At 40.7% G+C, this 63,798-nt stretch overlaps 1 long non-coding RNA gene across 1 annotated transcript; it reads left to right on the top strand.

Moving 5' to 3' along the window:
• Positions 1 to 10,426: 10,426 nt before the first annotated feature.
• Positions 10,427 to 16,640, top strand: LOC131218278 (uncharacterized). The gene is made up of 3 exons (XR_009157602.1): positions 10,427 to 10,608; positions 11,008 to 11,206; positions 16,552 to 16,640. It is a non-coding gene; the product is annotated as an uncharacterized LOC131218278 (long non-coding RNA).
• Positions 16,641 to 63,798: the final 47,158 nt, after the last annotated feature.

Raw genomic sequence — 63,798 nt, 5'->3', positions numbered from 1 at the left:
TAGTGGTAAGAGTTTTACCGACGAATTCGTTCATAGGTAAAAATGTTTCATAATACTTTTACCTACGAAAATATTCGTAGGTAAAAAACGTGGATGAGACTTTTACCTACGAAAATTTTTGTAGGTAAAAAACGTGAATGAGAGTTTTACCTACAAAATATTTCATAGGTAAAAGTCTTTTTTGTTTTTTTTTCAATATTCCTGCACAAAATTCCTGATATACATCTGTTACAATATATGTCATCATGATATATACCTGTTATATAATATATTTCATCATATTCATATTCACACTCACATCCATCTAAACCCAAACTAATGAAAAGAAAGAGAACATATGAGAGGTGATCTTTATCTCCTTTGATGGATTCAAGTTGCATGTGCCCTACCCAACTTCTTATAAGGAGAAATTATATGGGTCTTGGAATAATGTTGGTGACAAATCCACCTTGACTATTAATATTATCATATTGTGTAAGAACATGACTCTAAAAATGAGATAAATGCAATTCTCAAATAATCTATGCTATAAGAGATAGTGGAGATGGAAATAGATGTATTGTGATGCTTGAGTTCGAGTATGCTTCCCAACAAAGCAAGATTTTCTTGTTTGTTACCATGTGATTGGGCTACATTATTACATCAATCGGGTTCGGGTTTGGGATCGGGTTTAGGTTTGGGTTTTCAAGCTTAGGTTTAGGTTTAGGTTAGGGAGTTGAGATTAGGATTAGGTATAGGTTTAAGTTTAGGGATTTGAGAATACATTTAGGTTTTAGATTTAGGTTTAGGTTTTAGGTTATAGCTTTAGGTTTAGGTCTTAGGTTAAGGTTAAGGTTAGGTTATAGGTTATAGGTTAATGTTTAAGTTATAGGCTTTGGTTTATGTTAAGGTTATAGGTTTAGGTCTAGGTTATAGGTTTATGTTAAGGTTTAGGTTTAGGTTATAGGTTATAGCTTTAGGGAATTGAGAATATGTTAAGGTTTCGGTTTAGGAATTCGGGTTCGGGTTTGGGATTGGGTTTAGGTTTAGGCTTTCAAGTTTAGGTTTATGTTTAGGTTAGGGAGTTGAGATTAAGATTAGGTGTAGGTTTAGGTTTAGGTTTAGGTTTTAGGTTAAGGTTTAGGTTTTAGGTTTAGGTTAAGGTTAAGGTTAGGTTATAGGTTATAAGTTTAGGTTATAGGTTATAGGTTATAGGTTAAGGTTTAGGTCATAGGTTTTGGTTTAGGTTAAGGTTATAGGTTTAGGTTTTGGTTAAGGTTTAGGTTTAGGTTATAGGTTTAGGTTAAGCTTTAGGTTAAGGTTTATGTTTAGGTTATAAGTTATAGCTTTAGGGAATTGAGAATAAGTTAAGGTTTAGGTTTAGGTAATCGGGTTCGGGTTCAGAATCAGGTTTAGGTTTCAGTTTTCAAGTTTAGGTTTAGGTTTAGGTTAGGGAGTTGAGATTAAGATTAGGTGTAGGTTTAGGTTTAGGGATTTAATAATACATTTAGGTTATAGGTTTAGGTTTAGGTTTTAGGTTTTAGGTTTAGGTTTAGGTTATAGGTTTAGGTTATAGGTTTAGGTTTAGGTTTTAGGTTTAAGGTTTAGGTTTAGGTTATAGGTTTAGGTTATAGGTTTAGGTTTAGGTTATAAGTGTAGGTTATAGGTTTAGGTTTAGATTAGGTTATAGGTTAAGGTTTAAGGAATTGAGTTTAGGTTATAAGTTATAGGTTTAGGTTATAGGTTAAGGTTTAAGTTATAGGTTAAGGTTTACGTTTAGGTTATAGGTTTAGGTTTAGGCTAAGGTTTAGGTTAATGTTGTAAGTTATAGGTTTATGTTATAAGTTTACGTTAATGTTGTAGGTTTATAGGTTTAGGTTTAGGTTTAGGAATTTGAGAATACATTTAAGTTTTAGGTTTTAGTTTAGGTTTTACATTTAGGTTAAGGTTACAGGTTTAGATTTAGGTTTAAGTTTAGGTTATAAGTGTAGGTTATAGGTTTTGGTTTAGGTTAGGTTATAGGTTAAGGTTTAGGGAATTGAGTTTAGGTTCTAGGTTATAGGTTAAGGTTTAGGTTATAGGTTATAGGTTTAGGTTTAAGGTATAGGTTTAGGTTTAGGTTATAGGTTTTGGGATTTGAGAATAGGTTTAGGTTATAAGTATAGGTTTATGTTAATGTTGTAAGTTATAGGTTTAGGTTATAAGTTTATGTTAATGTTGTAGGTTATAGGTTTAGGTTATAGATTTATGTTTATGTTTAGGTTTAGGTTTAGGGATTTGAGAATACATTTAGGTTTTAGGGTTGGGTTTAGGTTTTACGTTTAGGTTAAGGTTACAGGTAAAGTTTATAGGTTTAGGTTTAGGTTATAAGTGTAGGTTATAGGTTTAGGAAATCGAGTTCGGGTTTGGGTTTAGGTTTGGGTTTTCAAGTTTAGGTTAAGGTTTTAGGTTATATGTTAGGTTATAGGTTATAGCTTTATGGAATTGAGAATATGTTAAGGTTTAGGTTTAGGAAATAGGTTATAGGTCAAGCTGCATGTGCCCTACCCAACTTCCTCTAAAGAGACGTTATATAGGTCTTGGAATAATGTTGTTGACAAATCCACCTTGTCTATTAATATTATCATATTGTCTTAGGACATGACTCTAAAAATGAGATAAATCTAACTCTCAAATAATCTATGCTATAAGAGATAGATAGTGGAGATGGAAATAGATGCATTTTGATGCTTGAGTTCGAGTATGCTTGCCAACAAAGCAAGATTTTCTTGTTTGTTGCCATGTGATTGGGTTACATTATTACATCAATCAGGTTCGGGATCGGGTTTAGGTTTGGGTTTTCAAGTTTATGTTTAGGTTTAGGTTAGGGAGTTGAGATTAGGATTAGGTGTAGGTTTAGGTTTAGGGATTTGAGAATACATTTAGGCTTTACGTTTAGGTTTAGGTTTTAGATTATAGCTTTAGGGAATTGAGAATAGGTTAAGGTTTAGGTTTAGGAAATCGAGTTCGGCTTCGGGATCAGGTTTAGGTTTGGGTTTTCAAGTTTAGGTTTAGGTTTAGGCTACGGAGTTGAGATTAGGATAAGGTGTAGGTTTAGGTTTAGGGATTTGAGAATACATTTAGGTTTTAGGTTTAGGTTTAGGTTTTAGGTTTTAGGTTAATGTTTAGGTTTTAGGTTTAGGTTAAGGTTAAGGTTAGGTTATAGGTTACAGGTTTAGGTTATAGGTTATAGGTTAAGGTTTAGGTCATAGGTTTTGGTTTAGGTTAAGATTATAGGTTTAGGTTATAGGTTTAGGTTAAGGTTAAGGTTTAGGTTTAGGTTATAAGTTATAGCTTTAGAGATTTGAGAATAGGTTAACGTTTAGGTTTAGGAAATCGGGTTCGGATTCGGGATCGGGTTTAGGTTTGGGTTTTCAAGTTTAAGTTTGGGTTTTCAAGTTAGGTTAAGGTTTAAGTTAAGGTGTTATGATTAGAATTAGGTTTAGGTTTAGGTTTAGGGATCTGAGAATACATTTAGGTTTTAGGTTTAGGTTTAGGTTTTAGGTTTAGGTTTAGGGATTTAAGAATACGTTCAGGTTTTAGGTTTAGGTTTAGGTTATAGGTTTAGGTTTAGGTTAGGTTATAGGTTAAGGTTTAGGAAATTGAGTTTAGGTTTTAGTTTATAGGTTTAGGTTATGGGTTATACGTTATAGGTTAAGGTTTAGGTTTAGGTTTAGGTTAAGGTTGAGGTTATAGGTTAAGGTTTAGGTGTAGGTTTAGGTTATAAGTTATAGCTTTAGGGAATTGAGAATAGGTTAAGGTTTAGGTTTAGGAAATCGGGTTCGGGTTTGGGATCGTGTTTAGGTTTGGGTTTTAAAGTTTAGGTTTGGGTTTTCTAGTTTAGGTTTAGGTTTAGGTTTAGGTTAGGGAATTGAGATTAGGATTAGGTGTAGGTTTAGGTTTAAGGATTTGAGAATACATTTATGTTTTAGGTTATAGGTTTATGTTTAGCTTTTGGGATTTGAGAATAGGTTTAGGTTTAGGTTATAGGTTTAGGTTTAGGTTTTGGGATTTGAGAATAGGTTTAGGTTTAAGTTTAGGTTTTGGGGTAGATCCATAGCTCAAGTGGACCTCGAAATGAATTGGGGCCACAAAAGTTTTCGATCAAGATGATATTTGTGTTACTGCTTCTTCAGGTCTAGGTTTGTGTGAACTTACCAACAGGTTGGATCTTAAATAACCACCATGGTGGGTCCCAGGAAGGAATCAACGGTCGGGGGCACTATCGCCACCATGATGTTTAGTTTTAGGTGTAGGTTTAGGTTTAGGGTTATACTAGGGTCTGCTCCAACACTTTCGAGCTAATACATAAACACGACATGTCCAAATGGCCAAGTCACTCCAATGTTGTCCATAGAAAATGGACAGCTTCATCATGGTCATAATAGCGGTTCCCACCTTCCAGTGACCCCCACTCAACATCTAAATAGCTTCGACACACATCCGGGTCAGCACCATCAATTTCAAGCTAATACATAAACACGGCCTGTCCAAATGGCCAAGCCACTCCAATGTTGTCCATAGGAAATGGACAACTCCATCATGGTCATAACAGCGGTCCCACCTTCTAGGGACCCTCGCTCAACATCCGGATAACTTCAACGCACATCCGGGTCTGCTCCATCAATTTTGAGCAAATACATAAACACAGCCTATCCAAATGGTCAGGCCACTCTCATGCTATTCATAGGAAATGGACAGTTTCATCATGGTCATAACAATGGTTCCTAAAGACCCTCGCTCAACATCTGGATAGCTCCGACGCCCATTTGGGTCTGCTCTATCAATTTCGAGCAAATACATTTAAAAACAAGCTAGGCATCTATTTTTTTATGGATGAGAACCAATCTTGCAGACTATTCATCAGGCAGTCCCTACAATGGAATATTCCATTTATACAGCTATTGACCAACAAATGAGATCCAATCTTCCAGACTATTCATCAGGCTATCCACACAAGAAACAATCCCCATTCTACAGGAATTCAACATCTATAAAATAAAAAAATTACAACTTAGAATACAAAATTTAAAGAAGAATAAGAAATCACTTGAAATGTATCATAATGCATGATTAATGGTTCCATATGGTTGGAACTTGTTTTAATATTTCTGTGTGCTAATGTCATCTCTTATCTAACCTATTCATAAGCTCACACAGACATGAATGAAGGGAAAACACAACTATCAACTTAGATCTATTCATAAGCTCACACAGACATGAATGAAGGGAAAACACAACTAATTATGATACTGTTTGCGTAATTAATGGTTCCAAATGGCAGGGCAACACATGTACCAAATGACAGGCCAACACATGTGCATATTCAATTAAATAGTCCAAATTAGATGCTAGAACATGTTATAATTAAAAATTCATTATGAAAGAAATTCAAATATCCATAGGTAAGTTGATAAGAGTCACAAGACAGACCAAAAACAATAATAAAGGATCCAACCAAAACGCTGGGAATGAATTCGCGAAACTTCACCTACATAGGAATGACAATATGAGTGCTAGAATAGTCAAAACCAACAGCACCATTCATGCTCAAGATATAACTCATTAGAAAGTACCATTGATGCTAAAAATAACTTTAGAAAGCATAAGGCACTATTCAGATAAATGGTCATAAAGGCGAATATCTCAGCAACATATTATTCAAAATTCATATGTATAATTCTACAAGTAAAAAAAAAAAAAAAAAAAACAACTAACACTAAGAGAGTAGACTGCTTCTGTGAATATCGGTCAATGCCTAAAAATGTAAAAGACTGGCTAGGGGTGTTAATGGGCTAAGCTTGGTCCTGAAATCAGAATTTTGAATAGGGCAAGCACGACAGCCCGACCAAAAACAGTTCAAAATCCAGGCTAAGGCCTACCTAGCCTAGCCTGTTAACAACCCTAATTTTATCAGCTGATATTTTATTTTTTTTCACATTCATCCAAGTATATTTCACCTTCTGGCAAATAAACATTGCAGAATGGCCCTAGGAAGATTTTAACAATGGGACTTTTTATCACTAATGTTTCTTATAGTATGGTCCACCTGAGATTTGCAAAACCTTAATTAGGGATTGAACTTGAATACCCCTAATTAGGGATTTCAATATTTAAATATGCAAAACCTTAATTAGGGATTAAAAAATGGAAATCTCCAAAAACATGCAACATTGGAAAACCCTAATTAGGGTTTGGATATTCGACGTTGAAGAGAGAGGAGAGGAGAGGAGAGGAGAGAAATACCTGTTGCAATGGCCCCTTGCTGCTGAAATGGCCATTGATGTGTAGATCAGTTCGGTTGGAGCAAAGATAGATAGATAGTATGTGTGTGCTGTTTGGTGGAGAGAGATGATGAGAGCAGAGAAAGAGAGATGTAGGGAGGGAGAACGAGAAAGAGGGATGGAGAGAGACAAAGTTAAGGAAGAGGCAGAGAATGGGAGGAAGAGGGACAGAGAAGTTGCAAAGGGAGAGGGTGCGAGAGAGACAGAGAGAGAGGAGGGATTTCTGGTGGTTCGGCGTCGGGCGGGCGTGCGGCGGGTAGAGAAAGAAAAGAAAGGGAAAGGGGGCTAGGGTTGGGTGGGGTCGGGTAGATAGGGAAAAGGTTCCGTACGGTAGAGCTCATGGGAACTTCCCACGAGGTTGAGCTGTGTGGGCCCTACTGTGATGCGTGTCAACCATCAATACCGTGCATTTGATGGGCACCCTTTAAATTATGGGATATCCCAAAAATCAGCCGTATACGGAACTTAGGTGGGCCATACCATCTAAAATCATGTGAAGAAATGCCTAAAACATATTAAATCACTTGGTGGGGCCCACCTGAAATTTTGTTGCATATGAAACATGGTCTGATTCCTCATCCAAGTGGGACACACATAATGGATGGGCTAGATTTATGAACCACATCTCGGTGGTCCCAACAAATGATTATGAATATTTTAATGGAGGGTAGCCCCTCTCAACTTTTGTATGTGGTGTGGCCCAAAAAAGTCACGGATTGACTTGATTTTTAAGCCCCAGGCCCACCATGGAATGGTGCATCCGACTGATTGGGTAGATGTTCGACACCCATCATGGTGGGGCCCACACAGCTCGACTGTATGGAACCTTTTCCCATACATATATATATATATAATAAATTATAAAATTATTTTGTATCCATCATTAAAATCCTCGTAAGGCCCACTGTACTGTTTATTTGACATCCAATATGTTGATTAGGTCATACAGGGCCAGATGAAGGGGAAAAACAAAAATCAGTTTGATCTAAAACTTTTATAGCCCCAGAATGTTTTGTAATGGTTGATGCTCATTCAACACTATTTCCTGGAATGTGATCCACTTAAGATTTGGATATATCTCATTTTTGGTCTCATACTGTAAGATGATCTTTAAAAATATATAGACGACATGGATTAAATAAGATTAAACAGCTTATTTGTGGTGTGGTCCATTTAATCTTTGGATATGATTCATTTTTTGGATAATTCTCTAGAATTATCTTGAAATATGGATGAACGGTGTGGGTTGATCCCAAATTTTCGGTAAATCCATAACTTAAGTGTACCATGCCACGCGAAACAGCATGGAATAATGATTTCCGTCGTTGATACCTTCCTTGGGCCCACAATAATGTTTATTTGACATCCAACATGTTCATAATATTAAAAAGATATAAATGAAGAGAAAACACAAACATCAACTTGATCCAAAACTTCTATGAATGTTATTGTTAATGGTGGACGTTTAGTTCCTACTTTGTAGTCCACTTAAGCTTTGAACCCGCCCCATTCTTTGGTTAATATCTTAATCATATATTGGGTCTGCCTAAATGTTATTCACATATCCAACCCACTCATTATGTGTGTCTCACTTGGATGAGGGGTTAGACTAATTTTCAGCCGCCCAAAATCTGTCACCTCTCAGCCATCCCAATGTCTCACAAATCAGGCCTATAATAGCTCCATACCAACCCTTATTTTAACTTAATCTCTGTGCACAAAATTTTCCCTAAATTGTCAACCAACACTTTGCCCCAAGCATCCAATATGGCCATCAAGTGAAGCTAAAATCATCCTCCATCTATCCTAACTTCAGTCTCAAAAAAAAAAAATCTAGAATTTGTCTATCCCAAGGACCATATACTGGTACATATCAGTCCATGGTACTAACCAAATTCCAACAGCCAGTACCATACCCCAATCATGGGGTTCTTCTCAGTGTCATGAAGGTTGCACTAATTAGTTTGTGGTGTTCACAGGACCAATTGGAGATCCAAAACAATCAACCAATTATTTTCTTGGTTCCATAGGACCCATCGAGTGTGGCCTATACAGTGGATCAAGTGGTCCATGGGACCAATGGAACTATTGTCCAAGTTTTTGTTATAGCCATGGGCTTATAATTGTTTAGAGGGATTTCATTTGTTGCTAAAAGTTTAAAATTGTAGCCGCTAGGCTGTAAATGATTTGTAGGTAAATGAAATCACAGCTTTACAGAGAGATCCCATATGCAGCTAAAAGCTGTAAATGATTTACAGTCTGAAAATTATTTATAGGCATTTTGCAGCATCCAAACATTGCTTGTAAATCATTTACCTATATTTCATTTACAGCATCCAAACATTGCGTGTAAATCATTTACCTATATTTCATTTATAGCATCCAAAGTTATGCTTCTGTGGATAACTCATGCCAGTTTTATCAGCCAAAGGTGGAACAGAACCAGCAGACTGCATTTCTCCTCACCTGATTATTAGACTTAATTTTTTGGGCTCACATGATCATCATGGTGGAATGAACCTGTTGTATGGACTTTATTTTTTGTATGTGCAAGGCAAGCAAAAAAGGAATTGTGTGTTCTTTCATACCATATATTCCTCTTACTATGAATTTAGTTGTTTTGGGTCCAAGGCTTAAGTGGACGACAAAGTGGGGATTGAACATCCCCCATTAAAATAACATTCATAGAAGTTTTAGATCGAGCCGATGTTTGTGTTTTTTCCCTTCATTCATATCTGTTTAACATTATGAACATGTTCGATGACAAATAAACATAACCGTGGGCCCAAGGAAGGTATCAACAGTGGAAATCATTATTCCACACTGTTTTGTGTGGCATGGTCCACTTGAGTTTTGTATTTACCAAAAATTTGGGATCAACCCACACCATTCATCCATTTTTCGAGATCATTTTATAGAATTATCTAAAAAATGAATCATATCCAAAGATTAAATGGACCACACCACAAATAAGGGGAATGGATTGGCTACTCCCCCTATACCGTCCAATGGCTGGTGGTTGGTGCTGTGTGGGCCCCACATGATGTATGTGTTTAATCCATATCGTCCCCATGAGGTCAAGCTGTGTGGGCCCCACCATGAGATGTGTCAAACATCAACACCATGCATTTGATGGGTCCTCTTTAAATTATGGGATATCCTAAAAATCATTCGTATACGGAACTCTGGTGGGCCATACCATCTAAAATCATGTGAAGACATGCCTAAAACATATAAAGGAACCTGGTGGGCCCCACTTGAAATTTGGATGCATATGAAACTTGGTATGACCCCTCATCTAAGCGGCACACACATAATGGATGGGTTGGATTTGTGAACCACATCTCGGTGGGCCCAAAAAATAATTATGAATGTTTTAATGGAGGGTAACCCCTCTCAACTTTTATATGTGGTGTGGCCCACACATGTCACAGATTGACTTGATTTTTAATCCCTGGGCCCACCATGGAATGGTGCATCTGACTAATGGGGTAAATGTTTGACACGCATCCTGGTGGGGCTCACAAACTCTCCTCGTTGTGGAGATTTCAAATAAACATTACGATGGGCATTAGGATAGTTTCGACAGTGGGAATCACTCTCCCCGCTGTTTTCTATGGTGGTCTCGACTACAGATTTTTATCTCCCTCATTCTTTGGCTCATGACTTAAAATGATATCTCAAAATGGATGGACGGCTCATGACTTAAAATGATATCTCAAAATGGATGGACGGCTCATGACTTAAAATGATATCTTAAAATGGATGAACGGTGGTCTCCACTTTGCTTATGGCTTCGATATGACTCCTTTTTTGGATCAACCCTTAAAATGATCCATTAAAATGAATGGACAAAGTGGATCAGTAACATACATCACGGTGGGCCTCACAAATCTAAGCACTTTCTGTCCGTCACCGGTCCCCAAAACCAAATCCCTTATAATCCTCCCACGCGTGCACCTCCAAATGAAAATCCCCATTTCTCTCTCATGCCTGCGCCTATCTTCCCAAAACCCAAACCCTCTCTCTCTCTCTCTCTCACACACACACACACACACTCAGCCTCTCCCTTTCCCTCGCCCTCTCTCGTTCTCCTGCACTCCCTCACCCTCTCTCTGTCTCTTGGCCCCCATTCCCCTCTCTTTGTTTCCCAATCTCTCTCTCTCTCTCTCGCTAGGGTTTTGAAAACCCCCTTTCGCCCAAACCCACCATTGATCTGTGAGAGAGACTTGGAGAGCACTCGAAAGAAGGAGAAGAAGAAGAAGAAGAAGAAGAAAAAGGAGAAGGAGAGGAAATCCAGACATCGGTTAGTCTCTCTCTCTCTCCGTTTCTAAAATCTGTGGAGTGGGTTTTGATTATTGAAAGGAGTACCAACCGTGTTGTGTGAGGGTCATCCAAGTTGTCCATTAGATCTACACCCCATGTTAGGCATACATCTTAAAATCTAGGCTAATGCATGGCTCAAAATCTAGGCTAATGCACCCCAGTTACCTGTTTGAGAAACAGGTAACTACCGGACCCATAAAGGCTAGCTAACGGTCTCTAAATGCGGTGGGGTGGAAGTCTAATGGTTACTTGATCGACTTACAAGCCTCATGTTCTCTTTAACGTTCTTAAGAAAGTCGAAAGCTGTTGTCAGTGTAGATGTCTCTATTTTGATTTTTCCCCCCCAAAATCTAGCTGTTATATTGGAAGTTGTGTTCAGGTGCATGCTAGAGTGGAAGCTCTTATAGTGGGGAAGCTATCACTAAACTTGATGGATTTTAATAGCAAGGCCATTTCTATTTTTGGAAATCAGATCAGCCTTGCAATCCAGAGCATTCTGCCATTCACACAATCTATACTTCTCACGGTGGAATATCTTAACACTGCAACACTTGGGCCTAAAAAAGATTACAAATCAAGTAGGTAAATAGAATTCATCCTAGTGACTTTAGAAGTAATAACTCTTTCCCATGTTTGAGATTTATTTTAAAATGATGATTGTGTTGTTAAGTATGTATGGCTGATTTCTATGATTTGTCCACATAAAATTTTCATTTAATTTTTAAGGAGAGGCGAATTGTCATGCCCCGAACTCGGAAACCGGGCTCACAAAATTCCCAATCGCCGAATCCGGCGCCGACAACCTTCGTAATACCCCATTCTCGGCTCCCGGCATCTATATACCAGGTTCCGATCCTGGGATCTTACAAGGAGGATTTCAAGCATGATTTTGATTCAGTATAAGCATAACTACAAGCATAATCCAAGAACAATAACCATAAGAACACCATCACAAAATCCACTATGATAAAAAACTTTTGAGTACAATGCGTCTGAAGGGAAATACAAGATAATGCAAATAACGAAAACTCCAAAAGATCGACTGCACGCTCCTGCTGCTCCTATGCTACGGCTGTGTCCTGGTGTCACTTACACGCATCAATTGTGGATAAGCTTATAGAAAGCTTAGAGGGTGGTGTAAGTGTGTGCGCAATATAAGCGTGCTCAAAATGTAAGGTCAGAGTAATATGGAATCATGCTGATGAGTACATGAATGCAATCAGTCGTACCAAGGCTATGCGGTGCAAGATATGAATGCTATCGGCCATATCAAGACCATGTAATGTGAGATGCAGCTCAAGCATGCCAATCCTCATCCACAATATCAAATATCAGTACAGTTCTCATTCTGGATGATCACCGGGGTCTAGTACACTCTACGCCAGCTTACCGTCCCTATCTGAACGCCCAACTGGGAGAGTGGAAGAGACCTCACTATTCACCTACCAATATCTGGCCCGGCTCGTCGATAGCGGACTGATTTCTCAAGTTGGTCAAACTCAACCTAAAAATAGCCCTCTCACTCAGGCGGGTAAGGTCACACCCCTTTCTAATCGACCACAACACAGTGGGAGACGCGGCCTACTGGTATACGGCCCTCGCGTGCTCGTGTATCCACTTGGTCTCAACATTGGATTCATCCTCTGGTACAATCGGGTTTAAGGATTTTCACCCAGGGACATCTATGACGCCTGCATACTATAACCAAACATTTTCAGTATCCAATCCAGCCACCCACGATGTGTCTGTGGAGGCTTTGGCCCTGATGTCGCTAGGGCATACAATAATCATGATCATACAAATGCAAGTGCATGAGTCACCCTACCAAACATACAACAATCCTGCGCGCGCCGTGCGCTCATGTAGGGCAACTTCGCCTATCAGGGAGCCTATAAACAATTCGCCCGAAGGCATATGTTATGATCAGTCACTCGTCATATCAGACATACATATGATGCGTATGATCATGAATCATGGATCTATACTAAACATGTCAAAGGGTGATGGGCTTGTGCATAACGGATATGGGCCTAGACGGTCTACTCACTATAATTATGGGCCTATCAGTGGGCCTTAGTGAGAGTGACAATGCGAACATTTAACCAATATTATCCTTACAATGTGGACGTCAAACCATCATTACTCCCAAGGTATAGCTTGCCATAAAGGTTAACCTATAAACCATGGGGAATCACACTACAATGGGCCTTACATACATCATAATGGGCGTCATACAAGTCAAGGTAGGCCTCAAAAATGGGCCTTAAATAAATCAAGGTAGGCCTCATATAAGATGGACAACGTGAATATAAAACATATGGACGGCATTGATGAAATACACGTATCATGGTGGAGTTACTCACATATCATGATGAGCCACTATTCCATCTGGATGGTGGAACAGGAACCCATAAATCAGCGGTGGGTCCCATACACGTGGCCCACCCTCCATATATATATTGTACTATAATATAATATATCATAATATACCATATTATAATGTAATATAATATAAATCGGCAAGGGCCACCATAATATTTATTTGCCATCTAACTGTTGATAAGGTCACTAGGAACTGGGGGCCCACCGTGTTATTTATTTTCCATCCAACCCGTCGACAACTCTTGGGGCCCACCATAATATTTATTTTCCAACCAAACGGTTCATAAGGTTGCGTGGACTAGGGGAGAAACTGGGGCCCACTGTAATGTTTATTTACCATACAACCTGTTGATAGGGTCACGTGGCCATGGGGCCCACTGGAATGTTCATTTGCCATCCATCTAATTCATAGGGTCACACGGTCAGGTAGCCCATCGTGATATTTATTGTTCACCCAATCCGTTGATTGGGTCACGTGGACAGGGAGCCCACCGTGATGTGGTTCACAAATCCAGCCCACCCATTATGTGCGTCCCACTTGACTAAGGGTTCAGACCAGGTTTCAACTGCATTCAAATTTTAGGTAGGCCCCACCAAGTGATTTTATATGTTTTAGGCATGTCTTCACATGATTTTAGATGGTATGGCCCACCTGAGTTCCGTATACGACTGATTTTTAGGATATCTCATAATTTAAAGGGGACGCAGCAAATGCACGGAGTTGATGTTCGAAACGCATCACGGTGGGGCCCACAGCTAGGGTCGTGAGGCCCAGTTCGTCCGCCCACCTCTGACAGCGGCAGCAGCAGGTGTTGTTGCCTTCTTTTCTTTTCTTTTTTATTTGAAAACCAATAATCTGGTGGTTTTTGATAGGTGGGGCCCACCTTAGATGAATCCATCCCAGCCATTAGTCCCTGTGGCTGATACAATCCCATCGAGTCCAATATTAGATAGGTTTTGATGTACAGAAACGTTGGGGTGGATTTTAACGGTAAGGCCACTTTTTTCAACGCTATGGCTCACCCGATGATTAGATCGGCCTCATTTTTCAGCTCAACGCCTAAAATGATCTAAAAAATAGAATGGACGGTGTGGATTTTATACATACATCAAGATGGGGCCCACATGAGCGGCCCACCCCAAACTTTAAAATATTCCTTTTTTTTATTTGTTAGTTATTAGTACACACCCATGTCAGTACACGCACTCCATGTCAACCACCAACACATCCAGCGTCTAGGGACACTGGATGGCATATATAAACACATCATTGTGGTTGGTCCCACCTGTACATGGCCAACACATCAAGTTGGGTCCCACATGAACGTGGCCCATTTGATTAATCCGATGTTTGTGTTTTCCTTTGATCAGGCATGTCCAAATGAACGACCATGTGGACCACTCAGTGGATGGCCTAGATAGAATGCATGCTTCATGGTGGGCCACACACACACATATTAGGTGGGCCATCAACAAGGAAAAGGTAAGAGAGATAGATAGAGAGAAGGAGAGAGAGATCGGCATAGTGGAGGGGCCCCGCCACTATGGGCCCCTCATATGATTACAACACATACATTAGATTGGGTCCCATCACAAGTGGGCCATCAAATTGAAAATCAACAGTAAATCACCCATCTCTAGGCCTCCTTCTTACTCCCTTAATCTCCTCAGCTCCTTGCCTTCTCTTTTGATGGTGGTAGATGATGGATCAACGGTTGAGATGGGAGATGAGAGAGTAGAGAAAGTGGGCCACACTTGGCATTTAGGAGGGAGAAGCTTGGACGTGTGAGAGTTTGTTGCTTGGAGAGATTTTTTAAGAAATGAGGAAGAGAGAGATGTGATGGTAAAAAGGGATGGGGTGAGGTGTGATGGGTGATGGATGGAGTGATGTGTTGTAAGAAAGGGATGGGTGGAGAGAGAGAGAGTTGACTTTGGGTAGCTTGTGTAAGAGAGAAGTAAGGGTAGGGTATGCTTTGTTGTACTTGGGGTATGGAGTGACTTAACTTGTACTTGACATGAGTGATTGATTGGTTGATTGGACGTTTTGTAGAGATTCCCTTAAAATTCATAACGCGCGGTGTTTTCTTCAAATTGAATGCAAGCCCACATCTTCTGACCTGGGTATCGGTTCGGTCCGCAAGTCACGGTGTTAGAACCGCGGCAACGGTGCAGTCGCTATGATACAAGTTTTGGTTCGAGCCGACTTCTGTATGCGGGACCCAGTTTAGGATCGCGCGCAAATGTCGAATATAGGTCGAAGATTGCCGAAATTCGACCGGAAGGACCGCAGAAGGCTAAGGAATGGTACGGATTGTGATACGGGTCTTACATGAAGGTCTCTTGAGAGAGTCAAAATTTGAGTCCTACTCATCAATGCAATTTGTGTGTATATTACTGGATTTGTTAATCTGAACCATTGTGCACCTGAAAACCTGTGCACTTGAAGCAGTTGTCAACTACTATTTACCAACCTATTTTAGCAATACCTGCCTTTGTCGAATGAATTCTCAGTTCCCAGTATCTGCACTTGTAAAGTGTTGGTGTTCATCGTAGTATTTCACCACTGTCATTTGTGGATTGGGGTGACTCTACAAATATCACAAAGGCTTGATAGCTGTTCGGTTTTCCTTCTCCGTTTTTACATTGATTGTGTGATATCATTCATATTCCCTTATTTTTAAACTTGCATTGAGATGCTCTTGAACTCTGTTCCGGTTTCTCAGTCTTTGTTTTGAAAATCATGAAATTACAATGTTGATTGAGAACATGCATTGAGAAATTGTGGATTGCTTTGGGTAAGTGCTCATTTTGTCATATTTATCCCCTTTGATATCTGTCCTAGTACTGGGGATATGATTTGATTCAATCATGTACAACTGACATGGCTCACCAGCAAACCACGTGCACTGTGTAAAATATGATTAACACCCTTTTCATGCATGAGGAATAATAAGATCCTTGACCCAAGGAATATGCAAACATACTAAGGTTTTCAATTTGTACTAGTGGGACTCATGGTTCAATTATTTAGACAATTACTTTGCTCAGCCCCACCATGAAGGCCGGAATTGTAAGATCTTAGCCACCAGTTTTTGCATTTTCTGAGCCGAATGTGGATCGTTGCTGTATTTCTCTTCTTGGCCGTCCATTTTTAGGCTAGAAATTGAAAGTTTAGGATTGTCTCGTAGAGGAATTTTGGGACATTTTCTTTCCAGTGGGGCCCAACACAAATGGTTTGGATTAATAATCCATGTGACCCACTTGTACATGCTGAAAACATGAGTTTATTGTAAATTCTGTAATTTCAGACTGAGAACTCAAGGTAATGTGCATTTCCTCAAAACCATAAGGTCTTTTAAGTAGAGTGCTCAGAAAGAATATAATGTGATCTGATGAATTCCTTTTTCTCAAAGTGTTAATAAGGTTTTAAATATTGTTATTGCACATAGATGAATTCCTTTTTGTTTCTTTGAATTTGGCTCTCCAATGAATTCCTTTTTCTAAAAGTGTTTACATAGATACCTAACCTTTTGTTGTGCAGATGTATAAAAAGAAATGAAAGAGCTAAATCGATAGTGAGATCGTGCTCAATCTCATCTCAAGGGCTTATCTCTTTTCTCAACATTTTTCAGGTAATTTAGTGACTTTTTCTCAAACTATATCATTCATTTTTTAGTTTTTGTTAGTTCTATTACATCCTTTGCCCAACCTGATTTTGGTTACAGGTTGTGAATGTGATGTTAAAAATTCTGCCATACACAAAGACATCTTTCTTTGTATCTTTTCCTAAAAAGTTAACAAACTAGGTCTTGAAAAAAAGAAAAGGAAAATATCATGATATCTCTAGCAGGTAATTTTAATTATATTAAAAAAGATATCTCTAGCAGGTGTTTGGCTGCACCAAATATCATGATATTTTGCACCAAATTAGATTGTTTGATAATGAAATTTCATGATATTTGGTGCTACCAATGCACCATAAAGTATTTGCAGTATGGGAATTTTCCTTTTCTTTCTTGAAAAGAAAAAGTTTTTTTTTTGCGATAATTATGCAGAATCACTGTTAAGGCTTCTATAGTTTAACTTATACATGTCTCATTGCTGGTGTAGTTGGCATTCTTCTTATAGGAACTTATCTGTTGGTCAAAAATACACAAGTGGACCCCAAATTTGATATGTGATCAAGATCATTGTTTAGTGGGCCACCACATTCTGAGTAGTTTCTCACAAATCAAGTAAGTATGAGAACTTTCCTTAAATTTATCAATAGTATGTCAACCTTCACCCAAAATTCAATCATGTGCAATTTTTTTATGTGATTCTTTTGCAGGTTCTTCTACTTCAACATCTGTAGTTGTCTCCATTGAAGGTGCAACAAAAATCAGTTTTTCTGGTTCTGTTGCCACTACGGGTGAAGTTCTTATTTTTATTTCTTTTTAAAGGCATTCTTGGATGTCTACTGACGTTGCTTACTCTTGTAAGCAAGCTTCCAACCATCACAAGAAATTAGAGGTATCTTTATTTCATGCCTTTGGGCACATGATTGAGCGGGGGCCCCTGGAAGCTAGGAACCGCTATTATGACCATGATGAAGCTGTCAATTTTCTATGAATAGCATTGGAGTGGCCTGACCATTAGGACAGGTCGTGTTCATGTATTAGCTTGAATTTATTGGAGTAGACCCGGATGTGTGTCGGATCTATCCGGATGTTGAGCAGGGGTCTCTGGAAGGTGGGAACCACTGTTATGACCATGATGAAGCTGTCCATTTCCTATGGATAGCATTGGAGTGGCCTGGCCATTTGGACAGGCCGTGTTTATATATTAGATCGAATTTGTAGGAGCAGGCCCGTGTAAATGTATTCTCAAATCCCTAAACCTAAACCTAAAACTAAACCTATAACCTAAACTTATAACCTACAACATTAACATAAACTTATAACCTACAACATTAACCTAAACATATACTTATAACCTAAACCTATTCTCAAATCCCGAAACCTATAACCTAAACCTAAACCCTAACTTATAACCTAAACCTATAACCTAAACCTAAACCTTAACCTATAATGTATAACCTATAACCTAAACTCAATTCCCTAAACCTTAACCTATAACTAACCTAAACCTAAACCTATAACCTACACATATAACCTAAACCTAAAACCTAAATCTAAAACCTAAATGTATTCTGAAATCCCTAAACCTAAACCTACACCTAATCTTAATCTCAACTCCCTAACCTAAACCTAAACCTAAACTTGAAAACCCAAACCTAAACCCGATCCTAAACCCGAATCTGAATCCCTAAACCCTTAACCTAAACTTAAACCTATAACATAAACCAAAACCTAAACCTATAACCTAAACTTAATTCACTTAACTTAAACCTACACCTTTACCCAAACATATAACCCGAACCCGAACCCGAACCTGAACCTGAATTCCTAAACCTAAACCTATAACCTAAACCTATAACCTATAACTTAAACCCAAACCTAAACATATAACCTTAACCTCAACCTAAACCTAAACCTAAACCTTAGCCTATAACCTCAACCTATAACCTAAAACCTAAACCCAAACCTAAACCCGATCCCGAACCCGAACCCAATTTCCTAAACCTAAACCTTAACCTATTCTTAGTTCCTTAAAGTTATAACTTATACCCTAAACCTAAACCTACAACCTAAACCTAAAATCTAAACCTAAACCTAAAACCTAAAACCTAAATGTATTCTCAAATCCCTAAACCTAAACCTACACCTAATCCTAATCTCAACTACTTAACTTAAACCTAAACTTAAAAACCCAAACTTAAACCCGAACCCGAACCTGAACCCGATTTCCTAAACCTAAACCTTAACTTTAACATACTCTCAATTCCCTAAACCTTAACCTATAACCTAACCTAAACCTAAACCTATAACCTACACTTATAACCTAAACCTAAACCTATAACCTAAACTTGTAACCTTAACCTAAACGTAAAACCTAAACTTAAACCTATAACCTAAAAGTATTCTCAAATCCCTAAATATAAACCTAAACCTAAACCTATAACCTATAATATTAACATAAACTTATAACCTAAACTTATAACCTACAACATTAACCTAAACCTATACTTATAACCAAAACCTATTCTCAAATCCCAAAACCTATAACCTAAACCTAAACCGAAACCTTAACTTATAACCTATAATCTATAACCTAAACCTATAATCTATAACCTAAACTCAATTCCCTAAACCCTAACTTATAACCTAACCAAAACCTAAACCTATAACCTACACTTATAACCTAAACCTAAACATAAACCTAAACAAATAACCTTAACCTAAATGTAAAACCTAAACCTAAACCTAAAATATAAATGTATTCTCAAATCCCTAAACCTAAACCTAAACCCAAACCTACAACATTAACATAAACTTATAAGCTACAACATTAACCTAAACCTATACTTATAACCTAAACCTTTTCCCAAATCCCAAAACCTATAACCTAAACCTAAACCATAACCTATAACGTATAACCTATAACCTAGACTCAATTCCCAAAGCCTAAACCTATAACCTAACATAAACCTAAACCTATAACCTACACTTATAACCTAAACCTAAACTGGTAATCTTAACCTGAACGTAAAACCTAAACTTAAACCTAAAACGTAAATGTATTCTCAAATCCCTAAACCTAAACCTAAACCTAAACCTATAACCTACAACATTAACAAAAACTCATAACCTACAACATTAACCTAAACCTATACTTATAACCTAAACCTATTCTCAAATCCCAAAACCTATAACCTAAACCTAAACTTATAACCTAAACCTAAACCTTACCCTACAACCTAAACCTTAACCAATAACGTATAACCTATAACCTATAACCTAAACTCAATTCCCTAAACCTTAACCTATAACCTAACGTAAACCTAAACCTATAACCTACACTTATAACCTAAACCTAAAATTATAACCTAAACCTATAACCTATAACCTATAACCTAAACCTAAAACCTAAATGTATTCTTAAATCCTTAAACCTAAACCTACACCTTATCCTAATCTCAATTCCTTACCCTACACCTAGATTTGAAAACCCAAACCTAAACCTGATCCCGAACCTAAACCCGATTTCTTAAACCTAAACCTTAACCTATTCTCAATTCCCTAAAGCTATAAGCTATAACCTAAAACTAAACTTAAACCTATAACTTTAACCTAAACCTAAAACCTAAATGTATTCTCAAATTCTTAAACCTAAACCTACACATAATCCTAATCTCAACTCCTTAACCTAAACCTAAACTTGAAAACCCAAACCTAAACCCGATCCCGAACCTGAACCCAATTTCCTAAACCTAAACCTTAACCTATTCTCAATTCCTTAAAGCTATAACCTATAACCTATAACTTAAACCAATAACCTTAACCTAAACCTAAAACCTAAACCTAAACCTAAAACCTAAATGTATTCTCAAATCCCTAAACCTAAACCTACACCTAATCCGAATCTCAACTCCTTAACCTAAACCTAAACTTGAAAACCCAAACCTAAACCCGAACCTGAACCTGATTTCCTAAACCTAAACCTTAACCTATTCTCAATTCCCCAAACCTTAACCTATAACCTAACCTAAACCTAAACCTATAACCTACAATTATAACCTAAACCTAAACCTATAACCTAAACCTGTAACCTTAACCTAAATGTAAAACCTAAACCTAAACCTAAAACCTAAATGTATTCTCAAATCCCTAAACCTAAACCTAAACCTAAACCTATAACTTAAACCTATAACCTACAACATTAACATAAACTTATAACTTAAACCTATAACCTACAATATTAACCTAAATCTATACTTATAACCTAAACCTATTCCCAAATCCCAAAACCTATAACCTAAACCTAAACCTAAACCTTAACCTATAACCTAAACCTTAACCTATAACCTATAACCTATAACCTAAACCTATAACCTATAACCTAAACTCAATTCCCTAAACCTTAACCTATAACCTAACCTAAACCTAAACATATAACCTACACTTATAACCTAAACCTAAACCTAAACCTATAACCTTAACCTAAACGTAAAACCTAATCCTAAACCTAAACCTATAACCTAAACCTAAACCTATAACCTAAACCTAAACCTAAACCTATAACCTAAACCTATAACCTACAACATTAACATAAACTTATAACCTACAACATTAACCTAAACCTATACTTATAACCTAAACCTATTCTCAAATCCCAAAACCTATAACCTAAACCTTAACCTTAACCTATAACCTAAACTCAATTCGCTAAACCTTAACCTATAACCTAACCTAAACCTAAACCTATAACCTATACTTATAACCTAAACCTAAACCTATAACCTAAACTTAAACCGAAAACCTAAATGTATTCTCAAATCCCTAAACCTAAACCTATACCTAATCCTAATCTCAACTCCCTAACCTAAACTTAAACCTAAACTTGAAAACCCAAACTTAAACCTGATCCCGAACCCGAACCCGATTTCCTAAACTTAAACCTTAACCTATTCTCAATTCCCTAAAGCTATAACCTATAACCTATAACCTATAACCTAAACCTAAACCTTAACCTAAACCTAAACCTATAACCTTAACCTAATCCACAACCTATAACCTAAACCTTAACCTATAACCTATAACCTAAACTTATAACCTATAACCTAACCTTAACCTAAACCTAAAACCTAAACCTAAACCTATAACCTATAACCTAAAACCTAAATGTATTCTCAAATCCCTAAACCTAAACCTACACCTAATCCTAATCTCAACTCCCTAACCTAAACCTAAACCTAAATTTGAAGACCCAAACCTAAACCCGATCCCGAACCCGCGCCTGATTAATGTAATAATATAGCCCAACACATGGCAACAAACAAGAAAATCTTGCTTTGTTGCCAAGCATACTCAAACTCAAGCATCACAATGCATCTATTTCCATCTCCACTATCTCTTATAACATACATTATTTGAGATTTGGATTTATCTCATTTTTAGAGTCATGTCCTAACAAAATATGATAATATTAATAGAAAAGGTGGATTTGTCACCAACATTATTCCAAGACCCATATAACTTCTCCTTATAGGAAGTTGGGTAGGGCATATGCAGCTTGAATCCATCAAAGGAGATAAGCATTACCTCTCATATGTTCTCTCTTTTTCATTTGTTTTTTTTTTCCATAGGATTGTTTATTTTGTGGTGTCTGCTCACGTACAACATTTTATCATGTTAATATACTTATAAGTGGCCTAATCTCACCTTTCTAAAAACAACTAATAATAATTTTTACCTGATGAGAAATCACCAAGTACCATTAGGCTCAACCCAAAAAGATAAATCAACATTTTCTTTCCTTCTTTTTCTTTTAACACACACTCACACACCAGAGTCGCTTACGGCCACAATGGGTACTTGAACTTGTGACCTTGTATTGAAACTATTTTGAATCTACCATGAAGGCATGAGTAAGGACTTAGGTGTGTGTGCATAGTTGGCGATGTGTTTACCACATTGAATTTTGTGAGCCCCACATGGAAATAGGCCATGAATAATTTTTTGTATTTTATTTATGATGTTAAACTTATATGTATTTATGCGTGGATGAATGTGATGTGGATAAGATTGTTTGTGTTTGGATGGATGAACTTTATGTTTGGATGGATGTAGTTTATGTTTGGATGGATTTACGTAGTTTAGGTTTAGATGGATGTGAATGTGAATATGATGAAATATATTATATACAGGTGTATATCAGGAAGAATATGATGAAATATATTGTAACAGGTGTATATTAGGAATTTTGTGCTAGAAAATTGAAAAATAAAAGAGAGACTTTTACCTACGAAATATTTCGTAGGTAAACGTCTCATCCATGTTTTTTACCTACATAAATTTTCGGTAAAAGTTTTGTAAATATTTTTAGTTACGAAAATATTTGTAGGTAAAAGTTTTGTAAATATTTTTAGCTACGAAAATATTCATAGGTATAAGTTTTGTAAATATTTTTAGCTACGAAAATATTCGTAGGTAAAAGTTTTGAAAATATTTTTAGTTACGAAAATATTCGTAGGTAAAAGTTTTGTAATAATGTTTACCTACGAAAATATTCGTAGGTATAAGTTTTGTAAGTATTTTTAGCTAAAATATGCGTAGGTAAAAATTTTGTAAATATTTTTACCTACGAAAATATTCGTAGGTAAAAGTTTTGTAAATATTTTTATCTAAGAAAAAAAGCGTTGTAATAGTTTTTTACCGACGAAAAAATTCGTCGGTAAAAGTCTTACCTTTGCCGACGAAAATTTTTTCGTCGGTAAAAAACTTTAACGACGGTCTTTTACCAATAAATTTACCGATGAAAATTTTCGTCAGTAAAACTGTGTTTTCTTGTAGTGGCCTTGTGTTTGAAATCAATGGAAGACCTATGATCTATATCATTATACTAGATTGGCCCACCTAATGAATCAGTCAGCCTGAGTTTTACCTCAGTTGATCTTTCGTGATGGTCCCCACCTTTTGATCAACTGATCAGATGTCCTGCACATCTATCATTTTGAATAGAACTCAGCAACAAAGAATTTCGGAAGTAAACCATCAAATCCAATGAAATCAACATCAAATCGAATTAAAAAAAGAAAAAAAATTCCTCAACCATAAAAATGCTATAAAAAAAAATCATAAAATCAACAGATTTCCAGTAGAAATGGGGGGGAAAGTGAAGATCGAAGGGATCTGACTGTCTCTGTCCTTCTAAAGCATGCCAAATGCCTCCTTGAACTTAGAAATCTGATCATCCCCAAACTCACCTCTATCAGTGTCGATGTCAGCGTGGATGGCAAACTGACCATCTTCATTGAAAGAGATAGAGAGAGAGAGAGAGAGAGAGGAAAATCGAGACCGAGAGAAAGAGAGGGACAATCGATTAAGGAGAAGAAGATGGAGAGATAAGGGTATTTTGTGGAGAAGACGCGAGATTGTTTTTTTTTTTTAAGGGAGAAAGGGTTAGTCGGTGGATTTTTTTAGGGAGGAGATGAGAGAGAGAGAGAGAGAGAGAGAGAGAGAGGTGAGATGATTTAGGGTTCTAGAACTTTTACAACATATTTATGACCACATGTCATTTATGGGTGTTAGCCACTAGTAAAAAAGCGCCGGTAATTCTAGGATTTCTTGTAGTGGGGACTCACAGCCTTGCTGACGTCATTACAACAGCTGTGCTGCTTGTGGGGCCATAGATGGACAGCTCATATAGCACATACCTGATGATCAGGCCCACCTCCTGCTGATGTCATATATCAGCAATGTAGTTGGTGTGAGATACACCATCCAATTAGCTCCTACGATGGGCGATTGAGATCCTCATGGTGGAATCCACCGTCAGCACACTAGATGGTGTGGATTTCCACATACATCAGGTGGGTCCCATGTGGGGCCCACCATAAGTACATATATATAATATTATATATTATAATATATATATTACTATTTATTTCAAACTAGTCTAGGCCCTCTGGACGTTATGTTATTATATTATTATTATATTGATTTTATCAAGTCCGGGCCCTCTGGACGTTACGTTATTATATTATTATTATATTGATTTTATCAAGTCCAGCCTCTAGACGTTATGTTGACGGACGGTTGGATATGAATCCAGGTGGGACCCATCATCCTTGCTGCTGGACGGTGTGGTGTGTGACATGTGCAGATCAAGGTGGGTCCACACCATCTGAACGGTCCATATATCACACATACAATCATGTGGACCCCACGTATGAGCGTTTTGGATAGAACATGTACATCATAGGTGGGGTCCATGAAATGTGGGAGAGAGAGAGAGAGAGAGAGAGAGAGACGGTGTGTGATGGAGGGACCCAAACACTATGGGGTCTCCCTTCCATGCATTACAACATACATCAAGTGGGTCCCATTACATGTGGGCCTAATAATCAAAATCAATGGTGGAGATCCTTTCTCCACCAAAATGCAAGGTTTAGATGACCCTTTTCATACAAGGAAATTAAACATCATCATGGGGTCCATGGAGATGGCCCCATTATGGGATGGATATATGAATCATGGTGGGCCATCAGCCACACCTAGAGTCCAAAGTGAGATCCATACCATCGATCGGTAGGCCCCACTTGGCCCATTATTAAAAATAACATCTAAGCCTACAAGAATACCCACCGTTAGATCTTCTTGGTCCGATGGAATGCCAAAATCCTTGGCTCTTTCTTTAGTGGGAGTTGATGAAGGTTGGAGGGTTGAGATGGGAGATGAGAAGGGTAGGAAGTGGGGCTACACACAAAGCTTATTTTCTCTCCTTAGTTGCTTGGAAAAATGATGGAGAATGAGTGAAAGATGGGAGATGTAAGGAGATAGGGATGGGTGTGTAAGAGGGATAGGATGAGAGGTATGGTGGTGTAAGGAGAGATGACATGAGGGTTGACTTATGGGGGAGGGGGGGGGGGGGGTGAGGTGGCATGGGGTATGGGTTGCTTGTCTTTGTTGGTAAGAAATAGATGGGAGTGGCATGGGGTTGTGTACTTGACTTGTGATTGATTGATTGATGTGATGGGTTGTTGAGATTCTCTCAGAATTTGCAACGCGCGACATTTCTTCAAAATATTTACGAGCCCACAACTCCTGGTCTAGGTATTGCATCGATGTACAAGACGCGGCGTTGAAACTGCAGCGACAGTGTGGTAGTTATGGTACAAGTTTTGAGTCGAGCTGACTCAAATTCATAGGATGCGACTTAGGGTCACGCGTAAATGCTGATTACAAGTTATGGGTTGCCAGAATTCGACGAGGATCGCGGGAGTTTATAAAATGGTACGGACTAGGATATGGGCCTTACAGCTCTCCCCTCCTAATAGAAATTCATCCTCAAAATTTACACTATCACACAACTAATTGGAGCTCACAAAAGAGGGAAATCATTTCACTATCAAAAGCGCAACACACACATAAAATCACGCATCGATAAGGGGACGGGGATAATGTTCACGATTCTCAGCTTCTCGATCCCAAGATGCCTCATCCATAAGTAATCTGTCAGGACGTTGCAGGGGCCAAGTCGCATGAATTGTCGACGACTCCTGATGCCTGAGGATCCTACTGCTGTTGCTTCCGCTATGGCGTCCTATACTGTTGTGGTGCCTCGGTGGCTGATGTGGCTATTACTGCCGTTGTTAGGGTCTCGGCAGCAGATACTGCCTTCACTGCCACTGCTGTGGAGGCTTCTGCTAAGGACGAGGACACTTGCTCATACGATGCCCTATCCCACTACATCCAAAGCAAACACCTGTGAACTGACGCAGAGGAGGTGCTGGAGGTACTGCTAGTGCTCTCGGCTGCTCCTGCTACTGAGTGCGGGGACACTCCTACCTACGGTGTCCTACCCCACCACATCTATAACAAGTGCCTGTAAACGGCCTCTGAGGTGGTGCTGAAGGTGTTGTTGGTTCTTTGGCAGCTTGGTAGGCTACGCGCCTCTGCCATTATCGACACTGTTGGGAGTTACCAGAGGGGACCCAACTCTTTCGGCCTCCTCTTTGAAGAATGGCGGTTATCATTTGCAACATCTGCTGCAACTGGTTTGCACTCACGGACACGGTCGGTGCTACACTAGACTCAGACGGGGGTGCAGAAGTCTCAGGTGGGGGAACAAGAATCTCAGGCGGGGAAGTAGAAATCACTCGGGTCACTCGCTTGGGTACCATGTCCTACGGGAAGAAACAAGGGCTTATTATCCTTAAGCACTCTTGAATGCACACACGATATGGAGTTATATCAGGAAATTTCTATGTTATTCAAACTCGAGAATTTAATCATTCTAAGTTTGGAACAATCGCTCAGTGTAGGGTAGCTATCAGCAAATATGTGATGGTATCCTCAGGTATTCCCAAGTTATACTCTGATACTAATTTCTGTCAAGCCCCAAACTCAAAAGCTGGGCACACAAAATTCCTGATCGCCGTATCCGGTGCCGACAGCCTCCATAGTACCCCATTCTCGGCTTCTAGCGCCCATATGCTAGATTCTAATCCTGGGATCCTACAAGGAGGATTTTTCGACATATATTTATCTCGTAAGAAGCATAACCACAAGTTTACCCAAATCATAAAGGCAACAACATCATCATCACATATCCACTAATATAAATCATTTGAGTATATGCTGAAAGGAAAATACATATATAAAAAATCAAAGCTCCAAAAGATAGTTGTACACTCCAAGCTTAACGCTACTGTGACCTAACACCACTTACATGCATCTATCGTGCATAAGCTTATAGAAAGCTTAGAGGGTGGTGTAAGTGTGTGCGCAAGGTAAGTGCTAAGTATACAATATAAATTCATAAATCATATAACATCAAAAATACTAGCAAGTCAAGAGTCATACAATATCAGAGTATGCAATATTAAAGTAATGCGAAAATAAGCTTGCAGGTCCATAAATACCATCAACCTTATCCAGGCTTTGTGATGCAAAAACATAATAAGTCAAATATCATATACTGAGGGTACAATGCAATATGTAAATCCTGACGAGTCCACAAATATCGTTAACCTCATTTTGGCCATATAAATGCAGAAACATAGTAATCCAAAATGCCATATGTCGCGGATGTAATGCAATATGCGGTGCGAATGAAATGACCAATCTAGAGTGTGAAGTTGGGATTATCGTACATAGTATCACAAGCTATGGGGTCCATCACAAGGGACTTCTATCCAAACTAGTCCCATACCTAAATTTCGATAAATATACTCAATGTGGTAAACTCCTGATCTTAGGTTGGTGCGTGCCCAACTGAAACCATGGCCATTGTGAAGGTGCACGTAATGATCTAGTTACGCACCATCTGTCCAAGTGGATAGTGAATGAATGAATGAGTCAAATGGTGGGTACGTAACCCCATACTCAATACGTTCACATGTCAATATGGCTCATCTCTGGATATCACTAGGGTTTACTATACTTCACAATGGCTGTCGGCTCCATAGCCGTACAACCAGTGAGTGGAAAAGACCTCATTATCTGCCTAGCTAGTAGTCTACCAATACCTACCTGGCTCATCGATAGCAGACTCATTTGGGAGTTGGTCAAACTCAGCCTAACTTACAGCCCCCTCACTTAGGCGGATAAGGCCACACCCCCTTCCAACCGACCATGACACAGTGGGAGACTTCGCCTACTAGTATTCGGCACCCAGACGCTCATGTATCTACTCGGTCTATACGTTGGAGTTTCCTCCGGTACCAGAGGATTCTGGGACTCTCAACTAAGAACATCTTATGTGCCCATAGTGCTAGAACTAAATATTTATGGTATCCTATTTGGCCATCCATGATAAACATGTGAAGGCCACAACCCTGATATCGATAGGGCGCCAAGTGATCATGTCACACAAATGTGAGATGCATGAGTCACACCATCTAGTCATGCATCAAACTTACGCATACTGCACGATCATGTGGGGTAACTCCATATCTTCAGGAGTCCCCTAAATAACTCATCCCAATGGCAATGTTATGATTAACCATTTCTCATAACAGGCATACAAATGATGCGTATGACACGTATCATGATGTAATACTAAACGTCATCTCAGTGTGTCCTACTAGACTAAGTATACAAGCATGATTATCAGATATAATAGATGATGACCGGTCTTAGCTGGTATGCCTCTTACGAGAGTAGGGGCTGAATGATACGCCCTATTAAACATATAGAAGTTTATATGGAATGGTTCACGATAAACTATCATAACCTATTCAAGGTACTAACATATCATATATCTTAAGGCGGGGTCCATAGAGGGAAGGTGGATTTAACACATACATCGAGATAGGCTCTACACAGTGGATATGTTAAATCTGGTCCCGCATATTCTTCCATCTACGACAAGAGGTGGTGATGTACTAAGTAACAGATGGCCTAGATGATACACTAATGTCCAAGATGGACCTCGCACTTATCTCAACAAAGAAACGGATGGTGTGGATGATATGTACATGTCATGAGGTCCTAGCAAATGGGGTACAAGGGTAGGATACATCTCTCGTGGTGGTTGAAATTGGTATACAACAAGACAAGTTCACAAGGTGAGTTAATAGGGTGAACCATTGGGCTTTCTAATCATGAACAAACTGGGCTTCCTTATGGGGCTCGGTACATACACAAGATGGGCTTGGTGGAATTTCTAAATCTAGGACTACGTGTCCTTCCAAGCAGATTGGGTAGCCCGCTTAACACCTAAATGGGCCTTGGGTATTGTCACTATGCGTAGGCAAAACATGAATCTAAGTGGCCCACATTTCCTATGGAAGGCCTGGTGTGAATACAAGGTGGGCTTCAAGGTTTGGACAATCCTACAGGGCATGGTGGGAAGGTACTAGCATTAATGGGGCCTAACGGTTTGGGTTAGCCTAATAAGAGAGATGGGTAGTACTAACATCGTTGGGGGCCCAATGGGTTGGGATAGCTCAAAAAGGTAAGATCTGCTTACCACACGTGTGGGACCCTATACATGGCTAGGTGAGGGAAGATGGGAAGAGCCTTAACAATAGGCCCTAAGAAGATTTACAACAGTGAGCCTTTAACCACCATTGTTCCTATAATGGGGCCCATTAGGGGATGAGGATCTAACTCATGATGGGGCCCACAAGCCTTATACAAATTTGGAAAAAGGGATAGAGAGAGTGTGTATACAATGCATATAGCTAGGTGGGTCTCACAAAGCATCCCCACGGGGAAACGGGTATTATTATCATTGGTGGGGGCTTAAAAGTTTAGGTTAGTCCACTAGGGTATTGGTGGAAATGGGCTTAACAATAGGCCCTATGAAAGTTTACAATGGTTGATATTTAACCACCATTGTCCTATGGTGCGGTATATTTAGGATTGGGAAACGGAATCACTACGGGGCCCTCGGCCTTTAAAATCTCTAGAAGGACTGATGGGTAATGTGCATTCAATACACACATCAAGGTGGGCCTCACACATCACCACTTGGCCTCCCAGATACAATAGGCCTCGCGTACATCTCATTGGGCCTCACTCCTAGGCCTCATATACATCACATTAGGCCACATTCCATGGCCCTTGAATTCATCCCAATGGGCCTCATACGCGTGCTGCAAATACATCACAATGGGCCCCAACACATAAGCCAGGTATACATCACATTGGCCACAAACATGGGCCTCATGTACATCACACTATGCCTCATAAGATGGACAGTTTAGATATAATACACACATTGCGTGGGCCAGCCGGGTATCCAACTAATGGATGGTCTGGATATAATAAATATCACGGTGGGTCCCACCATTCAACAAGTGAGCCCTACACATACAGCAGGTGGGCCTCACATGCAATGGACAATGTGGATATAGAATACATACATCAGATGGGTCATATGTCTCACAGACGGTGTGAATAAAACATACATTCTGTGGGCCCCACAGCTGCTGGATGACGTGGGTAGAAATGTACATCCAAGTAGGGTCCTCGAAACTTGCTGATGTCACCAGCGAGCTATATAGCTGGTGTGGCCTACTGGCCCACCATCCAGATGGATGGTTTGGATTACCAAAATATGGACGGCGTTGATGAAACACATGCAACACAGTGGATCTCCACCGTCCAGACCTCTGAACGGTGTGGATGAAGAAAATACAATGCATAGTGGGTCCACGTGGTGGCCCACCCAAGTTCTGAATCAGCAAATATTTGTGTCTTCCTTCCATCCAACGCCCAGGGTCTGAAAAGCATGGATGGAACACGTACCTCATGTGTGGATCTCACCGTCCTAGCCAGACGGTGAGGATACAACATATACATCATGTGTGGGCCCCACGGATGGGCGATAGAGATAAACACTTACATTATGGTGGGGCCCACGTTAGAGGTGGACGGGTTGGTTATAACCCATACATCGTACGTGACTCACAGCCTTTCTAACATCATTATAGCAGCTGTGCTACTTGTGGGGCCACAGATGGATGGCTGATATAACACATACTTGATGATTAGGCCCACCTCTTACTGACATCATACATCAGCTATGTAGCTGGTGTGAGATACACCGTCCAATTAGCTCCCACGATGGGCGGTTGAGATCCTCATAGTGGAATCCACCGTCCAGCATATTGGACGGTGTGGATTTCGACATTCATCAGGTGGGTCCCACGTGGGGCCCACCATACATACATATATATAATATTATATATTATAATATATATATTACTATTTATTTCAAACCCGTCCAGGCCCTCTGGACATTATGTTATTATATTATTATTATATTGATTATATCAAGTCCAGCCTCTAGACGTTATGTTGACGGACGGTTGGATATGACTCCAGGTGGGACCCACCATCCTTGCTGCTGGACGGTGTGGTGTGCCACACGTGCAGATCAAGGTGGGTCCACACCATCTAAACAGTTTAGATATCACACATACAATCATGTGGACCCCACGTACGAGCGTTTTGGATAGAACATGTACATCATAGGTGGGGTCCATGAAATGTGGGAAAGAATGGTGTGTGATGGAGGGACCCCGACACTATGGGCCCTCCCTCCCATGTATTACAACATACATCAAGTGGGTCTTATTACATGTGGCCCAACAATTAAAATCAACGGTGGAGATTCTTTCTTCACCAATGACCATTTTCATACAAGGAAATTAAACATCATGATGGGCTCCATGGAGAATGGCCCCATCATGGGATGGATTTTCTCTCCTTAGTTGCTTGGAAAAATAGTGGAGAATGAGTGAAAGATGGGAGATGTAAGGAGAGAGGGATGGGATGAGAGGTATGGTGGTGTAAGGAGAGATGACATGAGGGTTGACTTATGGGGGGGGAGGGGGGGGGAGGGGGGTTAGGTGGGGTAAGGGTTGCTTGTCTTTGTTAATAAGAAAGGGATGGAAGAGGCATGGGTTATGCACTTGACTTGTGCTTGATTAATTGATGTGATGAGTTGTAGAGATTTTTTCAGAATTCGTAATGCGCAACGTTTCTTTGAAATATTCATGGGCCCACAACTCTTTGCCTGGATATCGCATCGGTGCGCAAGATACGGCATTGGAACCGCGGCGACGGTGCGGTCACAATGGTACAAGTTTTGAGTTGAGCCGACTTAGATTCATAAGATACAACTTAGGGTCGAACGCCAATTACAGGTCATGAGTTACCGAAATTTGACACGGAGGATCACAAGAGTATATGGAATGGTACAGACTAGGATATGGGCCTTACAACAGACCAGCATTTATTACTATCGTAGATGATGTACGTATTTATCCAACTGGATGCTTTTTCTCAGGTCGATAATTGCATAGGTGACGAGTCCAATATCCTCATGGATGAGCATCCTCGGGGCGATGATTGCATTCATGCATCCATGCACACAATAAGACTGTATTTGCTATGTTTTGGATTGCCTATATATTTTGTGTTATTTCTTGTCTAGGGTGGTAGTGTGTAATCTTGAGGGGAGATCACACTAAGCTGGCAACTCATTCATCAATGTTCAACCATACAGAGGACACATGTGTAGAGACAGGAGACTACGCAGCAGACTTCGGGGCTGAAGAAGTTGGAACAGATGAGGAACCTTACGAGGAAGAGCCACACCAGGAGGTGGCAACATATTATGGCCTCAACTAGTAGATTTCTTTTATGATAGTTTTTTGAAAATTATTACATTTGAGGATTTTGTATATGGCCCCCAGTTGAGTAGGCCAGGATATTGTTTCCCCTTTGATCATATCTATGCTATGGTTGTTTTCCACTACTTGCACTTTGATTTCTATTGATTACCATTATTATTTAGTTAACTCCTGGATTTTTGGGATACGAGTCGTGTACTCGGGTTTTGAAAACCGGGGCATTACAAGGTGGTATCAAATCGAAGTATGAGATAGCCTGGCTGTGGGATCAACATACAAAACCTTAAGGGATTAACTTAGGTTAAACTTAGAAATTTTCCCTTAACAAATAGCTAGAATGAGTAAACATAGAAATAGAATATGTAGTTTTTCCCTTAGATATTAGTAGGATGAACAATTGAACCTATAAAGAAATTCTCAATAGCTAGGAAGAACTTAGAGTATGAATCAAAGTCTTAGGTCCCCTAGAAAAGAACTTTGAAATGAATTTAGGCCCCTTTGAACATTTAGTCATTTGAACTTAGAAAAAAAATAAATTTGGTTCTCCTATAAATCACCAGGATGATTTCCTAGTCTTAATTAATACCTAAATGATTTATAACCTATAGAGGAGCCTAAACCCATTAGTTGATTTGATAGACTGAGTGCTTAAGAGTTGTGATAAGTCTGTATATATCTTGTTGGGATTTCACACCTAGACTTATCAAGGAAACAACATTCCACTAGTATAATCATGATATATTAATAACCAGGATGAGCATTATCAAATCCCGATGGTAAAACCTTCTTTAAGGGGTGTAGAGGGTAATGAACCTTGCCCTAGTAGTGAGTCATGAGCGCTTGCTTATACAAATAAAATTATTATAGAGAACTAGCGGATGCATACAGACACCATAAGGTAGATTGCTGTCCACAGTAATAGTCGAAGTGATAAATTTCAGGGGCAAAATTCTCTTTAAGGGGGGTAGCTTGTAACACCCCGTACTTTCTAGTACATGGGTGTTACCTCTTAAACCTGCATCAGTGAAAATCAGGAATTGATTAACCAGATAACTTGAACCTAACGTATACAGGATAGGGCTCCTAGTCAATGTTGAAGCTATCCATTAAAGGCCCTAGGAGCTGAGACGAACTCCATGTTTGTCAGGAAGGTAAGATCAACTAAAAACCCCAACTTATAGAAGCTTCTATGTCATTTAATCAAATCATATTGGGGACAACACTCTTACAACCAGCTCTTGAAAGTCAGTTAGTGGCCAATCAAACCCTCATCATGACCTATACCCCAAAATGACCATTGAAACCCGATTTCAAACTGATCCAGCCCTTGGATCAAGGTATATTGACCAACAAAGGATGGGGATGTGTGATATGGCCCACCTTGGCCTTGGCCCGGCCCCAAACTGGGTCGGGACCCCTACAGGGGATCCTAAGATGAATGGATGAACTAGATTTGTCACAACCATCATGATGGACCCCACACGGGGTGCATGTACACACCATGCATTCATGCACGATGTGCACTAGAACAGCGGGCTTGGTCAAAAAGTCTTTAACCGAGCCAAATCGAAAGAGAGAAACGGATTCTCCTGCCCATTTGGAAATTTGAACTGCCAATCTTTAAACCCCAAAGTGGACCACCCTGGCTACTTTCTGAGTGATCCGAACCATCAAATTGTCTTGTGGGACTCGACTTAACAAAACGGTATAGGCTTTTAAGCCCATGCAAAGGAACGTGGAAGATAGGTTGCAACCATCCAAAGTTTTGCACATGGCGGATGTCTGCACTGTGGGATCCACCTGGGACTGCATGGGTGGCCCATGATCGTCCTGATTAGGCCATCCCAGCCGTCCATCGCCAGGGAGAACCATGCTCTCTCTTTTCCAGAAATAGCCGAGCAAGTCCTGCCCATGGAAAAGCAAAAAGCAGGTTTCCTCTTTAGGAGGGAAGTACTGGCTCATTTCTAGCCATTCCTGAGGCCACATGGTGCCATCCTAGCCGTTTCTTCTGGATGAGATGAGAAGGAGATGGGAAATGTATCATCTCATGAGAAAATGGTGAGAAACGGAGATTCTCTTGAGATGATTCGAAACTGACATTTCGGGCCCAAAAAGTGGACCCCACGTTGATCAGAGGTTCGATCTGGTCCGCGCAAACCGACCAAATCATGTTAGAATATGTGGTAATGTGATCTTCCATTAAAGAGCGGGTTATCTTCCACTATGACCCACCAAAATTTGATCACGAGATGGACCCCAGAAGGCTTAAAAAGATACTTTTCTGAGAGATCAGAATGCCAGTAACACGTTACTAGGACTGGATTGTTTCTAAGAATGGCCACCTTTCGATCATTGTCATTGCAAGGGTGACCGTTTTTCTAATCGTTGAAGCCTTCTCTCCCACTCTTATAAAAAAGGGAGTCCTATAGCCCTTGGGATTCGTGCTAAGGAGAGAGAGGAAAAGAGAGAGAGAGAGAGAGCGAGCGAGAGAGAGAGAGAGCTATGTTGAATCGGCCTGTTCAACATCGCAGCTAACTAGGTAGCAACTTACCTCACTCCATTCTTCCATGCAACGACACCTAGCTGTTGGTGTTGCAGTCAGCACAAATAAAGCTGAAACCAACCTTCTTCATGGCTGTGTCTTGGGCCAAAGCTAGCCTCCTCCTTATCTGAGTTATGGACCAGAGCCAGCTTACACCATAGCTATGTTTTGGGTCAAACATCTGGCCAAAGTCCATGGGAAGAACAGCCTCTAATCAGGCCATGTTAGGAGCTAAAAATATCTCTCAAACAAGGCTTAGATATGGACTGAATCTAGGCCAACAATGAGTGCATGTTAGGCCGAAACCATGCCAAATGATGGCTAGATTTCAGGCTAGAAACAGGCCAAACAGCGGTAGTATTTTGAGATGAAACAAGGCCAATCAATGGCTGCGTTTTGAACCCAAGTCCAGGGCCTTAAAACCAAGCCAAGACGAGCTCTCAGCTGGACTAAAACTGAGCTGAAATCAGCCTTCCAACGAGTTGTGATTGGATTGGAAATAAACCTTAGGTGGGCTTGATTTAGACTCTCAGTCGAGCCTTGAAGCAAGCTTGAACCTGACCTCAGTTAGGCTTTCATCCGGGTCGTGCTATGCGTAGGAAGCAAGCCTTAGCTAGGCCATGGTTTTTCTAACCTTTAGCCCGACTGAACACGGCTTCTAGGCTGACCGTGAGAATCAGACTGAGAATAGCCTCATTTGGGCCATGCAATCTAAGCGGAAAACCACCATTTTGATGGTGCTTGCTGAGCCGAAAATATGGGAGAACATGGGCCATGTATAGAGGTGAAATCAAGCCCCCAACTGGGCCTTGATTTGAACCAAAATCAGCCCTCAAGTAGGCCCTGATTGAAGTTCAAATGCAAGCCTTGGTTGGGCCGATAGCAGCAGGAAACCAGGTGGGCCTCACGATAGTTCATAGTGGGCCACACCACTTTCACCAGGTGGGCCGCACCTGAGTTTCAAATCTTAGTGGGCCCTGCTAGAAACCGCACCCTACAGAGTTGGTGGGTCGCACCCTACAGAGCAGGTGGGCTGCACCCCATCTAGATTTTAGTGGGCCTCACCATAAAGGGTTGTGGACCTCGTTGAGTGCATCCTTGCCATATGCTGGCAGGCTAGGCAACCTGCCCAACCACACTAAGTGGGCCTCAACTTGAAATGCAATGAGCTGCACTAAGCGGACCTCGCTATGATTATTAGGGTACCACACCACATCCACTATTAGGCTAGAAAGAAATCTAGCCTAAATTCTGGGCCCTTAGGTAGTGTATCAGGCCCAAGCTCCTTAGATTACCAAGCCCTTACAAACCCCATTTATTTCAAGGGTTTGGACATCTTCTAATGAAAATTATATGATTGGGAATAATTTTAGGAAAATTGCTTGCGTGACTTTGGGTCACGAGATTTACTTGGGAATTCGAATCCAGGCCGGGACTACAATTATCCAAGTGATGATTTTCTTCCCCTTGAGCTTTTCATCTCAAAACTAGATTAGGAGTAGTCTTTTAGAATAGTTATAAATGATCTCATAGGAGTGGATGATCATGCAACTGGTTCAAATGAATACATAACTCATAGTTTTATTTAACCATTGATTAGCTATTGAACGTACATTTTAAAAATGATCAAGTCCTTATTCTATTTCATCATATGTTATAGGACCATCATTGAATTGTTTGCTCTACCATATATTCTTGGAATTCATTAAACTGCTGATTAGTTATGACTTGGATTTACTAAAACACTTATGCTTTAGAAATTGATAAGTTAGGATTATATGATTCTTGAACTGTTTGCATACATGAGTTTTATTTCACATATTAAGGCATGCGTGAATCCTTAAAGATTGTATTGATTACAAGTCATACGTTATCTAAAACCTCTCTATGGAACTCCTATTTTAGAGAGTTCAAGCTTAGGGTGTAACAGAATGGATTGTGATGAAAATAAACCCTCAATACGGAGGTTATGATTAGTAGCAACTGAGTTATGAGGTCTACCATCTATGGAGTGATTCCAGTTACTTGATTATAGAATGAACCGCAAAACATTCATTCTCTTTGCTGTTTACTCGTATTGATCCATACATACCATCTCATTTTAGTCGCTACATTTAATGATTTTAATACTTCATTCCTAGTCAACATATGGTGGTAGGTCTCTTGTATTGAGAATTGATTGGCCACGTATTGATTAGCTCTATACACACCCTAAGGCGGTAGCCTAATGAGCCGGGGATGGTGGTATGGGACCTATGCTTGAGCTGTCGACCTACGCTAGCAACTAACACCCCTAGTGACCATTGAGCTTATTTAAATTGGCTGATTATAACTGGACTAATAATGGTTTGGCTAATCATTCATACATGGCATAGACCAACATCTATTGCTATCGTACTTGATGTATTTATTTGTCCGATTGGATGTTTTTCCCAGGGGCACAGACCAACATCTATTGTTATCATACGTGATGTACATATTTGTCCGACTGGATGCTTTTCCCAGGTCGATGATTACATGGGTGATGAGCTCAATGTCCGTATGGATGAGCATCCTGGGGCGATGATTGCATTCATGCATCCATGCATATAATAAGACCACATTTTCTATGTTTTGGATTGCCTGTATGTTTTGTGTTATTTCTTATCTAGGGCGGCGGTGTGTAATCTTGAGGGGAGATCACACTGAGCTGGTTACTCATTCATCAATGTTCAACCATACAGAGGATACAAGTGCAGAGACAGGAGACTACGCAACAGACTTCGAGGCTACGGAAGTTAGAGCAGATGAGGAGCCTTACGAGGAAGAGCTACACCAGGAGGCGGCTGCATATTATGGTCTCAACCAGTAGATTTATTTTATGATAGTTTGTTTGGAATGATTTTGTTTGAGGATTTTGTATGTGGCCCCTAGCTGAGTTGGCCAGGATATTGTTTCTCGTTTAATCTTATCTATGCTATGGTTGTTTTTCGCTTCTTGCACTTTGATTTCTATTGATTACCACTATTATTCAGTTAACTCTTGGTTTTTTGGGATACGAGTCGTGTACTCGGGTTCTGAAAACTGGGGCGTTACAAAGAGGAAGTGGCTACTGACAAAGAGGGAGCCATGGAAGACATAAGCTGCTATTGACTGAAATCTGGCTGATACTTCGCTTTTAGGAATTTGCTCCAACAGCTATTCTCACCTCTAAAGAGGACCGTCCAGGCTTGCTTCATCTAGAAGGCCTTCATGACTGATCTTAAACTTCTAACATCCAGCCCTCCTTCCAGTATGGGAAGGGATAATGAAGCCCAGCTACGCCAGTGACAATGTTTCTTAGGGCCATCCCACCCCCAAAAAAAATCTACAAATGATTTCTCACATGCCTCTAATATGCAGGATAGAATGTCGAGCGCCGCCTGGGTGTGGACAGGTATGCTGCCCAGGACATGATTGTTGAGAGTGAGGCGACCGGCTTGGGAGAGAATGCGATTATTCCAATTGAGAATTCTGTTATGAATTTTTTCCAACAAGGGCTTAAATATAACTCATTTGGGTCTGTCGAGGAATATTGGGATGCCAAGGTATTGGAATGGAGCTGCCTTCTTAGAGAAGCCGAGAATAGAAGCCGCAGATCTAATTCTTGACTCAGACATGATTGAAGAAGGAATGAAGAAGCTTTTGGACTTATTGATTCTTTGGCCTAAGATAGCTTCATAGTCAGAGAGGAATTGCTTGATCTTTCTTAAGGAGTCTTTAGATCAATTGGCAAACAGAATGGTGTCATCGGCGAAGAGAAGGTGGGAGACCGTTGGACAATTTGCTCGCATCTTTAAAGGCTGGTAGAAGCCTCTTGCCACTAGTTGATGGAACCTGCGGCTAAGTGAAAAGGCCAAGCTATATGTCCTAGAGGGGGGGTGAATAGGACAATGCCAAATAAAAACTTATAACAGCGGAATTAAAAAGAATATGATAGCCAAAATAAATCACAATGCAGGAAAGTAAAATAACCTCAAAATTCAAATCTTGAGAGGTTGATACAAATGTTATTCTAAGGACAACCTTACACCAAAAACCAGAGTTTATGGTAGGACAACCTTATTTCTAGAAAGATCTTTGTATCAAATCTCAAATCGAAGAGGAATACGAAAATAAATACAAACTGAATTGAAATAAATTGCAATCACAAATGTATTGTTCTAGGGACAGCCATACACCATAAAAATGGCAGGGCAACCTTGTTGGAACAACTTTCAAAAGAAATTAAATATTAAGCTGATAGAGGAATAGCAGAAAATAAATTCTAAACTATTACAACATTCTCACAATGCTTGAATTAAATGATTACAACATTCACCACCATACATACATCCCACAAAAGAATAATTAAAGATTAGAAGTATAAATCATTCAACCACAACACAAGGGATTATAGTGGTTCGCCTGTGTGTTCACCAACTGTTAAACAACAGCCACACAAAATGCTACTCCACTCCTAATATCCTCACACAGGGGATATTAGCGTTCACTAAAAATAGGTTTTCCCAGTCACCCAAAACCTTTACAATTGTGTCTTTGTATGTGGGCTTATACAATTAAAAAAACCCCACTTCTGAGTTTTCCTGGCTCTCCTCAGATAATCAATACAATAAGATTTTTTTGGCAAATCTTGAAAGAAACCAAAACAGAAAGGAATTTACAATTAAGTGTAAAATACCTGATTATCTCCTTCGTTGTAGCATCCTGGTAGAACCAAATCAGAGTAGATGATTGAATGTCCAAGTTCAATGTCCAGTACTCAATTACAATGGTTCTAATTCTAATAGATTTTAAATTAAACCAAATAGGGCTTGCCTTAATTGATTTTGATTCCAAAGAAAGGGAATAATAATTCCTCTTATCAAATCAGATTGGAATAGCAGAAATAAAATCAATTAAAATAAAGCTAAGGAAAGAGAATATTAAATAAGCACACTTAGCTTAGATGGAGCACAGAATTATCTCTCAGAAGTTCGACGAAGATTGGCTTGAATAGATTAATTAATTCGATGATTTCTTCTGAGATTCGTGCACTATTTATAGGTGAGCAAATCGTGTCTTCGACTGGTCTAGGGAGCTCTTCGACTAGTCGAAGCAATAACAGATATTTGAAAGATCCGGTGGGATAAGCTCTGACCGTTCTACGACTGGTCAAAGGTCTCCTTCGACTGGTCGTAGGTCACCTACGACTGGTCGTAGGTTTCCTTCGACTGGTCGAAGAACTTATAACACATCGCTGGATTTCGAGTAGAAGATTTTCGACAGGTCGAAGATGCAGTCGACACTGTTCCTACGACTGGTCGAACAGATTCCTGGACTAGTTGAAGCCTAACAGATTTCATCTGAAATTTGTAACAAACTCACGACTGATCGAGGAATTTCTTAGACTAGTCGAAGCAACTCTAGGACTAGTCGAAGAAGGCCTAGGACTAGTCGAAGAACAGACCAAACTAATGTATAATAAACATTCGACTTATGTATCCAAAATGACCTACTTCTAAGGTCAACCTATGGTCAGTCAAACCTCAATCATGAAGTATGGACATTGAAACATTAGGAACAAGTGACCTTAAAGTATGAGCCTTTAAGTTTTAATGCAGTTGAAATCTTGATGTAGCTCAATCTTGAAAGAGTCTTGAGTTCTTTACAAACTGCCTTTTACTCTTCTTGAAGTCTTGCAGCTTGAGTCTTGTCTTGTGAGCAGTTCTTGCATTCAAGATTGATCCTTGTACTTGTGAGCTTTGCTTGTTGTGAGCTTTAGCTTGTTCATGAATGTCGATCCTTGAGAGAGCTTCACTTATGCAAGGTATATATAACAGAGTATAATAGTGATTTTGGCACCACAAATTTGACAACAAACAGGGATATAAACTATAGCACTTACAATCTCCCCCTTTGTCAAATTAGTGACAAAACACATAACTAAGATAAACATAAAGTAAAACAACTGGTTTTATGAACCAGGTCATATCAATTGGCTTACCTGCAAATCAATATTCAATAATATTCAACATTCAACATTCAACATTCAACATTCAACATTCAATATATACCAGATTCATTCAACTGCAACCAGTTTCATTCAACTGGTGCAAACATACTCCCCCACTCCCCCTGAGTAACATAATCAATGCTACTCCTCTCACAATCACATCGTTAAGAACAAACCATTCTTCCCCTTTTTGTCACAATATGACAAAGGAGAACTAAATAAAGGAATATATGAGAGTAAACATGAGGAGTTATGAGAGTATAACAAAATAGTGATAGAGGTACTCAGCATTGCTTTACATAGAATAAAATCCAGCATAAAACATAGATAGTATCAAAACTCAAAGTCAATCAAGTGCTAAGTTATAAAGTTATTATAGACCAGAAGTCTCATATAAACTACTCAGAACCAGAACCAGATGATGGAGCAGGAATAGAGGGATCAAGTTGGTGCATGCCTTTGTTCAAGCACCTAAGATATTTGCGCATGTACTTGAATTGTAAATCATGAGCAACAGACATGTTTTCCAACTTTACATTTATATTCTCAACTTTACCCTCTAATGCACTCAGACGTACATCAACATCAGATGGTACAAAATCTGGATCATTTGCTGAGTCAGAATCCAATTCCTCAAAAATGTCATCCATATTAATGTCAACACCAGTTTCTTCATGACCACCACCACCACCACCACCTTGTTCAGGAAGAAGATCCATCTTCATCTTATTGATATTAGTATTGTTGAAAATCAGATGATGGATTGATGCCTCATCAACCGGCATATCGACTAACATATGAGTAGCCAATACAGTCATTAAATAGGCAAAAGGAATGTCACTATGACCAGGATGGAGTCTAACCATTGGAAATAGCATGGATAACACGAACCATAAACGAAGTCAAGTCAGATTTATTACCCAAACGAGGATACAGATTAGACACAAAGATTCTGTGGAGAATTCTGTACTTGGGTAACAAATACCTTGTGGGAAGCGCATTCCTTTTTTGAGTCCATTGAACATCCATGTTGCACAAGTCTCTAGTGAGCATGCGTTTTTCAGCCATTGAGGGTTTATCAGTTAAGTTATGAATAGGAATACCCTCATCATTCATAGGAATGTCCATAAGGGCTGAAATTAAATGACGATCAACGTCAAAAGGCCCTTCTCTAGTAGATATTTTAAAAGTTAAATTATCCTGTGAGAAAGCACTAATACATGTAAACATGGACTGGGCAATGGACCGGTATGCAGGCCCACCCCAATGTAATAAGTTAACCCAACCTACAGCTTCAAGCATAGGAAAGATGTCAAAAGTTGCAATATGATTAACATCAACAGGATGTTCAACAATAACATTATGTGATCTAATGTCCTTAACATATGATGGATCATCATTGGGAATAAGAAGACGTTCAGAGATAGCGGTCAATCTGGAGGAAGAAGAAGGACCATGTGAAGTAGTTTTTCTACCTCTAGAAGCCATTTGCAATAAGGATTTCAAGGAATTAAGAAGTTGCAAAGGATTGAGAAGTGGGTTTACTCAAAACAGATTTTTCAAAATCCAAACCCCAAATCTCAATGAAATTCAAAATAGAAAACTTCAAGCTAGAAAAGGAAACAATCTAGACACAAATCTGCAAGAAAAACGGGATTTGGAACACTAACCTTGAAGAACTTGAAGGATGGGTTCGACAAGTCGAAGCTCGGCTCCAAGGAGAAGAAAAATGAAATGAGGAAGGAGGCAAAAATCCTCAATTTTAAGTGAAACCCAAGTTCTACGACTGGTCGTGGGTATCTACGACCGGTCGTAGGATGACTGGTCGTGTATACTCACGATTGGTCGAAGAAACCTCAAAAATTCAAATTTCTTATAAATTTTACAAAAATTGGAATTCAATCTAGCAAATATATACACTATAATACAAGTAGGCATAAATAATCAATTTAAAATGCACATGCCAAGATCAAATTTCATCTTTTTGAACCTGCTTTTATCGAGAGGTTTTGTGAAAATGTCAGCTCGTTGATCTTCTGTAGGAATATATTCTATGGATATAACTTTTTCTTCTACTAATTCCCTTATATAATGAAATCTAATGTCAATGTGCTTAGTACGAGAATGCTGAATAGGATTTTTTTTAAATATTTATCGCACTGGAATTATCACAATGTAATAACATAGAATCCTGTTTAATTCCATAATCACTTAGCATTCGTTGCATCCAAACAAGCTGTGTACATGCATTACCAGCTGCGATATATTCAGCTTCAGCTGTTGAAAGTGATATAGAATTTTGTTTCTTACTAAACCAGGAAACTAGACAATTTCCAATGTAAAAACAACCACCACTGGTTGATTTTCTATCATCTAGATTACCAGCCCAGTCAGCATCCGAGTACCCAACTAATTGGACACTAGTCTCATGAGGATACCAGAGGCCGAGATTTACAGTACTTGCTACATATCTAATAATTCGCTTGACAGCAATCAAGTGAGATTCTTTTGGATTAGATTGATATCTTGCGCAAATACCAACACTTAGAGAAATATCAGGTCTACTAGCAGTTAAATATAACAAACTACCAATCATACTCCGATAAAGTTTTGAGTCAACATTTTTACCATTAGAGTCTTTTGAGAGTTTCAGGGTAGTACTCATAGGAGTATCAAAATTCTTGCCATTCTCAAATCCAAATCTCTTGATTAGATTCAAAGCATACTTAGATTAAGAAATGAATATTCCTTCAGGTTGTTGCTTTACTTGCAATCCAAAGAAATAAGTCAATTCCCCAACCATGCTCATTTCGAACTGTGATTTCATCAAATCTGCAAACTCAGTAGTCAAGTCAGTATAAGTTGATCCATAAATGATATCATCAACATAAATCTGCACCATTAAGATATGATCATTATGTTTTTTAACAAACAGAGTTTTATCGACAGATCCCATTTAAAAATTATGACTTAAAAGAAATTTTGTTAGTTTCTCATACCATGCCCTAGGTGCTTGTTTTAATCCATAAAGTGCCTTTTTAAGCCGATATACATGATCAGTATTTTTGGAATCTTCAAAACCCATTGGCTGTTCAACATAGACTTCTTCATGTAAATCGCCATTGAGAAAAGCACTTTTCACATCCATCTGATAGATCTTTATCTTTTTAAAACATGCAATGGATATAAATAGTCTGATAGATTCAAGACGTGCTACTGGTGCAAAGGTTTCATCAAAATTAATCCCTTCATTTTGAGTATAACCTTGTACCACTAGTCTAGCCTTGTTTCTAATTATATTTCCACACTCGTTAGACTTATTTTTGAAAATCCATTTTGTTCCAATGATGTGTTTATCTTTAGGTCTTGGTACGAGATACCAAACATCATTTCTTACGAATTGGTTGAGTTCATCTTGCATCGCAACAATCCAGTTCTCATCAGCAAGAGCTTCTTTTACGTTAGATGGTTCAATTTGGGATGTAAAACATACATAATTACATATACCCTCAAGTTGTCTATGGGTACGAACACCTGTGAGACCCGACCCGAGTTCACATGTGTGCATGTGTGTGTGTGAGTATGCATTCCGTCCATCTTGATCCCGCGGTCCTACCGGTCGAATCCCGGCGACCCGTGACCCTTGGATAGTGTTTGCGGTCATCCGTGAGCCCAGTCATGAAGACCCGACTCGGATCGAGTTGAGACCTATACCATTGTGACCGCATCGTCGTTGCGATTCCAACGACGCGTCTTGTGCATTTATCCGACTTATAGATCAAAAGTTGTGAGCATTTCATCATGTGGCCCACTTTTTGTAAAAAAGCATATGGACCACTCTCAGGCACAAGTTCCCATGCACACCACCCACACACACTACAATTTTCATGGAATAAACACTACCCATCCTAAACACTACCCACACCTAACCTACCCTAGCAAGCATTGTTTGTATCACCATAGGTCATGATTTCTTTCTCTAACCAAGGAGGGAGAGTAATGATGACTCCCCTACAACCTTCCCTTCCTCTCTCTCCTCCTTCATTCTCTCATTTTCCTCTTTCATGGAAGAATTTCCAGCCCTCCCTCTCCCAATTTCCAGCAACTTCCCCTTCCTTTCTTCCTCCATCTAGCCACCACAAATTCATCTTGACCATTGAACCTTTAAGCTTGGAGCTTGGAGTACCTAGTGTTGGTGGTAGCTTGAAGATTCAAGGTGGGTGATTAAAATTGTTGATCTTATTTTCTACCCTTTGATCTTTTTTTTCTTTCTAGATGGATCATATGGGACCCACCAATCCATGGTGGGGATCCCATTTGATCCCATGGATGTGGCCCTTTGGCCCATCCTACATGCATGTCATGATCCATGATGAGGCCATTCTCCATGAACCCCATCATGATGTATTTAGTAATCCACTCCATCTTAAGGTCATCTAGACCCTAAGGATCATGTTGGGATGGCATCCCAACCATCCATAGCAATTATATATCATGCATGTAGTGATTTTATGTTGCATGTAAAATCAATGTAGTAGTATGGGTATGATTCACTCTTGGGAGGGCCCACTAGTGGCGGGGCCCTACCCCCATGGCCGGATTACTCTCTTTCCTTCTTCTCTTTCTCTGATGTATGGATGATAGTGTGTGTGTGGCCCATTTATAGTGGGCCTTGGATGTCCCAAAATAAATAAAAATAAAAATCCAGCAAGGTGGGATGCTCTTATCACCTAACTCCATGATCATCGGACACCTTAATCAATGCATGCAAGTGTCCTAGTCCTAATATGTGATCTGGACTTATGTGGGGCCCACTGAGGAAGGCCACACACCCTTTTTATGGCTGGGATTATTGAGATATAGGCTGATGTGTCCAGCCATGTATTGCTGTCCAAAAACTTGGACTGTTGCATGGATTGTCATGTTCAATCTTTGGCATGGATTTTTGGATCATGAGTGTCATTATTTTCTTTATAAGTATGGGGTGTAATGAGAAGATGTGGACCCCACCATGAGGTGTGATGGGTCATACCTCAGATGGTCCATGACATGGTACCCAAAAAGGAGGCCCATAGGGGTGGGCGGTCCACCTTGTTGGGCTGTCCAACCCACATGTATGGAGGGAAAACATACACTTCAACTTGATTTCTCTGAAGGATGGGCCACTTTTATGGACCCCACCTTAATTTATTTTATGAAGAAAATACTAAACCACCATTTTCCCCCTCTTGGATGAAGGTTGGGCCCACCTTATTGGGTAAACAATACATGGACAGCAACATCTCTTCCTGGACAGATTGAAATTCCTAATTTAATTAAAATATTTATGAGTGTCCAAAAATCATAAAATTTTGCAAAGAGGTATTTCACTTATGGTAGGACCCACCTACAAAATTTTGGGGCCAATGAACACCTGTACACACCATGGTGGTGGCTGGACTGGCCCATTACAATACAGTGTCCAGATCAGTCCGATTTTTAGGACAGATTGATTTCTTTAAATAAATTAAAATATTTATATATGTCTAAAAATTCTGAAATTTTATGGAGATATGTTCCACCCATTCTAGGACCCACTTACCAAATTTTAAGGCCAATGGACCTCTGTGTACATCGTGGCAAGGGCCGGACTGGCCCACCACGTTGGGACGTCCAGGTCAGTCCGATTTTCTAGACAGTCTATTTTATTTAAATAAATTAAAATATTTCTAAGTGTCCAAAAATCTTGAAATTTTGTAGGGGTGTAGGTCACCTATGGAAGTATCACTCTGTAAAATTTCAGATCCAAAATACATTTGATTTGCCCGTGGTATGGCTGGAAGTGGTCTGCTAGGCAGGGACGCCCAGGCTGGGGCATCTAGCCTGCTTCGTGGGCCCACCTCGATGTGTTGAATGTCCCACCACCCATCCATGTAGGGTCCTTAGGGGATCGATCATACTTGCTCCATTTTTATTCAATTAGAACACATTAGGTGGATTTTTGGGCCAGATACCCCAGGCCCATAGGGCTGCCTACACATGGGACATCCCTGCCTTAGGCTACTGCTGGGCTTGCATTCTAATGGTCTGGCCCATTTCATATATGTATTGTATATCCTCTCTCATCTGGTGGGGCCCACAGTGATGTATGAGCCATCCAGAATTAATTATACTAAGAAATACTTCTAGTGTTGAACTCCAACCAACCCAGAAATTTGGGTGGGCTGGAATTTGGCATTAAGCCCAATAACTGTTGCCTATAGATGTTCTTTGGGGCAATATGGCCCACTAGATTTGAGGAGGATTTATGTCAGTATCTTATCGTCTTAATTTTTATTTTTTTTAGGCTTAATTAGTGTATGATTAAAGGCCCATCCCAAATAGGATTCTTCTTGGGCTAGTCTCTTAGTTAAGTATGGGCCTTATAGCCTTGGTTGGGCTGGAACTTTTGATAGGCCAATTGAACCCTTGGGTCCTATATTTACCATGTCATTGTAATGGGCCTTATGGGCCAAATACTCAAGTAGTTGGGCCCTTATTTGCCCACTATAATAAATCCATACTTAGGCCGAGATGTGAGGCCCAACTTACATGTGTTAAAAATTTAAGAATTTTCCATATGTTGGGATAATGGGCTGCCCATTAGGCCCACCACAATGAATGAACCTATGACCTTATGGTTGGGCCCTAACCTTGCTTAAGGGCCCACCAGGTTGCCTTTATTTTTGGGCTTAGTGTATGGCCCACTAGGCCATGGGTTGATTGTGCCTTGGACCTTTCTTTGCATATGTAGTAGGCTACCTTTTGGGACCCAGTTGAGGTTGGACGTCCTCCTTGGTGGCCCTAAGGTAGGCCCATAGAGGCCCTTATAGGTGGTTAAAGGCCCACCTTGGGCCTGGCTAGGACTGTTCCTCCTTAGGATTTTGACTCTCTTAGTTTGTTGGTCATCCCAAAGTACTGGGCTCCCACTAGAGGACTTCTCTTCTTCTTAGAATACCTGTCGATGTGCCTAGATCTTGACCCTCCTTGGGACAGACGATTTCATATTCCTCAGGTAGCACACTTACATCGTTGCAACCCATATGCATCATCTATATGAATTGATTGCATTGTATAGTGGTCATTCAGGGATGGAGTTTCTTCCCTTTTGCACATTGAGTGCCTGAAACTTATGCATGATTTGTGTGTGCGACTCATGCATTGGCATCGCATTTCATGAGGATACCGCCCTTGCTTCATCAGGGCCTTGCCTCCACAGGGACATTTGTGGATGGCCGCATGTGTGGACACCGAAAATATTACTTGAGCATACTGGGTGCGTAGGATGCCCATGGGTGAGATTCCCAAAACTTCCATGGTACCAAGGATCTGCTCCAACGCCGTGACCGGGTGGAATACATGAGCGCACGAGGGCCTTATACCGTTAGGCCGCGACTCCCACTGTCGTGTAGTCGGTTGGATAGGGGTGTGGCCTTACCTGCCTGGTGTGAGGAGGCATTGCTAGGCTGAGTCTGACCAGCTCGTAAATGGGTCCGCTACCTTCAGGCCTTGTTGGTGATTGGTTGTCCACAGGCGGGTAGTGAGGTCTCTTACGCTCGTTTGACTGTGCGGGGTCTGCAAAGCGGCAGTCATTCAGCAGTGTAATGGACCCCGGTGATTTCCTTATGATTGAAAATGTACTTGACTTATGGTTTGGATATGAGCACTGACATTACTTACATCGCATTAGCATTGGCTGTACAAGCCCCCCCTTTCATACATTGCCTTGGTATGGCACTCATTACTTATTGCATCGCATTCATGGTAAGCCTTGGTAAGACTAGTGATATGTTCATTGATTATGCTTCTCTCCTTATACCTCCTACTATTCTTCTGTGCACCATTGTCACACACTTACACCACCCTCTAAGCTTCTATAAGCTTACGCACGATTGATACGTGCAGGAGACTCTAGGTAGGCGCCGTAGCAGCAGAGTGTGGAGTAGAGTTGAGCAGTGAGGACTCCAGTGTGGCTGATTTCTCTCTCTTTTCCTTTTATTCTCATGTATGTCCTTTTGGACCTTTTGGATGATTGTAAAAGTTCAAATTTTTAGTGGATTTTATGATGTGTGCCTTTGTTATTCTCAGATGTACTTGCTGTGATCTTGGGTATGCTCGCATTGAAAGTGATTATATTGTTATGAAAATCCTCCTTGTAGGATCCCAGGATCGGAACCTACCTCATGAGCCGAGAATGGGGTACTACGGAGGCTGTTGCGGCCAGAACCGGCCATCGGGTTCCTTGTGAGTCCGGTTACCGAGTCTGGGGCGTGACAGGAGTGTGCTGATGATGATGAAGAAACTACTAACTGAACCGCGAGCTGCCGAAATCCTGATCTGCCCCTTCTCCTCTGCTGACGGAGCTGCCTGGAGCTGCTGGCTGATGCCCTCCTCTTCCGGTCTCCACCGGAACTCTGCTCCTCATCTCACCGGTGATGAGAAGATGAGGGCTCGTCGTTTTGTGACTGGTTTACGTCCTGCCCTTCGCAGTCGTGTGGTAGGGCATTGTTTAGAGACGTTTGACTAGGTCGTTCATCGGCAGTTCCCTCAACTCCAACGGTGCCATCCGGTAGGGGGCCTTCGAGATAGGCGCAGTACCGGGCACCAAATCAATCTGGAACTCAACCTGCCGACGCGGCGGTGGATGGAGTTGCTGAAAGATTATGATTTTGACCTTCAGTACCACCCGGGCAAGGCAAATGTGGTGGCGGACGCGCTCAGCCGTCAGCCACGAGGCCTGGTGGCATAGATGATGGTGCGTGAGTGGCAGATGCTCGAGGATGTATCAGAGTTTGACTTTGAGTTCGGTCTGCAATCTTCCATTGTTCAGCTTTCGAGCTTGTCGATTCAACCCTCTTTGGTGGCTAGGGTGATCGAGGCTCAGCAGACGGACGAGTCACTTCAGGAGTATCGAGCAGAAGCCGCAACCGTGGAGCAATCATACTGGCAGATTGGTTCCGATGGTGGATTACGCTTCAGAGGCCGGTTGTGTGTCCTAGATGTGCCAGAGTTGCGTCATGATTTGATGACCGAGGCACACCGATCGAGACTTACTATCCACCCAGGCTCCACGAAGATGTATCGTGATATGAGGAGGCAGTAGTTTTGGCAGGGGATGAAGCGCCAGATTGCGAGTTTTGTGGCCGAGTGTGACACATGCCATCGTGTCAAGGCCGATCATCAGAGACCCCCTGGTCCCTTGCAGCCGTTGAGCGTTCCAGAGTGGAAGTGGGAGCATGTATCGATGGACTTCATCGCAGGTTTGCCGAGGACTCAGCGCGGTCACGATACCATCTGGGTTATCGTCGATCGTCTGACGAAGTCGGCTCATTTCATTCCAGTACGTGCTTCCTGGTCTATGGACCGGTTAGCGAGGATATTCATTCAGGAGATAGTAAGACTGCACGGCATCCCAGTTTCGATCGTTTCAGACCGAGACTTCAGATTTACGTCTCAGTTTTGGAGGAGTTTTCAACAGGCATTGGGGGTCACTTTGCATCTCAGCACCGCTTATCATCCGCAGACAGATGGGCAGACCGAAAGGGTCAACCAGATCCTTGAGGATATGCTCAGGGCTTGTGTGATCGACTTTGCGGGGAGTTGGGATGAGCATATGCGCCTCGCCGAGTTCGCGTACAACAACAGCTATCAGGCGATTATCGGCATGACTCCTTTTGAGGCACTTTATGGCAGACCGTGTAGATCTCCTAGTTGTTGGACCGAGGTTGGAGAGCGTCGCCTCTTAGGCCCCGAGCTTGTGCAGCAGACGTCAGATGTTATTGATGTTATCAGCCAGAGGATGCGCACAGGTCAGAGCCGGCAGAAGAGTTTTGCTGATCGTCGGCGTCGACCCCTCGAGTTCGTAGTCGGGGACATGGTGTATCTCAAGGTTTCGCCTATGAAAGGCGTGGTTCGCTTTGGTGTGAAGGGCAAGCTCGCCCCGAGATTCATTGGACCTTTTGAGATTACCGAACGCATAGGCGCTGTGGCCTATAGGCTTGCCTTACCTCCTGAGTTGTCTGCGATCCATGACGTGTTCCATATTTCTATGTTGCGGAAGTGTGGATCGGACACTATTCCCGTGATTGATTGGCAGCCACTTGAGGTCCGTGAGGATGCTTCTTATATTGAGCAGCCGATTCGTATTCTTGATCGGAAGGAGCAAGTCCTTAGGACCAAGGTCATTCCCTTAGTAAAGGTGCTATGGGGTAATCATTCAGAGGCCGAGGCATCTTGGGAACGTGAGACTGAGATTAGAGAGCGTTATCCCCATTTGTTTGATGATTGATTGATATATGATTGTTTGTATTGCCTTCCTTATATGATGATTGCTATATGATGGTGGTGTTTTGTCTTTTATTTTGTTTAAGATTGTTTAATTTCGAGGACGAAATTTCTTTGTTGGTGGGGAGGGTTGTGAGACCTGACCCGAGTTCGCATGTGTGCATGTGTGTGTGTGAGAGTATGCATTCCGTCCATCTTAATCCCGCGGTCCTACCGGTCGAATCCCGGCGACCCGTGACCCTTGGATAGTGTTTGCGGTCATCCGTGAGCCCAGTCATGAAGACCCGACTCGGATCGAGTTGAGACCTATACCATTATGACCGCATCGTCGTTGCAATTCCAACGACGTGTCTTGTGCATTCATCCGACTTATAGATCAAAAGTTGTGAGCATTTCATCATGTGGCCCACTTTTGTAAAAAAGTATATGGACCACTCTCAGGCACAAGTTCCCATGCACACCACCCACACACACTACAATTTCCATGGAATAAACACTACCCATCCTAAACACTACCCACACCTAACCTACCCTAGTAAGCATTGTTTGTATCACCATAGGTCATGATTTCTTTCTCTAACCAAGGAGGGAGAGTAATGATGACTCCCCTACAACCTTCCCTTCCTCTCTCTCCTCCTTCATTCTCTCATTTTCCTCTTCCATGGAAGAATTTCCAGCCCTCCCTCTCCCAATTTCCAGCAACTTCCCCTTCCTTTCTTCCTCCATCTAGCCACCACAAATTCATCTTGACCATTGAACCTTTAAGCTTGGAGCTTGGAGTACCTAGTGTTGGTGGTAGCTTGAAGATTCAAGGTGGGTGATTAAAATTGTTGATCTTATTTTCTACCCTTTGATCTTTTTTTTCTTTCTAGATGGATCATATGGGACCCACCAATCCATGGTGGGGATCCCATTTGATCCCATGGATGTGGCCCTTTGGCCCATCCTACATGCATGTCATGATCCATGATGGGGCCATTCTCCATGGACCCCATCATGATGTATTTAATAATCCACTCCATCTTAAGGTCATCTAGACCCTAAGGATCATGTTGGGATGGCATCCCAACCATCCATAGCAATTATATATCATGCATGTAGTGATTTTATGTTGCATGCAAAATCAATGTAGTTGTATAGGTATGATTCACTCTTGGGAGGGCCCACTAGTGGGGGGGCCCTACCCCCATGGCCGGATTACTCTCTTTCCTTCTTCTTTTTCTCTGATGTATGGATGATAGTGTGTGTGTGGCCCATTTATAGTGGGCCTTGGATGTCCCAAAATAAATAAAAATAAAAATCCAGCAAGGTGGGATGCTCTTATCACCTAACTCCATGATCATCGGACACCTTAATCAATGCATGCAAGTGTCCTAGTCCTAGTATGTGATCTGGACTTATGTGGGGCCCACTGAGGAAGGCCACATACCCTTTTTATGGCTGGGATTATTGAGATATAGGCTGATGTGTCCAGCCATGTATTGCTGTCCAAAAACTTGGACTGTTGCATGGATTGTCATGTTCAATCTTTGGCATGGATTTTTGGATCATGAGTGTCATTATTTTCTTTATAAGTATGGGGTGTAATGAGAAGATGTGGACCCCACCATGAGGTGTGATGGGTCATACCTCAGATGGTCCATGACATGGTACCCAAAAAGGAGGCCCATAGGGGTGGGCGGTCCACCTTGTTGGGCTGTCCAACCCACATGTATGGAGGGAAAACATACACTTCAGCTTGATTTCTCTAAAGGATGGGCCACTTTTATGGACCCCACCTTAATTTATTTTATGAAGAAAATACTAAACCACCATTTTCCCCCTCTTGGATGAAGGTTGGGCCCACCTTATTGGGTAAACAATGCATGGACAGCAACATCTCTTCCTGGACAGATTGAAATTCCTAATTTAATTAAAATATTTATGAGTTTCCAAAAATCATAAAATTTTGCAGAGAGGTGTTTGACTTATGGTAGGACCCACCTACAAAATTTTGGGGCCAATGGACACCTGTACACACCATGGTGGTGGCTGGACTGGCCCATTACAATACAGTGTCCAGATCAGTCCAATTTTTAGGACAGATTGATTTCTTTAAATAAATTAAAATATTTATATATGTCTAAAAATTCTGAAATTTTATGGAGATATGTTCCACCCATTTTAGGACCAACTTACCAAATTTCAGGGCCAATGGACCTCTGTGTACACCGTGGCAAGGGCCGGACTGGCCCACCACGTTGGGACGTCCAGGTCAGTCCGATTTTCTGGACAGTCTATTTTATTTAAATAAATTAAAATATTTATAAGTGTCCAAAAATCTTGAAATTTTGTAGGGGTGTAGGTAACCTATGGAAGTATCACTCTGTAAACTTTCAGATCCAAAATACATTTGAGTTGCCCGTGGTATGGCTGGAAGTGGTCTGCTAGGCAGGGACGCCCAGGCTGGGGCATCTAGCCTGCTTCGTGGGCCCACCTCGATGTGTTGAATGTCCCACCACCCATCCATGTAGGGTCCTTAGGGGATAGATCATACTTGCCCCCTTTTTATTCAATTAGAACACATTAGGTAGATTTTTGGGCCAGATACCCCAGGCCCATAGGGCTGCCTACACATGGGACATCCCTGCCTTAGGCTACTGCTGGGCTTGCATTCTAATGGTCTGGCCCATTTCATATATGTATTGTATATCCTCTCTCATCTGGTGGGGCCCACAGTGATGTGTGAGCCATCCAGAATTAATTATACTAAGAAATACTTCTAATGTTGAACTCCAACCAACCCAGAAATTTGGGTGGGCTGGAATTTGGCATTGAGCCCAATAACTGTTGCCTATAGATGTTCTTTGGGGCAATATGGCCCACTAGATTTGGGGAGGATTTATGTCAGTATCTTATCATCTTAATTTTTATTTTTTTAGGCTTAATTAGTGTATGATTAAAGGCCCATCCCAAATAGGATTCTTCTTGGGCTAGTCTCTTAGTTAAGTATGGGCCTTATAGCCTTGGTTGGGCTGAAACTTTTGATAGGCCAATTGAACCCTTGGGTCCTATATTTACCATGTCATTGTGATGGGCCTTATGGGCCAAATACTCAAGTAGTTGGGCCCTTATTTGCCCACTATAATAAATCCATACTTGGGCCGAGATGTGAGGCCCAACTTACATGTGTTAAAAATTTAAGAATTTCCCATATGTTGGGATAATGGGCTGCCCATTAGGCCCACCACAATGAATGAACCTATGACCCTTATGGTTGGGCCCTAACCTTGCTTAAGGGCCCACCAGGTTGCCTTTGTTTTTGGGCTTAGTGTATGGCCCACTAGGCCATGGGTTGATTGTGCCTTGGACCTTTCTTTGCATATGTAGTAGGCTACCTTTTGGGACCCAGTTGAGGTTGGATGTCCTCCTTGGTGGCCCTAAGGTAGGCCCATAGAGGCCCTTATAGGTGGTTAAAGGCCCACCTTGGGCCTGGCTAGACCGTCGTTCCTCCTTAGGATTTTGACTCTCTTAGTTTGTGGGTCATCCCAAAGTACTGGGCTCCCACTAGAGGACTTCTCTTCTTCTTAGAATACCTGTCGATGTGCCTAGATCTTGACCCTCCTTGGGACAGACGATTTCATATTCCTCAGGTAGCACACTTACATCGTTGCAACCCATATGCATCATCTGTATGAATTGATTGCATTGTATAGTGGTCATTCAGGGATGGAGTTTCTTCCCTTTTGTACATTGAGTGCCTGAAACTTATGCATGATTTGTGTGTGCGACTCATGCATTGGCATCGCATTTCATGAGGATACCGCCCTTGCTTCATCGGGGCCTTGCCTCCACAAGGACATTTGTGGATGGCCGCATGTGTGGACACCGAAAATATTACTTGAGCATACTGGGTGCGTAGGATGCCCATGGGTGAGATTCCCAAAACTTCCATGGTACCAAGGATTTGCTCCAACGTCGTGACCGGGTGGAATACATGAGCGCACGAGGGCCTTATACCGTTAGGCCGCGACTCCCACTGTCGTGTAGTCGGTTGGATAGGGGTGTGGCCTTACCTGCCTGGTGTGAGGAGGCATTGCTAGGCTGAGTCTGACCAGCTCGTAAATGGGTCCGCTACCTTCAGGCCTTGTTGGTGATTGGTTGTCCACAGGCGGGTAGTGAGGTCTCTTACGCTCGTTTGACTGTGCAGGGTCTGCAGAGCGGCAGTCATTCAGCAGTGTAATGGACCCCGGTGATTTCCTTATGATTGAAAATGTACTTGACTTATGGTTTGGATATGAGCACTAACATTACTTACATCGCATTAGCATTGGCTGTACAAGCCCCCCTTTCATACATTGCCTTGGTATGGCACTCATTACTTATTGCATCGCATTCATGGTAAGCCTTGGTAAGACTAGTGATATGTTCATTGATTATGCTTCTCTCCTTATACCTCCTACTATTCTTCTGTGCACCATTGTCACACACTTACACCACCCTCTAAGCTTCTATAAGCTTATGCACGATTGATACGTGCAGGAGACTCTAGGTAGGCGCCGTAGCAGCAGAGTGTGGAGTAGAGTTGAGCAGTGAGGACTCCAGTGTTGCTGATTTCTCTCTCTTTTCCTTTTATTCTCATGTATGTCCTTTTGGACCTTTTAGATGATTGTAAAAGTTTAAATTTTTAGTGGATTTTGTGATGTGTGCCTTTGTTATTCTCAGATGTACTTGCTGTGATCTTGGGTATGCTCGCATTGGAAGTGATTATATTGTTATGAAAATCCTCCTTGTAGGATCCCAGGATCGGAACCTACCTCAGGAGCCGAGAATGGGGTACTACGGAGGCTGTTGCCGCCAAAACCGGCCATCGGGTTCCTTGTGAGTCCGGTTACCGAGTCTGGGGCGTGACAACACCGGTGAGAGGGTTTCCAAGAATTTGTGTGGTTGGATGATCTTTAACAGTCCTCAACTCAGAATCAGTCTGATTCGATGAAGTATCGGGTTTATCAATGATTAGTACTTCATCATTATCTGAATTAGAAATTGGTGTGTTTAAGTGATCATCAATGACAACATTAATGGATTCTTGAATCACACCAGTCCTTTTGTTCAGGACCCTATAAGCTCGATTGTTTAAGGAATATCCTAGAAAAATCCCTTCATCACTCTTCGTATCGAATTTTCCCAAATTTTCACGATCACGTAAAATATAGCACTTGCTGCCAAAAACTCGAAAGTATTTAACAGTAGGCTTTTTATTGAACCATAATTTGTAAGCCGTTTTATTTTTATCTTTGCTAGTGTAGACTCGGTTAATAATATAGCAAGCTGTGTTGACTGCTTCAGCCCAAAGATTTTTAGAGAGCTTCATGCTATTCAACATGACATTTGCCATTTCTTGAAGCACCCTATTCTTTCTTTCTACAATTCCATTTTGTTGTGGAGTTTTGGGAGCAGAGAATTCATGTAATATTCCTTGGTCGGTACAGAACTTCTCAAAATTACTATTCTTAAATTCAGATCCATGATCACTACGAATTTTACTGATTTGAGAAGATTTTTCAGTTTGAATCCTTTTGAAAACTTTTCTTACTTCTTCAAGGGTTTTAGATTTATCCCTTAAGAAGACTACCCAAGTGAATCTGGTAAAGTCATCAACTATTACCAAGATATACTTTTTCCCACCACGACTTTCTGTTCTGGTAGGTCCTATCAGATCCATGTGGAGAAGTTCGAGTGGTCTTGATGTGGTATTTGAATTCACCTTTTTGTGTGAGTTCTTTGTTTGTTTGCCTATCTGGCACTCACCACATATTTTATCTAATTTCTGAAGTTTGGGTAAACCTCTTACAAGTTCTCGTTTGCTCAATCTATATAAATTTTGATAATGTACATGTCCAAGACGTTTGTGCCATAAATCAGTCTCGTCTGTATGGACCATATAACATGTTTGATTAGATGAGCTGGATTCGCTAATAATATAGTAATTTTCAGACGTTCTACGTCCAGTTAATATTACAGAACCCTTATTTTTTAGAATCTCACAGCTTTGATTAGAAAACTGAATATTATGGTTATTATCACATATTTGAGATATACTAAGCAAGTTATGTTTTAAGCCTTCAACGTATAAAACATTTTTAAACACAGGAAGATTAAAAAGTTGAACCATACCTTGGACTATAATCTTGCAGTTGCTACCATCACCAAATGTGACTGAACCATCAGTCATATCTTTCAGATCCATGAATAAAGCTTTGTCACCTGTCATATGCCTGGAGCATCCACTGTCTAGGTACCACTCAAATGACTTGTTGCTTTGAAAGCAGTGTGAGCAACCAAGCAGGTGACTTTAGGAACCCATTTCATAACTGTTTTAGGTTTAGGAACATAATTGGTCTTCTTTTGTGTATATTTGTAGGAATGACCTATAGAGTTAGATTTTAAGAGCTCCTTGAGTAAATCAACTATCTTTTCAGCTAGTGGATTTCGTTTCTGATTAAAGTTGACATGGCTGCTTCTAGGTTTTTGAAAAGTTTTTGAATTTCTAGAAAAATATTGATAAGTACTTTTCCCTTTTGAGTTTGAGGACTCTCCTTTAACAAACATAGGAGGAGTATACTTTTTTTTAGGAGGTAGATTTTTATCATAGCCCAACCCGGATCGATCGCCACATTTTCTAGATCCAGATAACAGTTTTTCTAACTTTGGATCACCTTGGGCATATTTTCATGTGTCCTTTAAACTCAGAAGAGAAGATACTTCAGTTTTAAGTTTCTCAATTTCAGATTTTAAATCAATAATTAGGGAGTTTTTGAATTCCAAATCGCATTTTGATTTTTCAAAATAATCTGAAATTTGTGATTTTTCTAAGACAAGTGATTCAAAACAATTTTTGAGTATAGAAAACTTTTCTTTTTGAAGTTTAAGTTTGACAGCAATTTTACAACTTTCCTTATATAGGGCATTGTAAGCGTCTTGAAGATCATCTTCATTTTCACATTCACTATTCAGATTTTCTTCACTTGTAGAGTCATTATCTAAAAATGTGAATTTGGCTAGAGTCATAAGAGCTTTAACCTCATTGCCCGACTCAGTTTCAGAATCTTCTGATTCAGAAGAACCTTCAGAATCAGATGATTCATCCCATGTAGCCAACATACCCTTCTTCTTGGGTTTGTCCCTTTTAGGACATTTATTTGCTAAGTGCCCATATTCTTGACAGTTGTAATATTGACTATCTTTCAAAGATTTTCGAGATTTGGGTCTAAACTTCTTTTTATCATTTGATTTTTGAAAATCAACCCTTTTCTTGCTTTTGAAAATCTTGTAAAATTTCTTAGCTAAAAGAGCCATATCATCTTCTGAATCAGAATTTTCTTCTGAATTACATTTAGAAGATTTTAGTGCGATAGATTTTCCTTTAGGAGCTTTAAAGTTTAACTCATAGGTTTGTAGTGAACCAAACCCTCATATTTTCCATATCACGAAGTTCCTGGATCGCGGTTACTTTAGAATTGAACCGTTCAGGAAGTGAGCGTAATATTTTTGCACTCACTTTACTTTCTGGGATTTTATCGCCAAGACCCCACATTGAGTTTACAATGTCATTCAATCTTGTGTAAAAGTCCATAAACATTTCATTTTTCTCCATATGAATTTCTTCAAATCTGGTTGTGAGGAGTTGGACTTTAGATTTTTTGACAATTGTATTACCCTCGTGTGTCATTTCTAATATATCCCAAGCTTGCTTTGCAGTATCATAGGAAATGATTCTTTTGAACTCATCCAGTGATAGTGCGCAAGTAATTGCATTTAGTGCTTTAGCATTTGCACTACTCTCACTTTTCTGAAGAGTGGTCCATTGGTAATATGGTGTGGCTTTCATAGACTTTGAACCATCAACCCCAGTAACTTCCATGATAGGAGGATTCCATTCAGTCACTGTGGCTTGCCACACATTTTCATTCATAGATTTGAGGAAGATCCTCATTCTGGCTTTCCAATAGGCATAGTTGGAGCCATCAAAGGGTGGAGGCCTTGTGACTGAAAGGCTATCAAAATTTGACATCTTAAATAGCTTAAATCGTTAGCTCAGGAATTAAATCCAAGAATTAAAAAGAGCTATTAGGCTCTGATACCACTTGAAAAGGCCAAGCTATATGTCCTAGAGGGGGGGGGGGGGGGTGAATAGGACAATGCCAAATAAAAACTTATAACAGCGGAATTAAAAAGAATATGATAGCCAAAATAAATCGCAATGCAGGAAAGTAAAATAACCTCAAAATTCAGATCTTGAGAGGTTGATACAAATGTTATTCTAAGGACAACCTTACACCAAAAACCAGAGTTTATGGTAGGACAACCTTATTTCTAGAAAGATCTTTGTATCAAATCTCAAATCGAAGAGGAATACAGAAATAAATACAAACTGAATTGAAATAAATTGCAATCACAAATGTATTGTTCTAGGGATAGCCATGCACCATAAAAATGGCAGGGCAACCTTGCTGGAACAACTTTCAAAAGAAATTAAATATCAAGTTGATAAAGGAATAGCAGAAAATAAATTTTAAACTATTACAACATTCTCACAATGCTTGAATTAAATGATTACAACATTCACCACTATACATACATCCCACAAAAGAATAATTAAAGATTAGAAGTATAAATCATTCAACCACAACACAAGGGATTATAGTGGTTCGCCTGTGTGTTCACCAACTGTTAAACAACAGCCACACAAAATGCTACTCCACTCCTAATATCCTCACACAGGGGATATTAACGTTCACTAAAAATAGGTTTTCCCAGGTTCACCCAAAACCTTTACAATTGTGTCTTTGTATGTGGGTTTACACAATTAAAAAAAACCCCACTTCTGAGTTTTCCTGGCTCTCCTCAGATAACCAATACAACAAGATTTTTCTGGCAAATCTTGAAAGAAACCAAAACAGAAAGAAATTTACAATTAAATGTAAAATACCTGATTATCTCCTTCGTTGTAGCAGCCCGGTAGAACCAAATCAGAGTAGATGATTGAATGTCCAAGTTCAATGTCCAGTACTCAATTACAATGGTTCTAATTCTAATAGATTTTAAATTAAACTAAATAGGGCTTGCCTTAATTGATTTTGATTCCAAAGAAAGGGAATAATAATAAGCACACTTAGCTTAGATGGAGCACAGAATTATCTCTCAGAAGTTCGACGAAGATTGGCTTGAATAGATTAATTAATTCGATGATTTCTTCTGAGATTCGTGCACTATTTGTAGGTGAGCAGATCGTGTCTTCGACTGGTCTAGGGAGCTCTTCGACTAGTCGAAGCAATAACAGATATTTGAAAGATTCGGTGGAATAAGCTCTCACCGTTCTATGACTGGTCGAAGGTCTCCTTCGACTGGTCGTAGGTCACCTACGACTGGTCATGGGTTTCCTTCGACTGGTTGAAGAACCTATAACACATCGCTGGATTTCGAGTCGAAGATTCTTGACAGGTCGAAGATGCAGTCGGCACTATTCCTACGACTGGTCGAACAGATTCCCGGACTAGTCGAAGCCTAACAGATTTCATCCGAAATTTGTAACAAACTCACGACTGATCGAGGAATTTCTTAGATTGGTTGAAGCAACTCTAGGACTAGTCGAAGAAGGCATAGGACTAGTGTCACGCCCCAAACTCGGAAACCGGGCTCACAAAATTCCCGATCGCCGAATCCGGCGCCGACAGCCTCCGTAGAACCCCATTCTCGGATCCCGGCACCCATTCACCAGGTTCCGATCCTGGGATACTACAAGGAGGGTTTCAAGTCATCAGTCTGATTCATAATGAGCATAACAAAAGCATAACCCACGAACAATAACCACAAGAACACCGCTACCAAAATCCACTATGATCAAAAACTTTTGAGTACAATGCGGCAGAAAGGGGAAATACAATGCCACGAAAGAAACAAAACTCCAGAAGCTCGGCTGCACGCTCCAACTAAGGCGAGACTATGGCTGCGACTGCGTCCTGGCGTCACCTGCACGCATCAATCGTGCATAAGCTTATGGAAAGCTTAGAGGGTGGTGTAAGTGTGTGCGCAATATAAACGTGCTCAAAATGCAAGGTCAGAGTGATGCAGAATCATGGTGATGAGCACATGAATGCAATCAGCCGTACCAAGGCTATGCGGTGCAAGATATGAATGCTATCGGCCATAACACAGCCATGCGATGCGAGATGCAACTCAAGCATGCCAATCCTTATCATATACCAGTACAGTTCTCATTCTGGATAATCACCGGGGTTCAATACACTCCAAATGGCACTGTCGCTCTCCTAGCCGCACAGTCCAAGTGAGCGTAAGAAACCTCACTATCCGCCTGACCAATAGTCTGCCAATACCTATCCGGCACGTCGATAGCGGACCCATTCGCGAGCTGGTCAAACTCAGCCTAGTATTGCCCCTACCCTCGGGCGAGTAAGGCCACACTCCTTTCCAACCGACCACGACACAGTGGGAGACGCGGCCTCCTGGTATTCGGCCCTCATGCGCTCGTATATCCACTCGATCTCGACGTTGGAGTCATCCTCTGGTACCATCGGGTTTAGGAATTTTCACCCAGGGACATCTATGGCGCCCGTATGCTAGAACCAAACATTTTCGGTATCCAATCCAGCCACCCACGATGTGTCTGCGGAGGTCATACCACACTGGTGTCGCTAGGGCATACGAACTACAATCACACAATGCAAGTGCATGAGTCACACTAACAATCATCAATAGTCCTGCGTAACCCATGCGCTCATACAGGTAACTCCGCCTATCGGGGAGCTCGTAACATGCCAGAAGGCATATGCTATGATCAATCACTCCTCATACCACCATACATATGATGCGTATGATAATAAATCATGGATCTATACTAAACATGCATATAGGGATGGGCTCTGCGTATCACAGAAATGGGCCTAGACGGCCTGCAGAGTATAAGTATGGACCTATCAGTGGCCTTAAGGAGTGTGACAATGCGGACATTTAACCAACATTATCCTTACAATGTGGACGTCAAACCAACATTGTTCCCAAGGCATAGCCCGCCATAAAGTACCATTACACAAACCATAGGAAATCACACATTGCAATGGACCAATATATATCTCATTGGGCCTCGACCCATAGTTCTCAGATACATCAAATGGGCCATCTCATATGGGCCTTATATAAATCAAGTGGGCCGCATTAGTGGGCCTTATGTACATTGCAATGGGCCATAACCCATGGGCCTTTAAATACGTTAAATGGGTCGAATCACATGGGCCTTATGTATATACCAAGGTGGGCCTCAACAATAGCCACAAATACACATCCAGGTGGGCCTCAACAACGGCCACAAGTACACATCAAGTGGGCCTCAACAACGACCATATGGTTGAACAACTTGGATGCAACACATGCATCATGGTGGGGCCCATAGAGGCCCACCATCATATATATATATATATATATATATATATATATTTTATATAATATTAATATATGTAAATATATACAATATTATATATAATAATAATATAATATTATATATATATATATATACATATATATATATAAATATGTATGTATGTATATCCACACACACTCACACAAGTGCACACACACCCACATGCATACACACGTGCACACACACCCACATGCATACACACGTGCACACACGTGCACATTCACGTGCAGCAGGGAGGGGGGTCCCACCGTCCAGGAGGACGGTGCGGACGAACACATACATCAAGTAGGCCCCACCGTCCGTCTGGACGGTGGGCATACAACACATGCATCACTGTGGGTCCCATGTGAGGCCCACCATAGCGTTTATCTTCCATCCGATCCGTTCATAAGGTCACACGGGCCAGGGTGAAGGGGAACAACAAATTTCAGCTTGATCTGGAACTTCTGTGGACCCAGAAAGGGTTTCAATGGTACAGTTCAATTCACACTGTTTCTTGTGATGTGGGCCCCCCGAGCGTTGGATTGGCCTGATTTTTAGAGAGGGGTCCACGTCAGATAGTGGCCCACCAAATGGGCGGTGTGGATACAAAATATACATCATGGTGGGGCCCACGGATGGAGCCGTGGGTCCCTGCCTCTTGGCCGCCCGCCCGCCAGCCGCAGGCGCTGCCTGCACGTCCTGCAGCAGCAGTGTCAGCGC

Source organism: Magnolia sinica, chromosome 11 (genome assembly GCF_029962835.1).
Source record: "Magnolia sinica isolate HGM2019 chromosome 11, MsV1, whole genome shotgun sequence".
Lineage (NCBI taxonomy): Eukaryota > Viridiplantae > Streptophyta > Magnoliopsida > Magnoliales > Magnoliaceae > Magnolia > Magnolia sinica.
This window is presented reverse-complemented; position numbering and strand designations above follow the sequence as displayed.